Genomic DNA, 69792 nt, shown 5'->3' with positions numbered 1-69792 from the left:
CTTTGTATCAGTTCTGGGGCTTGAACCCAGGGCCAAGCACTGTTCCTGAGCCTTTTTGCCTCGAGATGAGTATTCTATCCGTTGAGCCACAGCTCTACTTCTAGCTTTTTGATTAGTTTCCTGTAGATAAGAGTCTTATAGACTTTCCTGCCTGGGCTGGAACTGAGATCCTCAGATCTCAGCCTCTTGAGTAGCTAGGGTTAAAGGCATGAGTCAGTTTTCTGTTGCCCTTTTATAGCAAGCCAATTTTTTGACCTGTTTTGCTTTTATGACTTGATATTTATTGCAGGTTTTGTAACCAGGTTGATTATGTAGTTTTATTTGAGTGATAAGGAGAGTCTTGGCTCAGCTTGGACTTACAGGAGTCCAGAAATTCCCTCTGGTGCACATCTTACAGGAATGTAGTGAATGTGGACCTGTAGCCTCTCCAAGACCCACACACAATTGTGGTGCCTCATCCTAGGATCTGCTCTACCACTGAGCCAAGTTCCTAACCCCTTTCCCATCCCACCAGTCAAGAGGACTAGGCCAAGCACAGTGAATGTTCATGGAACTGCTGTTCACAAACCTGCAGATGTTTCTAAGGAGTCCAAGTTCTTGACCTGAAACCAAGCCTGGCATGTGACTAGCTTTCCAACTATCATGGTGCCATGGAGTTATTCTTGGTGTCACACTGCAGCACAAGTTCCCTGCTCCATGGTGAGATGGTGTCTGCCAGGTCCACAAGACCCCAGAGAAGAACAAGGACTAAGCATGATAAACCTAGCTTTTCCAGATGTGTTCTATTTCAGCCTGCAGTGATCTCTTCTGGCAGTAGGTGGCATTCTCAGTCAGGTTTCTGCAGCACATCTAGAACCATATGAATTAAGAGCTTTCCAGTTAGGGGAAAGGAAAGTTTCTGGGTTTAAGGAGACTCCAGGTGACAAGAGTTTGGGAGAGGCTGGGTAAATACAGTCCCTATTATTATCTACTCTTCTGTCAGGGACCCCTAGAGAAACTCATTCGACTTATTTCAGGCTGCAGTTGAGTCATTGTTGGGCAGTGAGTTCCATTCAGTTTAGAAGAATACTGTTCTGCCAGGCCTCCGTATAGAATTCATGCAGCACATGGTGTCTCTGTCCATTTTACGAAGATAGTTATCCCATTCACTGTGGGAACTCCTGTCCCCAGCTATGTTGGCGAGTGCCACTATTTTAGGCAATGTCTGCCTCTGCTCAGGCAGTGTAAAAATGATGGGATTTCAGCAGAGGCAAAACTCCTGCCAACCAGTCTTCTGATAATTCAGTGTCACATGTGGGAAATGCTCCCTAGTCAAGGGATGATAAAGGCTCCAATGTGAGATTGGGATCTCCAGTTCCACCATCACCTCCACTTGCCCCTTTCATGAAGGCCCAGGACCTACCCCAAACCAGCAGGCATCACACCTGTGCCTGAATAGCTTCCTACAGAGAGTTGGTCTCCATGGTTCAGCAGGAAGCGCCTAGCCTGCAGGGAAGGAGAAATATAGAATAACACTAGGGAGAGGCCTCATGTGAGCAACCCAGGACACAAGGAATGGGAACAGAGCAGGAAACCTAGCTTTTTAGAGGGTTGGGTGGGGACATGATTTGTACTGGATAGTGACTCCTTGGGAAAGCATTGAGCAGATTATGTAATTCCTGCTTGATTTGTAGACTTTGTGAAAGATTATAAAGCATCATAAAAATTGGCAGTGAAAGTGACAACTCTTCCAAGGGAAGTCTATCACAATTGACCCTTTCTGGTATGACCTTGAACACAGTCCACAGGAGGTGTGTTGACTGCAGCTAAGGATAATAGTGTGGTTGCAAGCAAAGCAGAAATGATGCTCATTGTAGCAACAATATAACAATGAATCCAAGTGCAGAGTGTTCAGCAGTCCTGGTGTAGCTTTCCAGGACAGATGGCAGGTTCAAGGGTGGAGGGCATCATCATTTCCATAGGAAATAAGGGACTAGAAGTGGCAATTTCACTCCTGAATTTGGCTCCTGAGTGCAGTTGCTGGCGACTCTAAGCCAACACATATCACTGCCAGCATTTCAATGCATGTTTCACACAATCTTTCAGCAAAAATGGGTGTGGAGAGAAGTGTTGGAGGGGGGAGGGCGGCTATAGCAGAGAGCCTGGAGCAGAAATCAGGTATTTAAAATCTACTTTAGAAGGCCACATTCCAAATTATAAGAACATTGGAACCACACAAAATCTTCCGCTCCTCTGTGTGCTTTGGAGGCATGGTTCTCTTCAATGCTGGCCTTCTCTCTCTTGGGTGTAGGGCTTACACAATTGAAGTGGTGCCTGTGGACTACAAGGGACTTTTTGGAGGGAAGAAAGGGCTATGCTATGTGCACAGCAGGGAAGTTGGCCCCTCGGTCATGTGACCCCACAGATACAAAACAACCAGAAAGGCACTTTGGGGCCTTTTTGACTTGGCAAGTCTGGCTGACAGTAGCAATCTGGCACTTCCCAAGGTTCCCAAGCTCTGCACACGGTGAGTGTGAAATATGGCAGAGCATGTATCTAAAGCTAAAAGAGGACTGAAACTGAGCGATTCACTAAACAAAAGGTACACAATACAGGAAAGGTCTTTTTCTACTCCTTCTCCACTGCCCAGGGTCTCTGAATCTGATGAGCTATGATGCTACACTGCACGGTATAACTGAATGTATGAATTTCAGTCACTCTTAGAGATTTCTAAGGAAGTCACTCTTACACATTGCTTTTATAGTACAAATCATTGAGGAGAAATAAAATTTCAAGGTAAATCTCAGCATTAAACCTAATGAAACTCACAAAACAGTGTCTCCCAACCCAGATTCGTAACTTCATATACAGCCTATGTTAAAGGGCCACAGCACTTCTGATCAGGTTAAAGCAAATGATTGCAGGTCACATGGTTTGAGACTACAGTTTATTCAATATGTCTCCAAGCCCTAAAAAGATAATTTTTTTTATTCAAATCCCTTTATTCTCGATCCTTACAGCCCTGAGGTCATCCTGCAAAGTGCATATCAAAAAATCTGAAGTCAGGGGACAGTTTGACAGTGACATTATTATACAAGTCAGACTTGGAAGGTCAGATTAGCTATGTCCATTCTGAGAGAAAAGCATCAAACCCCTTGTGTACACATTTAGTTTTATTGTTACAAAGCAACTTGTACACTTTTAATGTTTAAAACTCAGCATCATCTCTCCAGTGAAAACAAAACAAAATTTAAAAATAAATGAACAAAATTATAATAGAGAATGTCAATTCCAAATAAGATCCTACTGGGTCTGCTGATTCTCCTGTAGTGCCAGGGCTCAAGTCATCATTAGGAGAATTTTATTTTAAAATTGTCACCTTAAACTGCAAGCATGTCGGTTAAACATCACAATTACACATGCCAAAGGAGAAGCCATGTTGTCAAAATGCCCACTTAACCCACCCAAACATCTCAAACCCACACTTAAAAAGGTAAATTTTAAGAAGTCAAACTGGATAAAAATTTTATCTGAAAGTGCTTTTAATTTCACTTAAAAAATCTGTTTTGTGAGCAACCACAACTTTCTTAGGATTGACGGCCAATGGTTCAGCCTGTGCTTCTGCAGAACACAGTGTTTTTATTGCTCTTTTCAGTCTTAATCGTTTCAGAAAGTACCTTCAAGAGCTTAGTGAATGTTCCAGTTTTGATCCTGATAGCTTTTCTTCAAGGTCCAAGCCTAAGCCCAGAGCTCTCAACCAGACCCATGGGCAATGCTATATGGAGAGGGAGACATATTAAACACAAAGGTCCATGTAAATGCAATTCTTCAGCCACTACTTTACAGTGTAAGGGAGTTTTACCACATATCTTTACATCATTTTAAGTGGGATATTCCTACTCAATATTACTGGAACATTAAAAATTTTCCCCCCACACACAAAAAGGAAGTTTGTCTTTCTCCCATAAGATATAAAACCAAAGGAGTTTCTCTTGTGGCAATGAAGACAAAGCCACCCCCTCTCTTGTGTGCTCATGGGACACGAGCTTGGCAGCAGCTCTGTTTCCTTAGTCTCCACACAAGTGTCAATCCACATGTGGAACTCTGGTCCACTTGCTAGAGTTTGTCTGCCAACATCTTCCAACTCTCTAGGGGCCAAAGAAAGCTTTCCTTCAGAGCACATGGCCCTCCTGAGTCACACTTTCCAGCTCTCCAGGCTATGCTAAGGGCTTTGAGAATGGGATTTTGGTTTCCTGAAGTTCCAAGAACCCCGTGTGGTCAGGTGCTAGGCACAGTCTTCTAAGGGTCAACATCATTAAGGTCATGTGTTAACTGGCTAATGATCATTGGAGATTCTGATCTTGAGGCAAAGAACAGGAAATTATGGTTCATATAGTTAAAAAGAAGGGTGAGATTTGCTATACCAAGTCCCTTACGTGTGTTCTATATGTCCTCATCTAACCAATTAATTCGATGTCTATTATAAGGCAATAAAATACAATCCTTGTACTCTGACCATTGATAGGCAAAACCTTTCATTATATAGTCTTGTTTAGTCACAACAACCTCAAATAGGCTGCATTTAGAATTGGAGTGAGCAAGAGAACCAAGCAGAGAGGTATTACCACAGCAGTGCACAGACTTGCTCAAGTAGTAGAGCAGCCGCCTTGAGTGAATAAAGGTAAGGGCAGCGCTCAGGCCCTAAGTTCAAACCCCATTATTGGCACAAAAATAGTTCAGCCCAACGAAAAATTGAGAAACAATGTTTTAAACCATGGAGACATATGAGGGTGAAGACAACCTGGACCCCTGTGTTCCAGGCTCATTCTCGGCTTCTTCTGGGCTCTTAGAACCCGGGCCTATAGAACACTTCAGATACTCAAATATTCTGGATTGACTGAGGTATAAATATATGGGAAGAAAGTTGTTAGCTAGGATATGAGGGTGGTGGTAGCTAAGGCAAAGACATATTAGGCTCTCCCTGCTTTTGAGTAGCTGAGGGTCTGGGGGAGAAACAGTTATCTATGAAATAAACTTCATAGTGAGCTGGGGTTTTACAGGTTAAATAAGAATTCTTCCAGGCAGAAGAAGGGCATGAGCAAAGCGGTGATAAGAGAATGAGGTCAATGGGTCAGCGTGGCTGCTGGCTGGCAGGCAGGGGAGCAAGTACAGATAGAGAGGAATGGGCTGAGCTGCCACAGAAGGAAGCTGGAGCTTCCCCTTCAGTTGATGGATGAAGGAAAGGGAGCAGCCGTGCTGAGTGAGAAAGTAGTCAGGCTGATGTCCAGAAGCAACAGAGTTGCTGTGAGCCTGATGCTCTGTAGGTGGGAAACATGATGTCAGGATTTGAACCCAAGGCTGCAGGAACTGAGGAGCCATCCAGTCCCCTCCATGTGGCATGGCTGTGGTGGCTGGGCCAGCTCCAGCTGGTCGCCTGTGTTGACTCATTATGGTAAAGCATAGTCAGTGAGAGCCAGCATTCTCCTGCCCAAGGATGAGGAATGGAATGAGGGCAGAGGTAGTGGGTGGGGATGTGGAGTCTGGCAGCTGAGCTGGAGCAGCGAGAAGAGGAAGGACTGGAAGGGAGAGCTGCCTTTGAGGCCCTCACTCCTTGTTCCTGGCTACTCTGCCAGAGCCCCAGACCACAGCAGCTGGTGGTGATGAAGGCAATCATAGTGGTGGTGGTAGCACTGGTTTTCAGTATTGCTGTTGGTAGTTTTACTGAGAGACGATGGCGGTTATGATGGTGATGATAATGGTGGTCTTGGTCATTACGTAGGTGATGTTGATTAAAGTGATGGTGGTGATGGTGATGATGGTGGTGGTGATAGTAGTGAGATGGTGATAAAATTGTGATGGAGGTTATAGAGATGATCATGTGGTGATTATGCTGGTGATGGTGATAATAGTGATGATGATGACAATATCCAAACACTGTGATGGGAACTGGGTTGAAAATTTCATAGTTGAGGGACTATTTTCACCTTTGGTAGAGTCGCTTAGGTCTTAGTGTTGTTTTGTTTTGGGTATTGGTCCATTACCTTTATTCTTATGATGAATAACAATCAAACATCCTTTATTCTGGAAGTTTAGAGATAGTTCTAGATTGTATAATATAAAGGCCTTTTATTAAACTTTGGCATGGTCAACTGCAATTATTTTTCTTTTTTTCAGAATATGATTAATATATGCAATTGTTGCTCCTTCTCCTTCTCCCTCTATCTCTCCCTCTCCCTCTCCCTCCCCCCTTCTCTCTTTCCCTGTCTTTTGTCTGGCCCTCTGCCCCCATCCCACTATGTCAGGCTGTGGGAAGAAGTCGCCTATGACCAGAGCCTGCCCAACTTCAGCCACATCCACATGAAGGTCATGGGCTAAAGTGAGGACCCCCACCTGCTACTGACCCCTGAGCTGAAGCCAGGAACCAGCGGTGGAGGAGAGGGTGGCTCTGATGATGCTCAGAGCTGGGTGGAGGCTGCCGTGGTTGTCTACAGGAGTTTGTACCAGAAGGAACAAGAAGGAACTCGGGTTCAGGGCAGGCGAGTGTGCAAAGGAGGGGAGAGCTGTTTGCTCACCAAGAATGGAGAACACTTGGGAGTGAGGAGCAGACAGCAGGGGATGTGAGACATGAAGGCAGCAGCAAACACATGAGCAAACTGTGGGTCAGATGGGCCTGGCTGCAAAACCGGCTCTTCGGCTTTATCAACTTGGCAATTCTCTTACTCTCTGGAGCCTCAGTTTCCCCAATGGAATAGTCATTCCCACATACCCAGGGGTGTTGTGAAGCTTGGAGTAATACACTTCTGATGCCTGGCACACAGTAGGTTCTTGCTTTCTCTGGATGTTTGTCATGAGTGCTGAGGACAAGGAAGCAGAGGACGTGAGTCCACTGCTGTCAACCTCCCAGTGACCACAGGCCAGGCTGTCCCCCTGCACGCCTGTGTCTGCTTGCTTGTGATTGAGCTCCTGACTCATCCACTTGTTTGCTCATTCCACTGTTAGAACCTGGCACAAGCTGCCTTCTAGGCCTGCCTGGGCTCCATGCTTCCAGAACTCTATCTAGTCTTGTGGGGCAATCAAGGGAGATAACAGAGGGACTCCTGGGGCGACAAGTGTTGTGAGAGACCTGAGGAGAAGAGGGATGGCTGGAGATATGGATGACTGGAGGTGTAGTCTGCACAGTGATCTAACAGCCCTGTTTTGAGCATCTACCACATGCTGGACATTGTGCAATGTGCTTTGCACATTGTTATCAGCTATGACTCTCAGAAACAGGCTCAGCAGTGGGTACTCTTATTTGTCCTCACCTTCCAGGGAAGGATACTGAGGCTCAGAGAGGTGAACTCTCCTCAGGTCTTGCAGCTGGTGGCTGTGATGGGGCCATCTGAGCAGGCAACATAACTCAGGGCAACTCTTAACCTGTTTTTGCCCCTACAGCCAACTGGCCTGTCCCTCGGCCCCTGCACCCTGGCTTCCTTCCCAGATGACTGGGCATGGACTCCAGTGAAGGCCGCAGCCCTAACTCATCTCCAACTGACCGGGAGGAGCGGGGCTCCTGTCCACACAGGCCACTAGTTCCATGGGGCCTGCTGGACCCCTTCCATTCCCTAATCAATGACACCCCTGCATTGGATGACACAGCACCAGAGAAGCAGGATCAGGATGCAGCCCAACCCTAAATCTTGCAGCCATCTCTGAAGGCAAAGGAAAAGAGGAAGGATTCTGCAGACACAAGCCCCGATGAGCCTGAGGAGGAAGAGGAAGACTTGTACTATGGGCTGGCAGGCATCCCCAAGGTGCCCCTCCCAGATAAGGAGCTGGGCTTCGAGCCTGACACTTGGGGATGAGGTGACTCTGCTCTGCATTTCCAGCCTGGCAGCTCTGCTAACCCTAAGTGGCCTGACAGGGCCTCAGTTTCACAGACTGCTAAGTGAGACTGGATGGAGGGTCAAAGGAGACAGATGATGGGCTGGAGCAGTCTGTGAACTATGAAGGAAGCTGTGGATGGGGATGACAGCTCTTAAGGGACCATTACTCTTCCAGCTTCTTCCTGCTTCCAGCTTCTCAAGATCCTGTGAGATTTGTTGAGATGTTCAGAAGCTGGATTCTCAGAAACCCTTTCCAGTCTTCCCCAAGATGGTCTGACAGGACCCCGCTGTGGTGCTACCCAGGGCCCTGGCCCTGGCCCTGCATGTTTCCTTCCTATTCAGTTTCAGTCCCCTGGTGGGCAGTGTGATCCATCCCACTCAGAGCTGACTGCGTTTCCTCCTGGTCCTGTCTGTCCTGGGTCTCCCATGATCCTCTTGTGGGATGCATGACTGACCTCTGCTGACTCTTGAGTTCATGCCTGGACAGCCCCTACCCCCACTTATGCTACAATATTCTATTATTCTGCTGCCCATGCCCTGGCCTAGCTGCCCTTCTCTCTCAAGATGCCATTTTCCTAGTGGTTGCAGGCCTGAATGATAGATATCCCAGCTTCTTAGAATAAGGGATTTCTCACTTCTTGAGTTCCCCTTGTGGCAGGCATGTTTCTCACTATGGCTTTCCTCCTGCACCACTGGTGCCAAGGCTTGCCTTTGCTGCCTCCACAGCCCTGTTCATTCTTCCCTCCTCATCCAGCTGTCACGTCTCCCCAGAACAGAGGCCTCTGTAGTGGCCATAGGGATGAAAGAACCCATAGGAGTGAAGATGGGCAGAGGGGACTACAGCCATGTCTATGTCCTGAGAAATTGTCCAGATGGCTGCCTTGAGGAAGTGACCTTGCAGTCCCAAAGGACATGTAAAATTCATTGGAAAGGAAGAGTGCTAGGAGGGGCTGGGAATGAGGCTTAGTTGTAGAGTGCTTACCTAAAATGCATGAAGTCCTGGGTTCTAGTCCTTAGTACCACATAAACAGAAAAAGCCAGAAGTGGTGCTGTGGCTTATGTAATAGACTGCTAGTTTTGAGCAAAAGAGGCTCAGTATAATGTCCAAGCCCTGAGTTCTGGCCAAGGACTGGCAAGAGAGAGAGAAAGAGAGAGAGAGAGAGAGAGAGAGAGAGAGAGAGAGAGAGAGTACTAGAAGGAGAGACCAGCATAACCTAGACACAAATCTGCCAGGACTATCCTGGGCTATTCAGACAGAGAGACTCCATCAAGTGCATGAATCTCTCGTACCTTTGCCGTGGACTGTGTCCTACTGTGACCTACTCTGGGCATCCAGGCTGTGCAGGAGGGATCTGCACTTCTCCTGGCTGGTGCTGGTGCTGTGGTCTGTCAGATGTGGGCTAGCCCTGATCTTGTGACACACAGCAGGAGGAGCTGGCTCAGCTGGGGGTCCCTGGGCCACCCCTCCCCCTGGGTGGCTGTCCCATCCCCTACTACCCACATGCCCCTGTGGGTTCTTCTCTTCTAGGAGCTCTCAAAAAACTTACACACTTGCCCCATTTGTTTCTTTTCTCTTTCTTATTTTTAAGTTTATCTGTAATTTTTTATTCTTTTTATCTAAAAATACTTAAACAAAGGGGCTACAGTTTCATCACTCAGAAAAAAGTACTTTTCCTTTTGAACATTGCCACCCCTCTTTCCCTCTTCCAGTTTTCCCTTCTCATCTCACCAACAAGTTGTACAGTTCATTTTCAGCATCGTATCTAGTGAATACCATTGCTGCATTTGTTTGAAATCCAGTTCTCTGCTCAAGAGTGGGGGCTGCCTGGGGAGGGGACCCTATCTGCATTGCTCCCTGCTGCCACCATGTGTCCATGACTCATGCTATGGCTGCTGTGGTCACTGGAATTTTGGAAAGGCTCAGAGGTGAGCAGGAAAAGGTAAGAGGAGGCCCTGGCTCCATCTTCTCCCCACAAGTGTCTGCAAGGAGCCTCCGGGATCAAGAGAGGGGAGGAGAGGAAGAGGTAGAGGCCCTCAAACTGTGTTTGGCTTAGAGAAGTTCATGCAAGGGCATGAATGAGCGAGTATGTACATGCAGCAAGCCAGCCAAGACTCTCTTCGTTAGGATTCTTCCAGAATCTCCTGTCCTTGCTCTGTCTTATCGTGCCCTCAAACATTAAAATCAGCCCCGTTTCATCTCAGAATCTCCAAGTGGACCCTGCTGTGCTCTGTGGATGTGCTGCCTGTTACAGCTGGACCACAATGTTGAGCTGCCTCCTCCAGGAAGGCTGCTGGGACGCACTGCCCTCTGTCTGGGCTCCCCCCACACCTAACCTGCCTTTCCTGTGTGCTTTGCCTCTCTTACCACCATGCTCTTACCACCTCCCTGTGGGCTTTGGTGGGAAGGCTGGAGCAGGTGCTGCCAAGGCTGAGGTGGGCCCTGCCCTGCCTGCCTGTCAGGCTGCAGGCTGCAGGGCCTCACTCTGGCCACTGGGTGTCCTCTGCTGGTGCAGCTGGGCACTGCCACTGCTTCCCACAGAGTCTCCAGAACTTCCTGGGGAGAAAGAAGCTCTTAGCCTGTCCCTCTGTCCCTCCTCCCTTCCTCACAGCTCCTCTGTGCTCTAGCCCTCCTGGTCCTATTCTAGCAGCCCCCATCCTCAGCACCCTCTCTCTACACACCTTCCCCATGGCTCTATAGCTCCCTGTCCTGAGCATCTGCTTTCCCCACATCTGCCTGTCTCTAGCACCAGAGGCCATGAAGCATTCCTCCTGATGCTGAGGGCTGCCTCTCCCAGCTCAGTGTCCTCCAAAGTCCTTGACACACATCACATTCCCCCTGGGCTACCCTAAACCCTGTCTGTGACCAGTGTCTCCCGTGGGGAGATCAGCAGGCCTGGGAGGGCACTCACCACAGGCCCTGGGGACTCAGTCCTTGCACCTAGGAGGCCTTGTTCAGATGTACTCTCCTCCCATCTGCCCTTGTCCCTCTGGAACCTGTGTCCACTCTGCAGACTTGATGTCACACACCCTGTTCCCAGAGGGGACTCAAATCTTTCTAGATCTGTATCCCACATTGGCCATCCTACTGCCTTCCTGCTGGGCAGCCCTGCCCCTGGGAGCCACACTACATTGTCCTCACAGCCCATTTCCTCAGCTCCCTCCCTCAAAGGAGCTTTTCACACTGCCCTGCATCCAAAACCAGCTCTTCCTTCCCTTCCCACAATGCCGGTCCTCAGCACTGGTGTCCAGATGACATCATCTCCACACTCTGTGTCTGCCCATCACCTTCACTGCTGTAACCCAGCATGCAGAACAGTGCTGGGCACACAGTTCCATCTGGCTAGGTGCTGGGCACATGAAGGTGACCCTGACAGTTCTCTGAGAGTTAGATGTACAGGCAGGGAGCCTTTCTTATTTGCCAGCCCTTATTAAACCTGGGGACTCATACACTGAGCCACAGCACCGCCTCAGTATTCTTCCAGCTCCCTTAGCCCAAGGAGGAGCCTGGGGCTTCTGGGGGCATGATATTACCTTTACCTCACTGCCCCTTAGGGCTCCGAAGAAACAGCCTGAAAAATCAGATCTACTTTGCCTCTAGCCTCATGGTGTTGATAAGATATTTCTGGTCCTCAATTTCTCTATCTGTGAAACGGGGAGATGACCCCAGTTCAGTGTGCCCCTCAGGCAGGGCTAGATGCTTCAGAAGAGCAGACACGTTCTGACAAAGGTGCCAATGAACACGGAGAGGGCGGGGGCGGTTCCCTGACCGCTGGTCATCCCATGTCAGAACTGCTGAACGTAGACATGCAGACTCCTTCCTGTTCAGCCTGTGGGGTTGTGTGGAGGGGGTGGGCTCTATTAGTATATAATCAGATGGGATTGACCCGGGTTCCAGGTGTTCAACACACTGCACCCTAGGTTTCCTGATACTTGGAGGCACCTGGCTTCAGGCAGCTGCTACTTAGTGAGCCAGACAGCCCAGCTGTCCTGCCTGGCTCTGTGCTTGTTCCTGGCTGGTCCTGGTTCTGGGTGTCAGCACCAGGGTGCAAATCTCTCTTCCTGCCCCATGGGCACCCATGGCTGTGGGTGGCCACAGTGGCCCCTGCTGCCCTTGCTGCTGCTGCTGCTGAGCCCCGTGAAGGCCGAAGCTCAAAAGGAGTGGGATGAGTCTGGAGCCCAAGAGCTGCTGGGCAGACCCAGAGAGGGGCCGGAGCTCGCCCGTCCTTGGGAGATCCACGGCTGGCCCACAACCATCATATACCGGGGCTCTGAGGTGCAGGCAGGTGGGGGGTGAGGAGCCATGTGCATGCCATTTCTTCTCTAGCTTCGGTGTAAGGGAAGGTCTGGAGTGAAGAGCCTGAGAGCATTTGCTCATTTGCCCACTGGCTTGGTATGGTCCTGGGACTGAAGGCACCAAAGTGGGGAGTTAGGATGGCCAGTGCTCCACGGACTCCTGGCAGTTCACAGCTGAGTTTCAAGACAGGATCTGAGAATGGCCAGGGTTGAGCCGGCTCGCTGTGTGCTCACATGAGTGCTGACGGTCACCCACAGTTCCTTTGGGGATGGACGCCATGTTTGGATGTGTGTGGATCTGTTGTGGGTGATGTCAGTGGGGCTTTGTATGGGTTGGGGAGAGGTTTAAGCCTCACTGAGTCAGCTGGCATCTGTAGTCTCTCTATGTTCTGGGTCTCTTCGGCTCTAAGTTGATCTGTACCCAGGGAAAAGGTCTTTCTTTTGATGTCCTCATGCTCCTTTTCCTCCCTTGGGTCCAGAGTGCCTGGAAGGTGCCCAATATCTACCTGGTAGTGTTCAAGGAATCCGAGAGGGTGCAGATGGAGAGTATTGTCCAACGCCTACAGAGCCAGGCTGCCAGCCAGGGCCTCATGTTCAAAGTGCTACACGTCTTCAAAGACCTCTTTCCTGGCATCCTGATGAAGTCGGACAACTTGGGCCCACTGGACCTGGTGAGCCCCAGCTCAGGCATGCACATGCCTAGGCCTGTGCGAATCCCTTGGTTGACACACTCAGGGGACAGCAGACACTTACTGAGTATTGAGGGTCTGTAGCTCAACGATACTAGTGATGCCAGCCTCCTCAGGCAGCTTCCTTGTTAGCCTGGCCAATTCCCCTATGGTACTTTGTCTATTCACCCTCATTTGAGGGAGGAGGGATCTCCGTGTACACGGGGGAGCTGGGTTCCCAGCTTCTCGTGCAGCTGGCCAGTGTCCTTGGGTTGGTGCATTGCAGCCTGGGTGCACAGCTGAGGTGAGAGAAGGGTCAGGATGATGCACGTGTGAGGTATGCTCCAGGGCAGGGATGGGTCTGAGCACACACACTGTGCCCTCAATTCCTGCTGGTCCCTTCTCCTGTCCCATTGGCTCAGCACCCAGATGCCACCACCAGGGTTCATAGCACTATGCTCTGAAGACGGAAAGCTGTGGAAAAAGAGTGGACTCACAGGATGGCCTGATGTGGACATGGAGTCCAGACCCCAAGGACTTCCCCTGCTCTCCAGCCTGCCTAGAACTGGCACTGCCTGGCTCCCAGATGAGATGTGGAAGCTGAATCCCTCCTGCCACTCATGTGGGCTCAGCTACCAGTTGTGGGGGCACTGGTCCCAGCTCTCCCGACTCCTATGCCTGTTAGAGGAGTGCGACCCTTTGTCTTCTGGTCCATGGAGGGGGCCTTTTGGTTACCGTGGGAACTGGAGGGATCAGATGCGCCAAGTGCTGGGTGCTGCTGGCTACGTGACTCATGAAATTGAGATCCTGTGTCCTTGGCATCCGCAGGTCCTGAGGCTGAAGCCGGCGAAATTCATCGAGGAGGATTCCTTTGCCTTTGCACAGAGCCTCCTGTGGAGTCCACATCTGATTTCCCCTCACTGGAATCCGATTCGGAGCATCCTGTGGAACATGCAGTGGATTTCCCCTGAGTGGAACCAGTTGCGAAGCTTCAACCACAGCAGTAAGACCACAGCTGCCATGGCCCACCTCTCCTCTCTGTCCTGGGACCTCACCTGACCCATCTTCTCTCTGTTCTCTCCTAACCCCACCTGGACTGTGCCCCCTCCTGCTGTTCTCTGCACAATAATGGGACATTTGCCTAAGGTCCACGTTTCTTTTTTTTTTTTTTTTCAAAGTTGGGGCCTTGAATTCAGGGCGTGGGTACCCTCCCTTAGTTTTTCTGCTCAAATACGGTGCTCTACCACTTGAGTCAAAGCTCTACTTCCAGCTTTTGGATGATTAATTAGAGATAAGAACCTCACAGTTTCCTGCCCAGGCTGGGTTTTGAACAGCCACCCTCAGATCCCAGCTTCCTGAGTAGCTAGTATTCCAAGCTTGAGCCACAAGTGGCTGAATAACCATCTTCTTTTCCTCCTCTTCTCTCCAGCAGGCCATACTTGCCTTAAGAGGAAACTGAACTTGACTGTGACTTACAGTCTCTGGTCTATATAACTCTCAGTCCTCAAAACTAGACCAGAACTCCAGAGCTTCCCTCAACTAGGTCTCTGTCTCCAGGCCTCCAGGCCTCTCAGGAGGGGACTAGGAAAATGGCAGTGTGTGGGGGACGGGGGTGTCTTAGTGACCCTGAGCTGAGGAAGGCAGTAAGGGCACCTAATTGGGAGAGGATCAGAGGTTATGGCTGGACCCTGTAGTGTTGGACGAGCCTGTGCAGATCTGGGTTTGGTTTGGTGCTGGGCCTCAGGTCTGGGGGTGAGCCCAACGCCTTCTCCTTATCCACGGATCTCAGGGTCTGAGGAGCCACCTCCCTTTCTAGGCCTTTCCCTTAGCTGTGAACAGGCCGTGATCAGCCTTGTCCTCCCCACTGTTTAGAGGCTAAGGGGAAGCAGAGGCAGTGTCTTCAGGACTGGAAGGTGGGTGATGTTGGCGGGCTGTCATTTTGCTCTGCCCCAGCTTCCCACCTTTGTGTGGTTTCTTGCTTTCTCCTCTTCCCATTCTTTATTTCTGTTTCTCTTTCTCTTCATTGACTTATTCTATTTATTTGATGAGTGGTATTGGGCTTGAACTCAGGGCTACCCATGTGCTCAGCTTACTTGTGCACCCGAGCACACTGCCACTTGAGCCATACCTCTAGCCTGGCATTTTACAGTAAATTGGAGATGGAATCTAGAGGACTTTGCTGCCTAGGTTGGCTTTGAACCATTAATGCTCTACATCTCTCCTTTCTGAGTAGCAAGATATGTTCTGTTTCTCCTTTAGAGTCTTGGGCTTTGCACTCAGAGCCTCATGCTTGCTAGGCAGGTTCTCTACCACTCAAGACATGTATACATTAGTTACTATTTAGATAAGTTCTCATATTTATGCCAGAACCTGGACCACAATCCCCCTTGTTATGTTTACTTAGTAGCTAGGATGACAGGCTTGTGCTACTGCACCTAGCTTTGGTTGAGATGTGGTCTTGTGAACTTTTTTCCTTTACTGGCTTTGATCTACCAATTCTCTGACTCACAAATAGCAGGGATTACAGAAGTGAGACACGGTGCCCAGCCTTCCTCTTCATTCTTGTGTGAGGCCACTCTGCACTGGATTTAGTGCTACTTGGTCATCCTGCATGAGCTCACCTAGAAAGACCTCTTTTTCAGATACGGTCTGGTGGTGGTGCTGTCATTTGAATCCAGGACCTCACATTTGCTAGGTTACGACTTAAGTCACACCTCTAGCCTCCAGATAGATAGGTCTAAAAGGACATGGTGTGTCTTTTCTATGGTACTAGTGACTAGCTCTCCTGAAGGTTTGGAGTAGACACAGTCCATTTCCTGCTCTCTGGTGATGCCCATGATGTCCCTTCCTGGAGGAATGGAGACAGGGCTAAGGAGCCCCTTCTAGAATCTTCTCAAGGGCTTGCTGGAGGAGACCCTTTAGGAGCTGTTGGACTGGGACAGGGTAAAGCAGGTCCCGTATGGATGGGGATAAAGAAGGCTGGGCAGGCCCTGCCCTGTCCCTTTACTCATAGAGGCCACACGGCACAGCTGTTCGTTATCCTCAAACCCAAACCTTGTAAAAGAAAGGCAAAAGGAGGAGATGGGCAGAACTTGGGGTGAGGAAGCCACAAGCCAAGAAATGCCAGCAGCCACCAGAAGGAGGTGCACAAGGCGAGTGAAACTTCTTATCCAAATCTTCAGGGGGAGTGCAGCATGATCTCTTGATCTTGAATTTCTGATCTCCAGAACTGCAGTTCTACTTGGGCAGCAATAGAAAGTGTGCTGCTGTAATTCTGCCTCAAGAGAACCAGTAGTAGGAGCAGGTTACTGAGGCCCTGCCTCCTGGGCTGCTCCCAGCCAATGACAGAACTCAAGGTGGAGCTAGGCCAGTAACAGGCAGCATGCTATTGTTGAGTTTCCTGACTCTCTCTGATTGGCCATCTACATGGCTTAGGGCAGCTCCCTGTCTCTAAGTCTCACTGGCCTTCTCAGTAATATAGACACACTAGGAGTGGCTTGGGAGGATTTTTAGATGAAAGACTGCACAATTGAGAAGCAAAGCATGCCATCATTGATACAGGTGACCCACATATAACATGATACTCTTGGTTCTCCCTTTTCTCTTCTTGCACAAATGTCACTGTGGGAAGACAAGGACAACCCCATGGAGGTGTATCTCTTGGGCACTAGCATCCAGCCTAATCACCTGGAAATTAAGGGCAGGATCAACATTTCTAACTTTGAGAGAGTGCCTGAGGAGGAGTGGCAGAGCACCAGTGCGCCCAGGACACAGGTGAGCCATCCTTCCCCAGCCCATCCCAGAGGAAGATGAGGACCACCAGACCTGGAGCACTATGGCCACCCTCTCCAGCCATCACGGTCCATCCCCAGTCCTCAGCTGTAGGCAGGGTGGGCGGGCATTGCAGTCGATCCAGGGTCTATTGGGAAATTATGGGGCGGGTGGCTTTCTCATCTGGTCCTTGTGTTGGTGGAGCAGGAACATAATTGTGAAGGCCATGGCACCCACCTGGCAGCCCTGATCAATGGCCAGAGTGTTGGCGTGGCCAAGGACATCAACATACACAGCCTGCGTGTGCTCAACTGCCAAGGGAAGGGCACGGTCAGCGGCATCCTCATGGGTGAGTGGCAGACCCCAGCAGCTCCTTTGGCCAGATGCATTGACCTATGTTGGGTTCAAATAATGAACATCACTGTTGATTTGGAGGGAAGGAGCTGGGGAAGGCAACATGCCCCTCTCGAGGCAGTCATCTTGTTCTCAGTCATCTGTGTTCTGTCAGGCTTGGAGTTTCTTTGGAAAAAGCTGGTCTCCAATCCCTCTAAGCGCATGGTAGTGCTGCTGCCCCTGGTGAGTGGGTACAGTCAGAGCATCAACAATGCCTGCAAGCGCCTGGCAAGGGCTGGAGCAGTGCTGGTGGCCGCTGCGGGCAACTTTCAGAGCAATGCCTGTGCCTACTCTCCAGCATCGTCTCCTGAGGTAGGTGCCAGCAGGGCTTCCTGCTCATGTCCTGCCTTGCAGGTTGTCAGAGGGCCAGCATCCCCAAAGCCCAGTGTGACAAGGGGTTTGGCTAGCCCTGCCTCACCTTCAAAGGTCCTGCCACATTACCCCCTCCATCACATCCTCCCTCTGTGCCATCCCTCTCCTCCTGATTGACATTTGCAGAGCCACTGCTTTGTGTGGGGCTTGTGTGGGCCTGGCAGTATCAGGGGGAGGACAGGTGTCCCATCTCCAGGCCTTCTGGGCCCTGGAAGGAAGGGAAGGTACAGACGCAAATGGGCAGTGCTGCCCTCCCCTTTCCCTCTCCCTCCTTGCCCTGCACAAACCTTCAGACTATAGCTCTGGAGGTTTTTCCAGAGATGCTGAACTTACAACCGCCTGCATCCAGCCTGGCTCACTGTGGGTTGCCTCACAGCTCTCTGGCTTCTTGATAACAACATTGTCAATTTAGTGTTTTTCTCCCATTATTGTACAATCTCTACAGGGCATCAAGAGTAGTGCCTGCATCCTGTAGAAGCCCTGGGACAGGCTAGGGTATCAGCTGTGCCCAGGAGCCAGATTTTCCTCTGGAGAAGACACTTACATGGGAGTCAAACAGGAAGTATAGGAGTTGATCAGTCTGCCTCATGCAGCCTTTCCCTCAACTCTTTGCCACATTCCAGGTCATCACTGTTGGAGCTGTGGATTATCAGATCCAGCCACTCATCCAGGGTACTCTCGGGACCAACTATGGATCCTGTGTGGACATCTTTGCTCCTGGGAAGAACATTGTCAGTGCCTCCAAAGACTGTAATGTTTGCTATGTAACGCAGAGTGGAACTTCGCAGGCGGCTGCCCATGTGGCTGGTGAGTCACCATGCCACTGCCTGGGCCACCAGGACTCCAGCGGCCCCTTTGGCCAGATCCTCCATATGCCTGGCTATGAGCAAGAGAACCCAATGTGCAGACCTGATGGAGATGGTGCCATTTTGCATCACTGGGGTATAAATTGGTGTTCACCTGGTGAACACAATGGCCAATACCAAGGCCTAGAGATAGGAGAACAAGATGTGTTACTTTCTATCTTTCACTAAGCAAGGGATTGCAGGTGGCTTCATTTTGGGAAGAGCACATGATGTGTGTATATGTGTGCATTTGTGTCCTAAAAGGAGTTCCCAGCTAGGATGGAAGGCCAGGCTATCACCTTGTCTGATTTTTTCCTTCCTCCATCAGGCATTGCAGCCCTGTTGCTCACTGCCCAGCCAAACCTCACTGTGGCTGAGCTGAGGCAGAGGCTGATCCATTACTCTATCAGAAATGCTATCAATAACACCTGGTTCCCCGAGGAGGAGCGATTCAAGACCCCCAACCTGTTGGCTGCACTGCCCCCCCGCACCCAGGAAACAGGTGAGCATGGCAGGTGGGTAGGTAGAGGCCAGCCTGGGTGTGAGAGGCCCATGTGGAGGTGACAGTCCCCTACCTGGTCTACAGAAGGACTGTCCTCCTCAGATAGGACTCCAGGCTCAGGGTAACTATTTCAACACTGAAGTTTTAACTAAAAGTTTCATGTGATATGGAAACTCCTCTCCCTTATGTAAGACTGAAACTTTCTCTGGAGTCTCTGGGTGTCCTGTGCCCCAGAGCCTCATTTCTCATGGCCTTGTTGCAGGTGAACAGCTGTTCTGCAGGACTGTGTGGTCAGCACCCTGGAACATCACACTGGCAGACCCTGCAGTGGCTGAGTGTGACCCGGAGGAGGAGCTGCTGGGCTGCTCCAGTTTCTCCCAGAGTGGGATGCGGCAGGGCGAGCATGTGAGGGTGAGCTGCACACTCTGTGTGCCCAGTCCTCTGTCCTCTGGATTCCAATCTGTGTCTTGACTTCAAAGGCCTGGGCAGGGCCAGGTGCTCCTGGGGGACCCGGACAGACAGCACCCTCATGGGCACAGGAGGGAAAGGACAGTGGTTGCTTTGGCTCTCTGCCTTGCCTAAAGCCATCTCTATGCTGGGTGTTTTTTCTCATGCCTGTTGTTCTAATGACTCAGGAGGCTTAGATCTGAGGATCGTGGTTCAAAAGCCAGCCCAGGAAATTTCATGTAGTTCTTATCTCCAACTAAGCGTGAAGGGGAGTTGCAACTCTGCTGGTAGAGTGCCAGGCTTGAATGCTAAAGCTGAGGGACAGCACCTAGGCCCTGAGTTCAAGTCCCAGTACTGACACACCCCTTCCTTCTCCCTGCCAACCAAGAGAATCCACAGTCATGACCCTCAGGTTGGGATGACAGAGGCTCTGTGAGTTGAGAATTTCAAAGGTGCAGAAGCAGCTGATGAGGTTCCCATACCCTGGGTGGCCCTGTGAGGGGAAGGGGGCTTACAATATATGGTAGGTGAGCACTTCTGTGCAGAAGTCAATGTTGGGAGGTTTCTTAGGAGAGGCCCGATGGGTCAGGGGGCCCGTAGGCCCTGTGCTGCTGTATCAGGTACCCTTATCTCCAGTTACAAGGCATTGTCAGTGTTGGGAAGATTCATTTGAGCTGCACATGGCAGGACAGACTGCATGGGACCAAGCAGTGCTGAGGCTTCAGGAGCCAGAACTTGCAGACGGGGTTCTTCTCATGTCCCGACCCGCAGGACTTCAACGAGGGCAATGAACCTAAATGAGAAGGAATGAAGGGACAAGAGACACGAAGAATGACAGCAAGACAGGGATTCTGATCAAGCTGCTAAATTTTATTTTTCACACAGCTGTATTTATAAGGAAGCTTTTTCATTGGCCGTCATTGGCCGAAGCAGCTGTAGGATGTTTGCTTAAGGCAAGCTGAAAAAGGTGGTCGGTCTTTAGCAGCTGCAGGGTGTTTACTTAGGGCATGGTGAAAAGGTGGAATTCTGTAAACTCATCCTCAAGTTGTTCCAGTGAGATAGTTAAGCCTATTATGTTGAGAGACTCAACTTTTGGCTCCCAACATTCTCAGACCAGGTTCCCCAGTCCCTAAACCTCTTCACAAGTTACCATTTCTCTCTTGGACTCTCAGATCCTAGGAAAGAGACGCGTTTGCCTGGCATTTGGAGATAGCCAGGTTTCTGCGGTGGCCAGATGCTGCCTGCTCCCCCGAGCCAACTGCAGCATCCACACAGCTGCTCCAGCCTTGGTGGGGCTGAAGACCTATACCCACTGCCCGGATCCTGACCAAGTCCTTACAGGTAGGGGCTGGTCCCTCCAGGGTGAGGAAGATGACCTACCACCTGCTGCTCAGGAGACATGTCCCACACACTTGGTCCCCATGAGTGTGAGCAGATGATATGGGAGCCTCAGGACCCACAGCCAAACAGGATCTGCAACTTGCATGCTATGTGGCCTTGGGCAAGTGGCTTCACCTCTCTCTTCCTCTCCTGCCTCTGTAGTGGTGATTAGAAGGGTGACAAATGAACTCTGGCTTGGGCACTGGGAGCTGTTTACCCTCTGTGTGGGTAGGGTGCCCTAATTCAGGCCTGTCAGAGTATGGCACAGCTCAGGTTGATCCAATCAGTAGCTAGCAAGTTCCTTCTCAGCCCTGTGCCTTAGTTTCCTCATTGTGAATGCTCAGCTCTAATCCTGGATAGTTGCATTCTGGTGGCCACTGTCATCGACCATCACTCTGAAGTCCTTTCTCTGGGTTAGGGACTTTCTTTTTTGGCGGAGGGGGTCCAGGTGTGGGGCCTGAACTCTGGGCCTGGGCGCTATCCCTTAGCTCTTCAGCTCAAGGCTAGCACTCTACCACTTGAGCCACAGGACCGCTTTCGGCTTTTTTTTTGCTTCTGTGGTGCTGAGGAATGGAACTCCGGACCTCAGGCATGCAAGGCAAGCGCTCTACCACTAAGCCACCTTACCAGCCCTGGGCTAGGGACTTTCTATAACAAACCTGCCCAGGAAAGTGTATGGAAGTCATGGGTGAGGGCTGCACATAGGAGCTAGGGACTGTTTTCTTGGGTTGGAGCCATTCTTAGAAGGAGCCAGCAGGGAGGTTTAGGGGACAGTGGGAATTATCTTGAATCACTAGATCAGGAGCTGACCTTTGCCAGGTAAGTACTGGGGAGTCTGAAGTTCTGGAATAGTAAGGGTTAGGTGGGGTTAGAAGTTGGCTGGATTAGCAGGAGTCAGATGAGCCAAGTGGCTAGTGCCTTGTCTGGGACAAGAGCTCTATGTGGCTGCTGGCCTGGCAGGAAGCCTGGTCTGTGGCAAAGCTGGCAGAGCCACAGGTACTCACTGTGTAGCTCATGCCAAGTCCCATATGCAGGACAAGTTGCCGAGTGTCTTTCCTAAAGACACAGAGCTGGGAGAAGGGCTCTGGTCCTGGTTACCAGATCCTGGGTCCTGCATGGGCAGTACTGGGACTTCCCATGCATGTTTCTGCTTTAGCTAAACAGTATCTCTGTGAGTTGCTGCTACTGCTCTAGCTGTTTTACAAATAGGGAAACTGAGACTTGATGAAGTTCAGCAAAGTGCCCACAATTTTACAGCCTGGTGCACCTGATTCCCTAGCTCACAGACCTAGGCTTATGCCGGACTGCTCTTGGTGATGATGCATGAGGAAAGGACTTGAGGTGGGAGGGGTTTGGGTAAGCAGTGGTTGATCATCGCAGGCCTGGGAACCATGCCCCATGGCTCCACTTCTTTGGTGGAGAGGAGATCATGGAAACTATGGATCAGAGCGCTTGAGCTTCTCTCCCAAAATTCTACAAGTCAGATCACCAGCAGAGCTATGCTGGAAGTCCTCCTGCTCAGGCCAATGTCTCTTCCCCTCAGAGCTGCTCCTGGGTTTCCTTGGCTTTAAACCTTATAGAGAAAGGGGTGTGGAAAGAGAACCACGATAGTCTTCCACATTCAGTGTGTGAGCTGTCCCTCCTCTGCCCTAGGATGCAGCTCCCATTGGGGGATAGATGACCCTGGTGTCTACCAGCATACTTCAAGGCAGCAAGGTCATCAGCCCAGAAAGTGCCTGGGGCACAAGAAGTCCAGTGTACATGCTTTCTGTTGCCATGCTCCGGGCCTGCAGTGTACAACGGAGAAGTACAGGCGTTCCAGTCCCTTGGAGAAGGTAAAGGGTTGGGGTTGTGGGGGGGGGGGGGGAGTGGAGATGGCTGGGGCCTGCATTGCCCAGGGGAGGACCTGAGCACCTGTGCTGTCATGTGCAGTGTGTGTGTGTGTGTGTGTGTGTGTGTGTGTGTGTGTGTGCATGTACTAGCTCATGTGTTTGTATGAGTGTGAGTGTGAGTGTGCTGGGCTTGCTTTTGTTTCTGGCCAGATTAGTAAGGTTTGCTCTCCAATGCCCTGTCCCCCTTTAAGGATAGCACAAATAAATATGGCATAAAGAAATGAATTGCTGAGTCTGGACACAGTAATACAATGCTGTGCCTGTTTCACCTGCTCCTGAGGAGGCACAAATAGGAGTTAGTTTGAGGCCCACCTGGGCAAAAAAAAACTTAAATAAAAAATAAAAATAAAATAGAGATTCTATCTGAAAAATAATTAAAGCAAAAACAGTCAAAGTGGTGACTAAAGTGGTAGAGAACCTGCTTGGCACTCATGAATTCAAACCCCAGTACTGCTTGTTTGTTTTTTTTTTAAGCACCTGTATTCATAACTATTCTGAAGACTGAGATCTGAGAATTGGGGTTCAAAGCCAACCTTGGCAAGAAAGATTATGAAACTTATGCCCTTAATTAACTGCCCCCAAAAAAACCAGAACTGGAGCTGGATTCAGCTCTGGAGTTTAAATGCCAGGATTAGTGTGCGCACACAACAACAACAACAACAACAACAAACAAAAAAACAAAACAAGCACAAAAAAACCAAAGCATCACTTCTGCATTTCACAAACCTACTGGGAGTTGTTCAGGGCTGGAATGGCTGAGCAACCATGGAAGGTTGGAGGAGAAGGAAGATCCCTGAAAGGAGGGCAGGTCACACTTGGCCTCTTGGACTCTGAGAACTAGCCTCTAGAGGCCCTGGCAGGAGGAGTTTGGGACCTGAGGGTGGTGGCTCTGGTCTGGGATGAGCTGCAACAAGGAGTGGAGGGCTGTTCAAGGTCTTGTGGAGCTGCTGGGGGGATGGAGTTGCCATCACTGGGTGGGGAAGGCTGTGGGAGGGGTGGCTTGTAGGGAAGTGGGAAGTGGGAGGGGCTTTGGTTTGTTGAGATGTTTGTCTGGGTTGCAGTGCCCTGGTAGGCTGGAGTGAAGCACCCTGAGGGAGTGGTGGGCATTGTTGGACACAGCCCCTTTGGGGGGTGTGAGGGGCAGAACCAAGCCAGGTGCTCACAGTTTGGTCCCCACTGAGGGTTGCTGGGAGGGACAGTGTAGCAGGTGGCTTAGAGACCTGACCATGGATGCAGGACCTGGCCTTACTTGTCTTCCCTGGACTCTGGCAGGTCACTGTGAGCTGTGACGCAGGGTGGACCCTGACAAGCTGCAGTGCCCATCCTGAGACTTCAATAACCCTGGGAGCTTTTCCTGTGGACAACACATGTGTGGTGAAGCACCAGAACACTGACAAAAGAGGAAGGGCCAGTAAGGAGTTTATAATAGTCACCGCCATCTGCTGCCGCATCCAGCTCTCAGGCCAGCCATAGAGTGAATGGAAGACCTCAACCTGCTGGGTGTTATTGATCAGGGCAGGGCTGCAGGAGGGGATATATGGCCTGAGAGAACTTGGTCTCATCTTGGGTGCCCCTCCCTGGGAGAAGTACAGGAATCCTCCCCATTAGGAGCAAGGAGGGGGTAGATTTAACAGCAAGAGAGGCTCCTGGCAGCCCAGCTAGAAGGCTAGTGACAAAATCACCTTTCACATACATTTGGCTCCAGCCTGGGGGAGGCCCTTGGACTAAGAAGAGCCAGTGTTAGCAGGAACAAATGAGGGTGACCGGTGTTGGGGACCCTCATGGTCTTCTCACTTTATAGAAACTCCTTTGGACTTACTGATTGAGAGAAGCAGCCCCAACTAGGACAAGAATATCTCAAATGACCATAGGGCCATGCCTCACTTTCTCTTTTTTCTATCCTCACTCTGTTCCACCTCTAGCTATGTCCCTGACTGGGATCAGAGAGCGCCAGAATACGCCTCCATCCCTAGTTCTTCCACCCTCCCTTCTGTCCTATAACACATAAACTAGCAACCTTACTTTATAGAGCTAGAAACAGGGCCCGAGGGAAGAGGGCCTGCCAAGCACAGTGAGGTGACATAAGGGGAGGTTGCAGGTTGGGCAACTTATTGCTGCAGGAAACAGTGTATGAAGGCAGCCAGAGCATCGCCTGCTTGCTCTAGGGCTGCTACCTGTGTTGCGGGGTGGAGGGGTGGTGGTGGCAATGGGCCTATTCTTATGGTGGTGTCCCTCACGGGGGCTGGATGAACATGTGAGGGGTACAGGTGGCATGTGTGAGGATTGGCGTCCCACACGTGAATAAATATCCAAATAAAGTATCACTGGTCTATCCTTTGGTTCTCAGTTGCCTTTGTGTGTCATCCTGGGGCTTGAACTCAGTACCTGAGCACTGTTACTGAGCTTTTTTGGCTCAAGACTAGAATCCTACCCCTTGAACCACAGTTTTACTTCCAGCTTTTTGAGATAAGGCAGACTTTCGTGCCTGGATTGAAACTGAGGTCCTCAGATCTCAGCCCCTTGAGTATCTAGGGTTAGAGGCATGAGCCATTGGCACCCAGTTTTCTGTGGCCTTTTTTTTTTTTAATTGTAAAGATACTATACAGAGGGTTACAGTTACATGAGTGAGGTATTGAGTATACTTCCTCTTGAACATTGTTACCCCCTCCATTGTTTTCCCCCTACCATCCCCTCCCTCCCTCCCTTCCCCGAGGTTCTTTTTTTTTTTTTTGATTGTGGTTAAGTGATTACATAATTTCAAAGTCACAAGTTCATTCTAACTTTCCTGGAGCAAATTGTCTATAACAGTCTGTAATATATAACAGTGTTCACATGTTATATACAATATTTGTGATCAGCAGCATGGGGATATTTAGTAGTGGTTCAACCAGATGAGCGGGAGTTCTTTGTTTCTTAAGTCCTGTTAGTTTTGTCGTATCACCTAACATTTTGGATTTAGCATCCACTTATCAGACCATGTACCGTTTGTCTCTTCGTTCTTGGCTTACATCGCTCAACATGATTCCTTCTAGCTCCATCCATTTCCCTGCAAATGCCATTATTTTGTCATTTCTAATGGCTGCATAATATTCCATTGTGTATAGATACCACAATTTTTGGATCCATTCATCTGTGGTGGGGCATCTGGGTTGTTTCCATATCCTAGCTATTGTGAACAGTGCTGCAATAAACATGGAGGTGCCCGTGTCCTTGTATATTGGTTCCTGTTGTTCAGGGTAGATGCCTAGAAGTGGTATGACTGGGTCATAAGGGAGGTCAATATTTAGCTTTCTAAGGACCCTCCAGACTGCTTTCCAAAGTGGTTGTATAAGTGTACATTCCCACCAGCCGTGTAATAGGGTTCCTCTTTCTCCACATCCCCTCCAGCATTTGTCGTTGGCTGATTTGTGGATGTGGGACATTCTGACTGGGGTAAGGTGGTATCTCAGGGTTGTCTTTATTTGCATTTCCTTCACCACCAGGGATGATGAACATTTCCTCATGTGTTTCTTTGCCATTTTTATTTCTTCATTTGAGAAGTCCCTCTTTAGTTCCCTTGCCCATTTAGTAATTGGTTTGTTAGGTTTGGGAGGGATTAGTTTCTTGAGTTCCCTGTATATACAGGATGTTAACCCCTTGTCTGATATATTGCTGGTAAACATTTTTTCCCAATTAGTTTGTTGTCTTTCTAGCTTAGTTGCGATAGATTTAGCTGTGCAGAAGCTTTTTATTTTAAGGTAGTCCCATTTGTCGAGTCTCTCTCCAACTTGTTGTGACCCTGGGACTCTGTTCAGGAAGTTCCTTCCTGTGCCTATTAGTTCAAGTGTCTCTCCTACTCTGTCCTGCAGTAGTTTCAGAGATTCAGGTTTAATGTTAAGGTCTTTAATCCATTTTGAGTTGATGTTGGTGCATGGTGATAGGCTGGGGTCCACTTTTAATTTTCTGCATGTGGCTGCCCAGTTTTCCCAGCACCAGCGGTTGAAGAGGCTGTATTTCTTCCATTGTATGTCTTTGGCTCCTTTGTCAAATATCAGCTGGCTGTAGGCCTGTGGATTTATTTCTGGATCTTCTATTCTGTTCCATTGGTCTTCGGGTCTGTTTTTGTGCCAGTACCATGCTGTCTTTGTTATTATAGCTCTGTAGTAGAGTTTGAAGTTCGGCATGGATAGCCCTCCCATATTGTCTTTATCCCCTAGAATTGTTTTGGCTATTCTAGGTCTTTTGTTGTTCCATATAAATTTTTGGACTGTTTTCTGTATTTCAGTGATGTACATCATTGGGATTTTAATAGGAATTGCATTGAATTTGTATATTAGTTTTGGAAGTATTACCATCTTTACTATATTAAGTCGGCCTATCCAGGAGCATGGGAGGTCTTTCCATTTCCTAGTGTCTTCTGCAATTTCTTTCTTTAACTTTTTATAGTTCTCATTAAATAGTTCTTTTACATCTTTGGTTAGGTTAATTCCTAAATATTTTATTTTTTGGGAGATTATTGTGAATGGGGTTGCTCCCTTTATTTCCCTCTCTTCCTGTATGTTATCAGTGTATAGGAAGGCAACTGATTTTTGTGGGTTTATTTTGTATCCTGCTATTTTGCCGAAGTGACTTATGATTTCTAAAAGTTTGGGGATGGAGTTTTTGGGATCGTGGAGGTATAGTATCATGTCGTCTGCAAAAAGGGATAGTTTAACTTCTTCTTTCCCTATGCGGATCCCTTTAATGTCTTTTTCTTACCTTATTGCCCTGGCTAAGGGTTCTAGGACTATGTTGAAGAGGAGTGGAGACAGTGGGCATCCTTGCCTTGTTCCTGTTTTTAGGAGGATTGGTTGTAGCTTTTCCCCATTAAGTATAATATTGGCTATTGGTCTGTCATAAATGGCTTTTATTGTTTTTAGAAATGTTCCTTCTATTCCTATTTTCTCCAGAGCTTTTAGCATGAATGAATGTTGAATTTTATCAAAGGCCTTTTCTGCATCTGTGGCGATAATCATGTGATTCTTGACCTTGGCTCTGTTGATATGTTGGATTACATTTATTGACTTACGTATGTTAAACCATCCCTGTGTCTCTGGGATGAAGCCTACCTGATCATAGTGTATTATTTTTTTAATGTGTTTCTGGATTCTGTTAGCTAGAATCTTGTTAAGGATCTTTGCATCTGTGTTCATCAAGGAAATTGGCCTGTAATTCTCCCTTTTGGTTGGGTCTTTGCCTGGTTTGGGGATGAGCGTGATACTGGCTTCGTAGAATGAGTTTGGGATAGCTCCCTCCTTCTCTGTTTCTCTGAAGAGCTTGAGGAGTATGGGTATTAGTTCTTCTTTAAAGGTCTTATAGAATTCTGCTGTGAACCCATCTGGTCCTGGGCTTTTTTTTGTTGGAAGACTTTTGATAGCTTCCTGTATCTCATTATAGGATATTGGCTTATTTAATTGGTTAACTTCTTCTTTGCTCAGTTTGGGTAACTTGTATTTCTCTAAGAATGCATCCATTTCTGCCAGATTTTCTTCCTTTAGAGAGTATAGCTTTTGAAAGTAGTCTGTTAGAATTGTTTGGATATCTTGGGTACGTGTTGTGATGTTTCCGGTGGCATCCCTAATCCTATTAATATGGGTTTCCTCTCTTCTTTTTTTAATTAATCTTGCCAACGGGCCATCAATCAATTTTGTTTATTTTTTCAAAGAACCAGCTTTTTGTTTGGTTTATTTTGGTTATGGTTTTCTGATTTTCTAATTGGTTAATCTCTGCTCTTAATTTGGTTATCTGGCTTCGTCTAGTAGCTTTAGGTCCCATTTTTTCTTGTTTTTCTAGCTGTTTTAGTTGCAACATGAGATTATTTACTTGGTCTGTCTCCATTCTCTTGATGTGGGCACTGAGGGCAATAAATTTGCCCCTCAGGACTGCTTTTGCTGTGTCCCACAAGTTTCTTTGTGAGGTGTTTTCATTTTCATTGAGTTGTAGGAAATGCTTTATTTCTTCTCTGATCTCTTCTGTTACCCAGGCCTTGTTAAGGAGTGTGCTGTTCAATTTCCATGTATTAGAGAAATTTCTGCGGTATGCTTTGTTATTGAGAGCTAGCTTGATTCCACTGTGGTCAGATAGGATACAGGGGATTATGTCGATCCCTTTGTACTTGCTTAGGTTCCTTGCATGAACTATGATATGGTCTATTTTGGAGAAAGTTCCATGAGCTGCTGAGAAGAATGTGTACTGTGTTGTTTTAGGGTGAAATACTCGGTAGATGTCAGTTAATTCCGCTTGAAGTATGGCCTCACTTAATTCGGTAGCTTCTTTGCCAATCCTCTGGTTGGTAGACCTGTCCTTTGGTGAGAGTGGCGTGTTAAAGTCTCCTAGTATTATCATATTGGGATCTATTTTATTCTGTAAGTTTGAGAGCATTTGTTTAACATATCTGGGTGCACCGATATTTGGGGCATATAAGTTGATGATGGTTATATCCTCCTCTTGGATTGTTCCCTTTATTAATATGTAGTGTCAGTCCTTGTCTTTCTGTACTGATTTTAATGAAAAGTTTATTTTGTCAGATATCAGGATAGCTACACCTGCTTTCTTACTGGGGGCATTTGATTGGTAGATCCTTTTCCACCCCTTCACTCTGAGTTTGTTTGTATGTTTGGCTGAGAGGTGGGTCTCCTGAAGGCAACAGATGGATGTGTCTTGTTTTCTGATCCAGTCCTCAGTTCGTTTTCTTTTAATTGGCGAATTCAGCCCATTTATATTAAGAGAAAGTATAGAGAGATGCATTGTTGTCCCTGCCATTCCGTTTTCCTAAGTTTTTCTTCTTTCCTTTCCTCCTGTGCTTGCTCAGTTAGACTTTGAGTAATGCCTGTATGGGGCAGGTCCCAGTTCCTGGTTGCTTTCTTCAGGTTGTGTCCCCCCTCTTAGAATTCTTTGTAATGCTGGCTTAATGTTTATGTATTCATTTAGTTTTTCTTTGCTATTAAAAGTTTTCAGTTCTCCATCGAATGTGAATGCTAGCTTTGCCGGGTATATCAGTCTAGGTTGGCAGTTATTGGCTCTCAGGGCTCGTATGGTGCTTTCCCAGGCTTTTCTTGCATTCATTGTTTGTGTGGAGAGATCTGCAGTGATTCTAATTTTTTTCCCATTGTAGTATAGCTCCTTCTTCATTTTTGCTGCATGCAGGATTGTTTCCTTATTATTCAGATCCATCATTTTTACTATAATGTGTCTAGAAGTGTTTCTCCTGGGATCTTGCTTGTTGGGTGTTCTATAAGCTTTTGTGATGTAGTTAAGATGGTCGTTTTTGAGGTGGGGAAAATTTTCATTGACTATCTTGTTAAATAGGTGTTGCATTCCCTTGCTATGGAATTCCTCACCTTCGTCCACTCCGATTATGCGAAGGTTAAATTTTTTAGCATTATCTGCTTGCTCTTGAATTTCCCTTTGGTTTAATTTGAGTGATTTTTCCATATCTGTCACTTTTTGGTCCAGTTGGTGTATTCTGTCTTCTGTATCTGACACTCTACCTTCCATTTCATTCACTCTGTTGACCGTGGCTTCTATTGTGGTTTGCGTGGAGGAAATGGATCCCTTTATGGATTCAATGTTGGTTCTCAGAGTACTGATCTCACCTCAATGAGGTGAGATCAGTATGCATTACCTCTAATTTGGCATTATCTCACTTCTTACTGAGGTTTGTGCAGCTTCTATTTTTGCATCCATTGAACAAAAAAAACTTTTGTTCAATATCCTGTATCTCTTTTGATAATTCATCCTTGTGCTCTTTCAATTTCTGATCCATTTCTCGCTTTATTTCTTGAGTCATTGCCTCCAGCAACCCTTGGATGTAGCTTTTGTCTTCCATTCCTGCTTTGCTCCCACTGGGGCTCTCCCCTGCGTGGCTGCTGGCTTTTGAGGTGAGCTTGCTGTCCTGGGTGCTGGTAAACCTTGTGATTTTTCTCTGTGATTTTCACATGGGGGTTCAGGAGACTGCTCTTCAATTTTGTTTTGGTGTGTCTGTCTTTGCTTGGTTGCTGATTCTGTATTGGTAGAGAGAGTCTGTGCCTGATCTGGGTTCTGTTGGGAGCCTATTTCCAGCTGCTATTCTGACTTACTTAGGATTCTCAGCTCTCTGCTGTAGATTGCTGGCAATTCCCGCCTTTGGAAGGGTTGAGCAGCCTAGACTGCTTGTGTTTGCTCCTATGGGTGCTCTTGGGAAGATCAGATGCTCTGGATGCACTCTCCCAAATACTGGAGTCTGCTATGGGCTCCTGATGTGTTTTTGTTTGTTTGTTTTGGGCTGGTTGTGGGCTTGAACTCTAGGTTTGGGTGCTGTCCCTCAGCTCTTCAGCTCAAGGCTGGCACCCTACCATTTGAGCCACAGCACCACTTCTGACCCTTTTTGCTTTTGTGATGCTGAGGAATCAGATCCAGGGCCTCATACATCCAAGACTATCACTCTATTGCTGAGCTGCCTTATCAGCCTGAGCTCCTGCTTACTATCAGGTGCTGGTAGCCTGTGTTGCCCAATTCCCAGCCTAGGGTATATGGGTAGAGTTTTGGTGGGGTTTGGGCTTCTCTTGTCCTGAGCCTCCAGGTTTCTGTGGCCTTTTTAAGGCAAGCTGATTGTCTGACCTGTTTTGCTTTTGTGACTTGATATTTATTGCAGATTTTGCCACCATTTTTATTTTTAGTTGTATTTGACTGAGAAGGAGAGTGCTTGGCTCAGCTGGGACTGGTAGAGAGACTAGGAAGTCCCTCTGGGTACTCATTTTATATTAATGTGGTGAATGTGGATCTGTACGCCCCCAAGACCTATACACAATGTGGTGCCTCATCCTAGGATCTGCTTTACCACTGAACCAAAGTTTCCAAACCCTTTCCCATCCCAGGCCCCTGTCAAGAGGATTGGGCCTAGCACAGGGAATGTTCATGGAACCCCCTGTTCACAAACCTGCAGATGCTTCTAAGGAGTCAAGGTTCTTGACTTGAAACCAAGCCTGGAATGTGAGTAGCTTTCCAACTATCCTGCTGCCACAGAGTTACTGTTGGTGTCACACTGCAGCACAAGTTCCCTGTCAATGGTGGGATGGTATCTGCCAGGTCCACAAGACCCCAGAGAAGAACAAGGACTAAGCATGATAAACCTCTTTCCCAGGATGTCTTCTATTTCAGCCTGCAGTGATCTCTCCTGGCAGTAGGTGGCACTCTCATTCAGGTTTCTGCAGCACCTCTAGAGCCATATGAATTAAGAGCTTTCCAGTTAGGGGAAAGGAAAGTTTCTGGGTTTAAGGAGACTCCAGGTGACAAGAGTTTGGGAGAGGCTGGGTAAATACAGTCCCTATTATTATCTACTCTTCTGTCAGGGACCCCTAGTGAAACTCATTCTACTTATTTCAGGCAGCATTTGAGTCATGATTGGGCAGTGAATTCCATCCAGTTTAGAAGAATACTGTTCTACCAGGCTTTCCTATAGAATTCAGGCAGCACATGGTGTCTCTGTCCATTTTATGAAGATAGTTATCCCATTCACTGTGGGAACTCCTGTCCCCAGCTATGTTGGCGAGTGTCACTCTTTTAGGCAATGTCTGCCTCTGCTCAGGCAGTGTAAAAATGATGGGATTTCAGCAGAGGCAAAACTCCTGCCAACCAGTCTTCTGACAATTCAGTGTCACATGTGGGAAATGCTCCCTAGTCAAGGGATGATAAAGGCTCCAATATGAGATTGGGATCTCCAGTTCCACCATCACCTCCACTTGCCCCTTTCATGAAGGCCCAGGACCTACCCCAAACCAGCAGGAATCATACCTGTGCCTGAACAGCTTCCTACAGAGAGTTGGTCTCCATGATTCAGAAGGAAGCGCCTAGCCTGCAGGGAAGGAGAAATATCGAATAACACTAGGGAGAGGCCTCATGTGAGCAACCCAGGACACAAGGAATGGGAACAGAGCAGGAAACCTAGCTTTTTAGAGGGTTGGGTGGGGACATGATTTGTACTGGATAGTGACTCCTTGGGAAAGCATTGAGCAGATTATGTAATTCCTGCTTGATTTGTAGACTTTGTGAAAGATTATAAAACATCATAAATATTGGCAGTGAAAGTGACAACTCTTCCAAGGGAAGCCTATCACAATTGACCCTTTGTGGTATGACTTTGAACACAGTCCACAGGAGGTGTGTTGACTGCAGCTAAAGATAATAGTATGGTTGCTAGCAAAGCAGAAATGATGCTCATTGTAGCAACAATGTACCAATGAATCAAAGTGCAAAGTGTTCAGCAGTCCTGGTGTAGCTTTCCAGGACAGATGGCAGGTTCAAGGGTGGAGGGCATCATCATTTCCATAGGAAATAAGGGACTAGAAGTGGCAATTTCACTCCTGAATTTGGCTCCTGAGTGCAGTTGCTGGCGACTCTAAGCCAACACATATCACTGCCAGCATTTCAATGCATGTTTCACACAATCTTTCAGCAAAAATGGGTGGAGAGAAGTGTTGGAGGGGGGAGGGCGGCTATAGCAGAGAGCCTGGAGCAGAAATCAGGTATTTAAAATCAACTTTAGAATGTCACATTCCAAATTATAAGAGCATTGGAACCACACAAAATCTTCCGCTCCTCTGTGTGCTTTGGAGGCACAGTTCTCTTCAATGCTGGCCTTCTCTCTCTTGGGTGTAGGGCTTACACAATTGAAGTGGTGCCTGTGGACTACAAGGGACTTTTTAGGAGGCAAGAAAGGGCTATGCTATGTGTACAGCAGAGAAGTTGGTCCCTCTGTCATGTGACCCCACAGATGCAAAACAACCAGAAAGGCACTTTGGGGCCTTTTTGACTTGGCAAGTCTGGCTGTCAGTAGCAATCTGGCACTTCCCAAGGTTCCCAAGCTCTGCACACGGTGAGTGTGAAATATGGCAGAGCATGTATCTAAAGCTGAAAGAGGACCGTAACTGAGCAATTCAATATACAAAAGGTACACAATACAGGAAAGGTCTTTTTCTACTCCTTCTCCACTGCCCAAGGTCTCTGAATCTGATGAGCTATGATGCTACACTGGGCAGTATAACTGAATGGATGAATTTCAGTCACTCTTAGAGATTTCTAAGGAAGTCACTCTTACACATTGGTTTTATAGTACTAATCATTGAGGAGAAATAAAATTTCAAGGTAAATCTCAGCATTAAACATAATGAAACTCACAAAACAGTGTCTCCCAACCCAGATTCCTAACTTCGTATACAGCCTATGCTAAAGGGCCACAGCAGTTCTGATCAAGTTAAAGCATATGATTGTAGGTCACATGTTTTGAGACTACAGTTTATTCAATATGTCTCCAAGCCCTAAAAAGATAATTTTTTAATGAAATCCCTTTATTCTCGATCCATACTGCCCTGAGGTCATCCTGCAAAGTGCATATCAAAAAATCTGAAGTCAGGGGACAGTTTGATAGAGACGTTATTATACAAGTCAAACTCGGAAGGTCAGATCAACTATGTCCAATCTGAGAGAAAAGCATCAAACCCTTTGTGTACACATTTAGTTTTATTGTAACAAAGCAACTTGTACACGTTTAATGTTTAAAACTCAGCATCATCTTTCCTTTCCAGTGAAAACAAAACAAAATTTAAAAATAGATGAACAAAATTACAATAGAGAATGTCAATTCCAAATAAGATCCTACTGGGTCTGCTGATTCTCCTGTAGTGCCAGGGCTAAAGTCATCATTAGGAGAATTTTATTTTAAAAGTGTCATCTTAAACTGCAAGGATGTCGGTTAAACATCACAATTACACATGCCAAAGGAGAAGCCATGTTGTCAAAATGCCCATTTAACCCACCCAAACATCTCAAACCCACACTTAAAAAGATAAATTTTAAGAAGTCAAACTGGATAAAAATTTTATCTGAAAGTACTTTTAATTTCACTTAAAAAATCTGTTTTGTGAGCAACCATAACTTTCTTAGGATTGACGGCCAATGGTTCAGCCTGTGCTTCTGCAGAACACAGTGTTTTTATTGCTCTTTTCAGTCTTAATCGTATCAGAAAGTACCTTCAAGAGCTTAGTGAACGTTCCAGTTTTGATCCTGATAGCTTTTCTTCAAGGTCCAAGCCTATGCCCAGAGCTCCCAACCAGACCCATGGGCAATGCTATATGGAGAGGGAGACATATTAAACACAATGGTCTATGTAAACGCAACTCTTCAGCCACTACTTTACAGTGTAAGGGAGTTTTACCACATATCTTTACATCATTTTAAGTGGGATATTCCTACTCAATATTACTGTTATATTAAAAATTTTTCCTACATACCAAAAGGCAGTTCATCTTTCTCCCATAAGATATAAAACCAAAGGAGTTTCTCTTGAGGCAATGAAGACAAAGCCACCGCTTATCCCTCTCTTGTGTGCTCATGAGACACCAGCTTGGCAGCAGCTCAGTTTCCTTCGTCTCCACACAAGTGTCAATACATATGCGGGACATGGGTCCACTTGCTGGAGTTTGTCTGCCAACATCTTCCAACCCTCTAGGGGCCAAGAAAGCTTTCCTTCAGAGCACATGGCCCTCCAGAGTCACACTTTCCCAGCTCTGAAGGCTCTGCTAAGGGCTTTGAGGATGAGATTTTTGTTTCCTGAGGTGCCAAGAACCCCGTGTTGTCAGGTGCTAGGCACTGTCTTCTAAGGGTCAACATCATTAAGGTCATGTGTTAACTGGCTAATGATCATTGCAGATTCTGATGCCTGAGGCAAAGAACAGGAAATTATGGTTCATATAGTTAAAATGAAGGGGAAGATTTGCTATACCAAGTCCCTTACGTGTGTTCTATATGTCCTCATCTAACCAATTAATTCGATGTCTATTATAAGGCAATAAAACACAATCCTTGTACTCTGACCATTGATTAGGCAAAACCTTTCGTTATATAGTCTTGTTTAGTCACAACAGTCTCAAATAGAACTGGAGTGATCAAGAGAACCAAGCAGAGAGGTACTACCACAGCTAGTGCACAGACTGGCTCAAGTAGTAGAGCAGCTGCCTTGAGTGAGTAAAGGTAAGGGCAGCGCTCAGGCCCTAAGTTCAAACCCCATTATTGATACAAAAATAGTTCAGCCCAATGAAAAACTGAGAAACAATGTTTTATACCATGGAGACAGATGGGGGCCAAGACAACCTGGACCAAAGTGTTCCAGGCTCATCCTCGGCTTCTTCTGGGCTCTTAGAACCCGGGCTTATAGAACACTGCAGGAGTTCAAATTTTCTGGGTTGACTGAGGTATAAATATATGGGAAGAAAGTTTTTAGCTAGGATATGAGGGTGGTGGTAGTCAAGGCAAACACAAATTAGGCTCTCCCTGCTTTTGAGTAGCTGAGGGTCTGGGGGATAAACAGTTATCTGTGAAGAAAACTTCATAGTGAGCTGGGGTTTTACAGGTTAAATAACATTTCTTCTAGGCAGAAGAAGGGCATGAGCAAGGCGGTGATAAGAGAATGAGGTCAATGGGTCAGCGTGGCTGCTGGCTGGCAGGCAGGGGAGCAAGTACAGATAGAGAGGAATGGGCTGAGCTGCCACGGAAGGAAGCTGGAGCTTCCCCTTCAGTTGATGGATGAAGGAAAGGGAGCAGCCGTGCTGAGTGAGAAAGTAGTCAGGCTGATGTCCAGAAGCAACAGAGTTGCTGTGACACTGATGCTCTGTAGGTGGGAAACATGATGTCAGGATTTGAACCCAAGGCTGCAGGAACTGAGGAGCCATCCAGTCGCCTCCATGTGGCATGGCTGTGGTGTCTGGGCCAGCTCCAGCTGGTCGCCTGTGTTGACTCATTATGGTAAAGCATAGTCAGTGAGAGCCAGCATTCTCCTGCCCAAGGATGAGGAATGGAATGAGGGCAGAGGTAGTGGGTGGGGATGTGGAGTCTGGCAGCTGAGCTGGAGCAGGGAGAAGAGGAAGGACTGGAAGGGAGAGCTGCCTCTGAGGCCCCCACTCCTTGTTCCTGCCTGCTCTGCCAGAGCCCCAGACCACAGCAGCTGGTGGTGATGAAGGCAATCATAGTGGTGGTGGTAGCACTGGTTTTCAGTATTGCTGTTGGTAGTTTTACTGAGAGACGATGGCGGTTATGATGGTGATGATGATGATGGTCTTGGTCCTTACGTAGGTGATGTTGATTAAAGTGATGGTGGTGATGGTGATGATGGTGGTGGTGATAGTAGTGAGATGGTGATAAAATTGTGATGGAGGTTATAGAGATGATCATGTGGTGATTATGCTGGTGATGGTGATAATAGTGATGATGATGACAATATCCAAACACTGTGATGGGAACTGGGTTGAAAACTTCATAGTTGAGGGACTATTTTCACCTTCGGTAGAGTTGCTTAGGTTTTAGTATTGTTTTGTTTTGGGTTTTGGCCCATTAACTTTATTCTTATGATGAATAACAATCAAACATCCTTTATTCTGGAAGTTTAGAGATAGTTCTAGATTGTATAATATAAAGGCCTCTTATTAAGCTTTGGCATGGTCAACTGCAATTAGTTTTCTTTTTTTCAGAATATGATTAATATATGCAAGTGTTGCTCACCTGTCTGGTTTCTCTCTCTCCCTCTCCTTCTCCCTTTCCCTTCTCTCTTTCCCTGTCTTTTGCCTGGCCCTCTGCCCCCATCCCACTATGTTAGGCTGTGGGAGGAAGTCGCTTATGACCAGAGCCTGCCCAACTTGAGCCACATCCACATGAAGGTCATGGGCTAAAGTGAGGACTCCACCTGCTACTGACCCCTGAGCTGAAGCCAGGAACCAGCGGTGGAGGAGAGGGTGGTTTTAATGACGCTCAGACTTGGGTGGAGTCTGGCGTGATTGTCTACAGGAGTTTGTACCAGAAGGAACAAGAAGGAACCTGAGCTCTGGGCAGGCGAGTGTGCAAAGGAGGGGAGAGCTGTTTGGTCACCAAGAATGGAGAACACTTGGGAGTGAGGAGCAGACAGCAGGGGATGTGAGACATGAAGGCAGCAGCAAACACTTAAGCAGACTATGCGTCCGATGAGCCTGACTGCAAAACCAGCTCTTTGGCTTTGTCAACTTGGCAATTCTCTTACTCTCTGGAGCCTCAGTTTCCCCAATGGAATAGTCATTCCCACATACCCAACTGCGTTGTGAAGCTTGGAGTAATACACTTCTGATGCCTGGCACACAGTAGGTTCTTGCTTTCTCTGGATGTTTGTCATGAGTGCTGAGGACAAGGAAGCAGAGGACGTGAGTCCACTGCTGTCAACCTTCCAGTGACCACAGGCCAGGCTGTCCCTCTCCACGCCTGTGTCTGCTTGCTTGTGACTGAGCTCCTGACTCATCCACTTGTTTACTCATTCCACTGTTAGAACCTGGCACAAGCTGCCTTCTAGGCCTGCCTGGGCTCCATGCTTCCAGAACTCTATCTTGTCTTGTGGGGCAAGCAAAGGAGATAACAGAGGGACTCCTGGGGTGACAAGTGTTGTGAGAGACCAGAGGAGAAGAGGGATGGCTGGAGATATGGATGACTGGAGGTGTAGTCTGCACAGTGATCTAACAGCTCTGTTTTGAGCATCTACCACGTGCTGGGCATTGTGCAATGTGCTTTGCACATTGTTATCAGCTATGACTCTCAGAAACAGGCTCAGCAGTGGGTACTCTTATTTGTCCTCACCTTCCAGGGAAGGATACTGAGGCTCAGAGAGGTGAACTCTCCTCAGGTCTTGCAGCTGGTGGCTGTGATGGGGCCATCTGAGCAGGCAACATGACTCAGGGCAACTCTTAACCTGTTTTTGCCCCTGCAGCCAACTGGCCTGTCCCTCGGCCCCTGCACCCTTGGCTTTCTTCCAAGATGAGCAGGACATGGACTCCAGTGAAGGCCGCAGCCCTAACTCATCTCCAACTGACAGGGAGGAGCCGCATTCTTAGCCACAGTGGCCATAAGATCCATGGTCCTGCTGGACCCCTCCCATGCCCTAATCAATGACCCCCACATTGGATGACACAGCCCCAGAGAAGCACTTACAGGATGCAGCCCAACCCTAAATCTTGTAGCCATCTCTGAAGGCAAAGCAGAAGAGGAAGGATTCTGCAGACACAAGCCCCGATGAGCCTGAGGAGGAAGAGGAAGACTTGTACTATGGGCTGGCAGGCATCCCCAAGGTGCCCCTCCCAGACAAGGAGCTGGTCTTCCAGCCTGACACTTGGGGATGAGGTGACTCTGCTCCGCGTTTCCAGCCTGGCAGCTCTGCTAACCCTAAGTGGCCTGACAGGCCTCAGTTTCCCAATCTGCTAAGTGAGACTGGATGGAGGGTCAAAGGAGACAGATGATGGGCTGGAGCAGTCTGTGAACTATGAAGGAAGCTGTGGATGGGGATGACAGCTCTTAAGGGACCATTGCTCTTCCAGCTTCTTCCTGCTTCCAGCTTCTCAAAATCCTGTGAGATTTGTTGAGACATTCAGCAGCTGGATTCTCAGAAACCCTTTCCAGTCTCCCCCAAGATGGTCTGACAGGACCCCGCTGTGGTGCTACCCAGGGCTCTGGTCCTGCATGAAGGTTTCCTTCCTATTCAGTTTCAGTCCCCTGGTGGCAGTGTGATCCATCCCACTCAGAGCTGACTGTGTTTCCTCCTGGTCTTGTCCATCCTGGGTCTCCCATGATCCTCTTGTGGGATGCATGACTGACCTCTGCTGACTCTTGACCTCATGCCTGGACAGCCCCTACCCCCACTTATGCTACAATATTCTATTATTCTGCTGCCCATGCCCTGGCCTAGCTGCCCTTCTCTCTCAAGATGCCATTTTCCTAGTGGTTGCAGGCCTGAATGATAGATATCCCAGCTTCTTAGAATAAGGGATTTCTCACTTCTTGAGTTCCCCTTGTGGCAGGCATGTTTCTCACTATGGCTTTCCTCCTGCACCACTGGTGCCAAGGCCGGCCTTTGCTGCCTCCATAGCCCTATTCATCCTTCCCTCTTCATCCTGCTGTCACGTCTCCCAGAACAGAGGCCTCTGTAGTGGCCATAGGGATGAAACAACCCATCGGAGTGAAGATAGGCAGAGGGGACTACAGCCATGTCTATGTCCTGAGAAATTGTCCAGATGGCTGCCTTGAGGAAGTGACCTTGCAGTCCCAAAGGACATGTAAGATTCATTGGAAAAGAAAAGTGCTAGGAGGGGTTGGGAATGAGGCTTAGTGGTAGAGTACTTACCTAAAATGCATGAAGCCCTGGGTTCTAGTCCTTAGTACCACATAAACAGAAAAAGCCAGAAGTGGTGCTGTGGCTTAAGTAGTAGACTGCTAGTTTTGAGCAAAAAAGACTCCGTATAATGTGCAAGCCCTGAGTTCAAGCCTAGGACTGGCAAGAAATAGAGAGAGAGAGAGAGAGAGAGAGAGAGAGAGAGAGAGCGAGAGAGAGAGAGAGAGAGTACTAGTAGGAGAGACCAGCATAACCTAGTTAGAAATCTGCCAGGACTATCCTGGGCTATTCAGACAGAGAGGCTCCATCAGTGCAAGAATCTTCGGTACCTTTACCATGGACTGTGTCCTACTGTGACCTACTCTGGGCATCCAGGCTGTGCAGGAGGGATCTGCACTTCTCCTGTCTGGTGCTGGTGCTGTGGTCTGTCAGGTGTGGGCTAGCCCTGATCTTGTGGCACACACAGCAGGAGGAGCTGGCTCAGCTGTGGGTCCCTGGGCCACCCCTCCCCCTGGGTAGCTGTCCCATCCCCAACTACCCACATGCCCCTGTGGGTTCTTCTCTTCTAGGAGCTCTCAGAGAACTTCCACACTTGCCTCATTTGTTTCTTTTCTCTTTCTTATTTTTCAAGGTTATCTGTAATTTTTTATTCTTTTTATCTAAAAATGCTTAAACAAAGGGGCTACAGTTTCATCACTCAGAAAAAATTACTTTTCCTTTTGAACATTGCCACCCCTCTTTCCCTCTTCCAGTTTTCCCTTCCCATCTCACCAACAAGTTGTACAGTTCATTTTCAGCATCGTATCTAGTGAATACCATTGCTGCATTTGTTTGAAGTCCAGTTCTCTGCTCAAGAGTGGGGGCTGCCTGGGGAGGGGACCCTATCTGCATTGCTCCCTGCTGCCACCATGTGTCCATGACTCATGCTATGGCTGCTGTGCTCACTGGAATTTTGGAAAGGCTCAGAGGTGAGCAGGAAAAGGTAAGAGGAGGCCCTGGCTCCATCTTCTCCCCACAAGTGTCTGCAAGGAGCCTCCGGGATCAAGAGAGGGGAGGAGAGGAAGAGGTAGAGGCCCTCAAACTGTGTTTGGCTTAGAGAAGTTCATGCAAGGGCATGAATGAGCGAGTATGTACATGCAGCAAGCCAGCCAAGACTCTCTTCGTTAGGATTCTTCCAGAATCTCCTGTCCTTGCTCTGTCTTATCGTGCCCTCAAACATTAAAATCAGCCCCGTTTCATCTCAGAATCTCCAAGTGGACCCTGCTGTGCTCTGTGGATGTGCTGCCTGTTACAGCTGGACCACAATGTTGAGCTGCCTCCTCCAGGAAGGCTGCTGGGACGCACTGCCCTCTGTCTGGGCTCCCCCCACACCTAACCTGCCTTTCCTGTGTGCTTTGCTTCTCTTACCACCATGCTCTTACCACCTCCCTGTGGGCTTTGGTGGGAAGGCTGGAGCAGATGCTGCCCAGGCTGTGCTGGGCCCTGCCCTGCCTGCCTGTCAGGCTGCAGGCTGCAGGGCCTCACTCTGGCCACTGGGTATCTTCTGCTGGTGCAGCTGGGCACTGCCACTGCTTCCCACAGAGTCTCCAGAACTTCCTGGGGAGAAAGAAGCTCTTAGCCTGTCCCTCTGTCCCTCCTCCCTTCCTCACAGCTCCTCTGTGCTCTAGCCCTCCTGGTCCTATTCTAGCAGCCCCCATCCTCAGCACCCTCTCTCTACACACCTTCCCCATGGCTCTATAGCTCCCTGTCCTGAGCATCTGCTTTCCCCACCTCTGCCTGTCTCTAGCACCAGAGGCCCTGAAGCATTCCTCCTGATGCTGAGGGCTGCCTCTCCCAGCTCAGTGTCCTCCAAAGTCCTTGACACACATCACATTATCCCTGGGCTACCCTAACCCTGTCTGTGACCAGTGTCTCCCGTGGGGAGTCCAGCAGGCCTGGGAGGGCCCTCACCACAGGCCCTGGGGACTCAGTCCTTGTACCTAGGAGGCCTTGTTCAGATGTACTCTCCTCCCATCTGCCCTTGTCCCTCTGGAATCTGTGTCCACTCTGCCGACTTGATTTCACACACTCCTGTCCCCAGAGGGGACTCAAACCTTTCTAGATCTGTATCCCACATTGGCCATCCTACTGCCTTCCTGCTGGGCAGCCCTGCCCCTGGGAGCCACACTACATTGTCCTCACAGCCCATTTCCTAAGCTCCCTCCCTCAAAGGAGCTTTTCACCCTGCCCTGCATCCAAGCCCAGCTCTTCCTTCCCTGCCCACAATGCGCGTCCCCTCCCTTAGCACTGGTGTCCAGATGACACCATCTCCACTCTGTGTCTGCCCATCACCTTCACTGTTGTAACCCAGCATGCAGAACAGTGCTGGTCACACAATTCCATCACTAACCTAATCAGTAATTCAGGTACCTACCAAGCTCTGGCTAGGTGCTGGTCACATGAAGGTGACTCTGACAGTTCTCTGAGAGTTAGATGTGCAGGCAGGGAGCTTTTCCTATTTGCCAGCCCTTATTAAACCTGGGGACTCATACACTGAGCCACAGTACCGCCTCAGTATTCTTCCAGCTCCCTTGGCCCAAGGAAGACCCTGGGGCTTCTGGGGACAAGATACAACCTTTACCTCACTGCCCCTTTGGGCTCCCAAGGAACAGCTGGAAAAATCAGATCTACTTTGCCTCTAGCCTTGTGATGTTGATACGGTATTTCTGGTCCTCAATTTCTCTATCTGTGAAACGGGGAGATGACCCCAGTTCAGTGTGCCCCTCAGGCAGGGCTAGATGCTTCAGAAGAGCAGACACGTTCTGAAAAAGGTGCCAATGAACACGGACAGGGCGGGGGCGGTTCCCTGACCGCTGGTCATCCCATGTCAGAACTGCTGAACTCCGACATGTAGACTCCCTCCTGTTCAGCCTGTGGGGTTGTGTGGAGGGGGTGGGCTCTATTAGTATATAATCAGATGGAATTGACCCGGGTTCCAGGTGTTCAACACTCTGCACCCTAGGTTTCCTGATACTTGGAGGCACCTGGCTTCAGGCAGCTGCTACTTAGTGAGCCAGACAGCCCAGCTGTCCTGCCTGGCTCTGTGCTTGTTCCTGGCTGGTCCTGGTTCTGGGTGTCAGCACCAGGGTGCAAATCTCTCTTCCTGCCCCATGGGCACCCATGGCTGTGGGTGGCCACAGTGGCCCCTGCTGCCCTTGCTGCTGCTGCTGCTGAGCCCGGTGATGGTTGAAGCCCAAAAGGACCTGGATGAGTCTGGAGACCAAGAGCAGCTGGACAGACCCAGAGAGGGGCTGAAGCTCGCCCGACCTTGGGAGATCCACGGCTGGCCCTCAACCATCATATACCGGCGCTCTGAGGTGCGGGCAGGCTGGGGGTGAGGAGCCATGTGGATGCCATGTCTTCCCCAGCTTCAGTGTAAGGGAAGGTCTGGAGTGAAATCTCTGAGAGCATTTGCTCATTTGCCCACTGACTTGGTATGGTCCTGGGACTGAAGGCACCAAAGTGGGGAGTTAGGATGGCCAGTGCTCCATGGAGTTCTGGCAGTTCACAGCTGAGTCTCAAGACAGGATCTGAGGAATGGCCAGTGTGGAGCCGGCTCAATGTGCACTCACATGAGTGCTGAGGGTCACCCACAGTTCCTTTGGGGATGGACGCCATGTTTGGATGTGTGTGGATCTGTTGTGGGTGATGTCAGTGGGGCTTTGTGTGTGTTGGGGAGAGGTTTAAGCCTCACTGAGTCAGCTGGTATCTGTAGTCTCTTTATGTCCTGGGTCTCTTCGGCTCTAGGTTGATTTGTACACAGGGAAGGGGTCTTTCCTTTGATGTCCTCATGTTCCTTTTCCTCCCTTGGGGCCAGAGTGTCTGGAAGGTGCCCAATACCTACCTGGTAGTATTCAAGGAATCCCAAAGGCAGCAGATGGAGAGTATTGCCCACCGCCTGCAGAGCCAGGCTGCCAGCCAGGGCCTCATGTTCGAAGTGCTACACGTCTTCAAAGACCTCTTTCCTGGCATTCTGATGAAGTCGGACAACTTGGGCCCACGGGACCTGGTGAGCCTCAGCTCAAGCATGCACATGCCTAGGCCTGTTCGCATCCCTTGGTTGACACACTCAGGGGACAGCAGACACTTACTGAGTACTGAGGGTCTGTAGCTCAATGATGCTAGTGATGCCAGCCTCCTCAGGCAGTTTCCTTGTTAGTCTGGCCAACTCCCCTATGGAACTTTGTCTATTCACCCTCAATTGAAGCAGGAAGGATCCCCGTGTACATGGGGGGAGCTGGGTTCCCAGCTTCTGGTGCACCAGGCCAGTTTCCTTGGGTTGGTGCATTGCAGCCTGGGTGCACAGCTGAGGTGAGAGAAGGGTCAAGTTGGCTCAGGATGATGCACGTGTGAGGTATGCTCCAGGGATGGGTCTGAGCACACACACTGTGCCCTCAATTCCTGCTGGTCCCTTCTCCTGCCCCATTGGCTCAGCACCCAGATGCCACCACCAGGGTTCAAAGCACTATGTTGTGAAGACAGGAAAGATGTGGGGAAAGAGTGGACTCACAGGATGGCCTGATATGGACATGGAATCCAGACCCCAAGGACTTCCCCCACTGTCCAGCCTGCCTAGAACTGGCAGTGCCTGGCTCCCAGATGAGATGTGGAAGCTGAATCCCTCCTGCCCCTCACATGAGCTCTGCTACCAGTTGTGGGGCCACTGGTTCCAGCTCCTCCCACTCCCAAGCCTACTAGAGGAGTGAGGACCCTTTGTCTTCTGGTCCATGGAGGAGGCCTTTTGGTTACCGTGGGAACTGGAGAGATCAGATGCGCCAAGTGCTGGGTGCTGCTGGCTAAGTGACTCATGAAATTGAGATCCTGTGTCCTTGGTGTCTGCAGGTTCTGAGGCTGAAGCAGGCGAAGTTCATTGAGGAGGATACCTTTGCGTTTGCACAGAGCCTCCTATTGAGCCCACATCTGATTTCCCCTCAGTGGAATCTGGTTCCGAGCACCCTTTGGAACATGCAGTGGATTTCCCCTGAGTGGAACCAGTTGCGAAGCTTCAACCACAGCAGTAAGACCACAGCTGCCATGGCCCACCTCTCCTCTCTGTCCTGGGACCTCACCTGACCCATCTTCTCTCTGTTCTCTCCTAACCCCACCTTTATTGTGCCCCCTCCTGCTGTTCTCTGCACAATAATGGGACATTTGCCTAAGGTCCACGTTTCTTTTTTTTTTTTTTCAAAGTTGGGGCCTTGAATTCAGGGCGTGGGTACCCTCCCTTAGTTTTTCTGCTCAAATACGGTGCTCTACCACTTGAGTCAAAGCTCTACTTCCAGCTTTTGGATGATTAATTAGAGATAATGACCTCACAGTTTCCTGTCCAGGCTGGGTTTTGAACAGCCACCCTCAGATCCCAGCTTCCTGAGTAGCTAGTATTCCAAGCTTGAGCCACAAGTGCCTGAATAACCATCTTCTTTTCCTCCTCTTCTCACTATCAGGCCATACTTGCCTTAAGAGGAAACTGAACTTGACTGCGACTCAGTCTCTGGTCTATATAACTCTCAGTCCTCAAAACAAAACCAGATCTCCAGAGCTTCCCTCAACTAGGTCCCTGTCTCCAGGCCTCCAGGCCTCTCAGGAGGGGGCCAGAAAATTGCAGTGTGTAGGGGACGGGGGTGTCTCAGTGACCCTGAGCTGGGGAAGGCAGTAAGGGCACCTGCTTGGGAGAGGATCGGAGGTTCTTGGGAGAGGATCGGAGGTTCTGACTGGACCCTGTAGTGTTGGATGAGCCTGTGCAGAACTGGTTTGGTTTGGTGCTGGGCCTCAGGTCTGGGGGTGAGCCTAACGCCTTCTCCTTATCCATGGATCTCAGAGTCTGAGGAGCCACCTCCCTTTCTAGGCCTTTCCCTTAGCTGTGAACAGGCCGTGATCAGCCTTGTCCTCCCCACTGTTTAGAGGCTAAGGGGAAGCAGAGGCAGTGTCTTCAGGACTGGAAGGTGGGTGATGTTGGCGGGCTGTCATTTGGCTCTGCCCCAGCTTCCCACCTTTTTTGGTGTCTTGCTTTCTCCTCTCACCATTTTTTATTTCAGTTTCTCTTTCTCTTCATTGGCTTATGCTATTTATTTGATGAGTGGTATGGGGCTTGAACTCAGGGCTACCCATGTGGTTAGCTTACTTGTTCACCCTGGTACACTGCCACTTGAGCCACATCTCTAGCCTGGTGTTTTACTAGTAAATTGGAGATGGAATCTAGAGCACTTTGCTGCCTAGGTTGGCTTGGAACCATTAATGCTCTACATCTCTCCTTTCTGAGTAGCAAGATATGTTCTGTTTCTCCTTTAGCGTCTTGGGCTTTGCACTCAGGGCCTCATGCTTGCTAGGCAGGTTCTCTACCACTCAAGACATGTATACATTAGTTACTGTTTAGATAAGTTCTCATATTTATGCCAGAACCTAGACCACAATCCTCCTTGTTATGGTGACTGAGTAGCTGGGATGACAGGCTTGTGCTACTGTACCTAGCTTTGGTTGCGATGTGGTCTTGTGAACTTTTTGCCTGGGCAGGCTTTGATCTACCCATTCCCTGACACACAAATAGCAGGGATTACAGAAGTGAGACACGGTGCCCAGCCTTCCTCTTCATTCTTGTGTGAGGCCACTCTGCACTGGATTTAGTGCTACTTGGTCATCCTGCATGAGATCACCTAGAAAGACCTCTTTTTCAGATAAGGTCTGGTGGTGGTGCTGTCATTTGAATCCAGGACCTCACATTTGCTAGGTTACGACTTAAGTCACACCTCTAGCCTCCAGATAGATAGGTCTAAAAGGACATGGTGTGTCTTTTCTATGGTACTAGTGACTAGCTCTCCTGAAGGTTTGGAGTAGACACAGTCCATTTCCTGCTCCCTGGTGATGCCCATGATGTCCTTGTCCCTTCCTGGAGGAATGGAGACAAGGCTAGGGAGCCCTTTCTAGAATCTTCTCAAGGGCTTGCTGGAGGAGACCCTTTAGGAGTTGTTGGACTGGGACAGGGTAAAGCAGGTCCCGTATGGATGGGGATAAAGACGGCTGGGCAGGCCCTGCCCTGTCCCTTTAGTCATAGAGGCCACACAGCACAGCTGTTCGTTATCCTCAAACCCAAACTTTGTAAAAGAAAGGCAATAGGAGGAGATGGGCAGAACTTGGGGTGAGGAGGCCACAAGCCAAGAAATGCCAGCAGCCACCAGAAGGAGGTGCACAAGGCGAGTGAAACTTCCTATCCAGAATCATCAGGGGGAGTGCAGCATGGCTGATCTCTCGATCTTGAATTTCAGATCTCCAGAACTGCAGTTCTGCTTAGGCAACAATAGAAAGTGTGCTGCTGTAATTCTGCCTCAAGGGAACCAGTAGTAGGAGCAGGTTACTGAGGCCCTGCCTCCTGGGTTGCTCCCAGGCAATGACAGAGCTCAAGGTGGAGCTGGGCCATTTGAGTTGATAACAAGACCCATTAACTGGCAGCATACTATTGTGGAGTTTCCTGACTCTCTCTCATTGGCCATCTACATGGCTTCGGACAGCTCCCTGTCTCTAAGTCTCACTGGCCTTGTCAGTAACAAAGACCCACTGGGAGTGCCTTGGGAGGATTTTTAGATGAAAGACTGCACAATTGAGAAGCAGAGCATGCCATCATTGAGTGTCCTATAACATGGCGCTCTTGGTTCTTCCTTTTCTCTTCTTGCACAAATGTCACCATGGGAAGACAACCCCGTGGAGGTGTATCTCTTGGGCACTAGCATCCAGCCTAATCACATGGAAATTAAGGGCAGGATCAACATCTCTAACTTTGAGAGAGTGCCTGAGGAGGAGTGGCAGAGCACCAGTGCGCCCAGGACACAGGTGAGACATCCTTCCCCAGCCCATCCTAGAGGAAGATGAGGACCACCAGACCTGGAGCACCATGGCCACCCTCCCCAGCCACCACTGTCCATCCCCAGTCCTCAGTTGTAGGCAAGGGAGGGCAGGCATTGCCAGTCTATCCGGGGGCTTGGGGAAATCATGGGGCGGGTGGCTTTCTCATCTGGTCCTTGTGTTCGTGGAGCAGGAGGGCAATTGTGAAGGCCATGGCACCCACCTGGCAGCCCTGGTCAATGGCCAGAATGTTGGCGTGGCCAAGGACATCAAGATACACAGCCTGCGTGTGCTCAACTGCCAAGGGAAGGGCACGGTCAGCGGCATCCTCATGGGTGAGTGGCAGACCCCAGCAGCTCCTTTGGCCAGGTGCATTGATCTATGTTGGGTCAAATAATGAACATCACTGTTGATTTGGAGGGAAGGAGCTGGAGGAGGGCAACATGCCCCTCTCCAGGCATTCATCTTGTTCTCAGTCATCTATGTTTCTCAGGCTTGGAGTTTCTTTGGAAAAAGCTGGTCTCCAATCCCTCCAAGCGCATGGTAGTGCTGCTGCCCCTGGTGAGTGGGTACAGCCAGAGCATCAACAATGCCTGCAAGCTCCTGGCAAGGGCTGGAGCAGTGCTGGTGGCCGCTGCGGGCAACTTTCAGAGCAATGCCTGTTCCTACTCTCCAGCATCGTCTCCTGAGGTAGGTGCCAGTAGGGCTTCCAGCTCATGTCCTGCCTTGCAGGTTGTCAGAGGGTCAGGCTCCCCAAACCCCAGTGTGACAAAGGGTTTGGCTAGCCCTGCGTCACCTTCAAAGGCCCTGCCACATTACCGCCTCCATCTCATCCTCTGTGCCTGATTGACATTTGCAGAGCCACTGCTTTGTGTGGGGCTTGTGTGGGCCTGGCAGTATCAGGGAGAGGACAGGTGTCCCATCTCCAGGCCTTCTGGGCCCTGGAAGAAAGGGAAGGTACAGAGGCAAATGGGCAGTGCTGCCTTCCCTTTTCCCTCTCCCTCCTTGCCCTGCATAAACCTTCAGACTATAGCTCCGGGGGTTGTTCCAGAGATGCTGAACTCAAAACCGCCTGTATCCAGCCTGGCTCACTGTGGGTTGCCTCACAGCACTCTGGCTTCTTGATAAAACATTGTCAATTTAGTGTTTTTCTCCCATTATGTACAATCTCTACAGGGCATCAAGAGTAGTGCCTGCATCCTGTAGAAGGCCTGGGACAGGCTAAGGTATCAGCTGTGCCCAGGAGATTTTGGTCTCGAGAAGACACTTACATGGGAGTCAAACAGGAAGTATAGGAGTTGATCAGTCTGCCTCATGCAGCCTTTCCCTCAACTCTTTGCCACATTCCAGGTCATCACTGTTGGAGCTGTGGATTATCAGATCCAGCCACTCATCCAGGGTACTCTGGGGACCAACTATGGATCCTGTGTGGACATCTTTGCTCCTGGGAAAAGCATTGTCAGTGCCTCCAAAGACTGTAATGCTTGCTATGTAACGCAGAGTGGAACTTTGCAGGCAGCTGCCCATGTGGCTGGTGAGTCACCATGCCACTGCCTGGGCCACCAGGACTCCAGCGGCCCCTTTGGCCAGATCCTCCATATGCCTGGCTATGAGCAAGAGAACCCAATGTGCAGACCTGATGGAGATGGTGCCATTTTGCATCACTGGGGTATAAATTGGTGTTCACCTGGTGAACACAATGGCCAATACCAAGGCCTAGAGATAGGAGAACAAGATGTGTTACTTTCTATCTTTCACTAAGCAAGGGATTGCAGGTGGCTTCATTTTGGGAAGAGCACATGATGTGTGTATATGTGTGCATTTGTGTCCTAAAAGGAGTTCCCAGCTAGGATGGAAGGCCAGGCTATCACCTTGTCTGATTTTTTCCTTCCTCCATCAGGCATTGCAGCCCTGTTGCTCACTGCCCAGCCAAACCTCACTGTGGCTGAGCTGAGGCAGAGGCTGATCCATTACTCTATCAGAAATGCTATCAATGACACCTGGTTCCCCGAGGAGGAGCGATTCAAGACCCCCAACCTGTTGGCTGCACTGCCCCCCCGCACCCAGGAAACAGGTGAGCATGGCAGGTGGGTAGGAAGAGACCAGCCTGGGTGTGAGAGGCCCATGTGGAGGTGACAGTCCCCTACCTGGTCTACAGAAGGACTGTCCTCCTCAGATAGGACTCCAGGCTCAGGGTAATTATTTCAACACTGAAGTTTTAACTAAAAGTTTCATGTGATATGGAAACTCCTCTCCCTTATGTAAGACTGAAACTTTCTCTGGATTCTCTGGGTGTCCTGTGCTCCAAGAGCCTCCCTCATTACTCATGACCTTGTTGCAGGTGAACAGCTGTTCTGCAGGACTGTGTGGTCAGCACCCTGGAACATCACACTGGCAGACCGTGCTGTGTCTGAGTGTGACCCGGAGGAGGAGCTGCTGGGCTGCTCCAGTTTCTCCCAGAGTGGGATGCGGCAGGGCGAGCGTGTGGGGGTGAGCTGCACACTCTGTGTGCCCAGTCTTCTGGATTCCAATCCGTGTCTTGACTTCAAAGGCCTGGGCAGGGCCAGGTGCTCCTGGGGGACCCGGACAGACAGCCCCCTCATGGGACAGGAGGGAAAGGACAGTGGTTGCTTTGGCTCTCTGCCTTGCCTAAAGCCATCTCTATGCTGGGTGTTTTTGTCTCATGCCTGTTGTTCTAATGACTCAGGAGGCTTAGATCTGAGGATTGTGGTGCGAAAGCCAGCCCAGGCAATTTCATGTAGTTCTTATCTCCAAGTACGCGTGAAGGGGAGTTGTAGCTCTGTTGGTAGAGTGCCAGGCTTGAATGATAAAGCTGAGGGACAGCACCTAGGCCTTGAGTTCAAGTCCCAGTACTGACACATCCTTTCCTTCTCCCTGGCAACCAAGAGATTCCACAGTCATGACCCTCAGGTTGGGATGACAGAGGCTCTGTGAGTGAGAATTTCAAAGGTGCAGAAGCAGCTGATGAGGTTCCCATACCCTGGGTGGGCCTGTCAAGGGAAGGGGGCTTAGAGGATATGGTAGGTGAGCATTTCTGTGCAGAAATCAATGTTAGGGAGGTTTCTTAGGAGAGGCCCGATGGGTCAGGGGGCCCGTAGGCCCTGTGCTGCTGTATCTGGTACCCTTATCTCCAGTTACAAGGCATTGTCAGTGTTGGGAAGATTCATCTGAACTGCACATGGCAGGACAGACTGCATGGGACCAAGCAGTGCTGAGGATTCAGGAGCCAGAACTTGCAGACAGGGTCCCTCTCAGACAAGGTTCCTCAGTCCCTAAACCTCTTCACAGCAAGTTCCCATTTCTCTCTTGGATTCTCAGATCCTAGGAAAGAGACGCGTTTGCCTGGCATTTGGAGATAGCCAGGTTTCTGCAGTGGCCAGATGCTGCCTGCTCCCCCGAGCCAACTGCAGAGTCTACACAGCTCCTCCAGCCTTGGTGGGGTTGAAGACCTACACCCACTGCCCGGATCCTGACCAAGTCCTTACAGGTAGGGGCTGGTCCCGCCTGGGTGAGGAAGATGACCTACCTCCTGCTGCTCAGGAGACATGTCCCATACACTTGGTCCCTATGAGTTTGAGCAGATGATATGGGAGCCTCAGGACCCACAGCCAAACAGGATCTGCAACTTGCATGCTATGTGGCCTTGGGCAAGTGGCTTCACCTCTGTCTTCCTCTCCTGCCTCTGTAGTGGTGATTAGAGGGTTACAAATGTCCTCTGGCTTGGGCACTGGGAGCTGTTTACCCTCTGTGTTGGTAGGGTACCCTAGTTCAGGCCTGTCAGAGTGGGGCACAGCTCAGGTTGATCCAATCAGTAACTAGCAAGTTCCTTCTCAGCCCTGTGCCTTAGTTTTCCCTCATTGTGAATGCTCAGATCTAATCCTGGACAGTTGCATTCTGGTGGCCACTGTCACTGACCATCACTCTGAAGTCCTTTCTCTGGGCTAGGGACTTTCTTTTTTTGGGAAGGGGTCCAGTTGTGGGGCCTGAACTCTGGGCATGGATGCTGTCCCTCAGCTCTTCAGCTCAAGGCTAGCGCTCTACCACTTGAGCCACAGCGCCACTTTCAGCTATTTTTTTCCTGCTTATGTGGTTCTGTGGAATCGAACCCAGGACCTCAGGCATGCAAGGCAAACGCTCTACCACTGAGCCACCACCAGCCCTGGGCTAGAAACTTTCTATTACAAAGCTGCCCCAAAGTGTATGGAAGTCATGGGTGAGGGCTGCACATAGGAGCTAGGGACTGTTTTCTTGGGCTGGAGCCATTCTTAGAAGGAGCTTGGTGCCAGCGGGGAGGTTTAGGGGACAGTGGGAATTATCTTGAATCACTAGGTCAGGAGCTGACCTTGGCCAGGTAATTACTAGGGAGTCTGAAGTTCTGGAATAGTAAGGGTTAGGTGGGGTTAGAAGTTGTCTGGATTAGCAGCAGTCAGATGAACCAAGTGGCTAGAGCCTTGTCTGGGACAAGAGCTCTATGTGGCTGCTGGCCTGGCAGGAAGCCTGGTCTGTGGCAAAGCTGGCAGAGCCACAGGTACTCACTGTGTAGCTCATGCCAAGTCCCATATGCAGGACAAGTTGCCGAGTGTCTTTCCTAAAGACACAGAGCTGGGAGAAGGGCTCTGGTCCTGGTTACCTACCAGATCCTAGGTCCTGCATGGGCAGTACTGGGACTTCCCATGCATGTTTCTGCTTTAGCTAAGCAGTATCTCTGTGAGTTGCTGCTACTGCTCTAGCTGTTTTACAAATAGGGAAACTGAGACTTGATGAAGTTCAGCAAAGTGCCCACAATTTTACAGCCTGGTGCACCTGATTCCCTAGGTCACAGACCTAGGCTTATGCCGGACTGCTCTTGGTGATGATGCATGAGGAAAGGACTTGAGGTGGGAGGGGTTTGGGTAAGCAGTGGTTGATCATCGCAGGCCTGGGAACCATGCCCCATGGCTCCACTTCTTTGGTGGAGAGGAGATCATGGAAACTATGGATCAGAGCGCTTGAGCTTCTCTCCCAAAGTTCTACAAGTCAGATCACCAGCAGAGCTATGCTGGAAGTCCTCCTGCTCAGGCCAATGTCTCTTCCCCTCAGAGCTGCTCCTGGGTTTCCTTGGCTTTAAACCTTATAGAGAAAGGGGTGTGAAAGAGAACCACGATAGTCTTCCACATTCAGTGTGTGAGCTGTCCCTCCTCTGCCCTAGGATGCAGCTCCCATTGGGGGATAGATGACCCTGGTGTCTACCAGCATACTTCAAGGCAGCAAGGTCATCAGCCCAGAAAGTGCCTGGGGCACAAGAAGGCCAGTGTCCATGCTTTCTGCTGCCGTGCTCCGGGCCTGCAGTGTACAACGAAGAAGTACAGGCGTTCCAGTCCCTTGGAGAAGGTGAAAGGTTGGGGTTGGGGGGGGGGGTTGGAGATGGCTGGGGCCTGCATTGCCCAGGGGAGGACCAGAGCACCTGTGCTGTCATGTGCAGTGTGTGTGTGTGTGTGTCTGTGTGTGTGTGTGTGTGTGTGTGTGTGGGCATGTACTAGCTCATGTGTTTGTATGAGTGTCAGTGTGAGTGTGCTGGGCTTGCTTTTGTTTCTGGCCAGATTAGTAAGGTTTGCTCTCCAATGCCCTGTCCCCCTTTAAGGATAGCACAAATAAATATGGCATAAAGAAATGAATTGCTGAGTCTGGACACAGTAATACAATGCTGTGCCTGTTTCACCTGCTCCTGAGAAGGAACAAATAAGAGTTCAGTTTGAGGCCCACCTGGGCAAAAAATAAAATGAAATAAAAAATAAAAATAAAAAAGAGATTCTATCTGAAAAATTATTAAAGCAAAAGCAGCCAAATCATGACTAAAGTGGTAGAGAACCTGCTTGGCACTCATGAGTTCAAACCCCAGTACTGCTTGTTTTTTTTTAAAGCACCTGTATTCATAACTATTCTGGAGACTGAGATCTGAGGATTGCGGTTGAAAGCCAACCTTGGCAAGAGAGATTATGAAACTTATGCCCTTAATTAACTGCCCCCCCAAAAAGCCAGATCTGGAGCTGGGTTCAGCTCTGGAGTTTAAATGCCAGGGTTGGTGTGCGTGCACAACAAAAAAACAAAAGAAGCACAAAAAAACCAAAGCATCACTTCTGCATTTCACAAACCTACTGGGAGTTGTTCAGGGTTAGAAATGCCTGAGCAACCATGGAAGGTTAGAGGAAGAAGGAAGATCTCTGAAGGGAGGGCAGGTCACACTTGGCCTCTTGGAGTCTGAGAGCTAGCCTCTAGAGGCCATGGCAGGAGGAGTTTGGGACCTGAGGGTGGTGGCTCTGGTCTGGGATGAGCTGCAACAAGGAGTGGAGGGCTGTTGCAAGGTCTTGTGGAGCTGCTGGGAGGATGGAGTTGCCATCACTGGGTGGGGAAGGCTGTGGGAGGTGTGGCTTGTAGGGAAGTGGGAAGTGGGAGGGGCTTTGGTTTGTTGAGATGTCTGTCTGGACCCCAGTGTCCTGGTAGGCTGGGGCTGAAGCACCCTGAGGGAGTGGTGGGCAGTGTTGGACACAGCCCCTTTGGGGTGTGAGGGGCAGAACCAAGCCAGGCGTTGACATTTTGGTCCCCACTGAGGGTTGCTGGGAGGGACAGTATAGCAGATGGCTTAGAAACCTGACCATACATGGTCGACTTAGGCTTAGTTGTCCTCTCTGGACTCTGGCAGGTCACTGTGAGCTGTGACGCAGGATGGACCCTGACCAGCTGCAATGCCCATCCTGAGAACTCACTAACACTGGGAGCTTTCCCTCTGGACAACACTTGTGTGGTGAAGCACCAGAACACTGACGAAATAGGGAGGACCACTGAGGAGTTCATAATAGTCACCGCCATCTGCTGCCGCATCCACCTCTCAGGCCAGCCATAGAGTGAATGAAAGACCTCAACCTGCTGGGTGGTATTGATCAGGGCAGGGTTGTTGGGGGTATATGTGGCCTGAGAGAACTTGGTCTCATCTTGGGTGCCCCTCCCTGGGAGAAGTACAGGAATCCTCCCCATTAGGAGCAAGGAGGGGGTAGATTTAACAGCAAGAGGGGCTCCTGGCAGCCCAGCTAGAAGGCTAGTGACAAAATCACCTTTCACATACATTTGGCTCCAGCCTGGGGGAGGCCCTTGGACTAAGAAGAGCCAGTGTTAGCAGGAACAAATGAGGGTGACCGGTGTTGGGGACCCTCATGGTCTTCTCACTTTATAGAAACTTCTTTGGACTTACTGATTGAGAGAAGCAGCCCCAACTAGGACAAGAATATCTCAAATGACCATAGGGCCATGCCTCACTTTCTCTTTGCTATCCTCACTCTGTTCCACCTCTAGCTATGTCCCTGACTGGGATCAGAGAGCGCCAGAATACGCCTCCATCCCTAGTTCTTCCACCCTCCCTTCTGTCCTATAACACATAAACTAGCAACCTTACTTTATAGAGCAAGAAACAGGGCCCGAGGGAAGAGGGCCTGCCAAGCACAGTGAGGTGATATAAGGGGAGGTTGCAGGTTGGGCAACTTATTGCTGCAGGAAACAGTGTATGAAGGCAGCTAGAGCATCGCCTGCTTGCTCTAGGGCTGCTACCTGTGTTGCGGGGTGGAGGGGTGGTGGTGGCAATGGGCCTATTCTTATGGTGGTGTCCCTCACGGGGGCTGGGTGGACATGTGAGGGGTGCAGGTGGCATGTGTGAGGATTGGCTTCCCACACGTGAATAAATATCCAAATAAAGTATCACTGGTCTATCCTTTGGTTCTCAGTTGCCTTTGTGTGTCATTCTGGGGCTTGAACTCAGTACCTGAGCACTGTTACTGAGCTTTTTTGGCTCAAGACTAGAATCCTACCCCTCGAACCACAGTTTTACTTCCAGCTTTTTGAGATAAGTCAGACTTTCGTGCCTGGATTGGAACTGAGGTCCTCAGATCTCAGCCCCTTGAGTATCTAGGGTTAGAGGCATGAGCCATTGGCACTCAGTTTTCTGTGGCCTTTTTAAGGCAAGCTGATTGTCTGACTTGTTTTGCTTTTGTGACTTGATATTTATTACAGATTTTGCCACCATTTTTATTTTTAGTTGTATTTGACTGAGAAGGAGAGTGCTTGGCTCAGCTGGGACTGGTAGAGAGACTAGGAAGTCCCTCTGGGTACTCATTTTATATTAATGTGGTGAATGTGGATCTGTACCCACCCCAAGACCTACACACAATGTGGTGCCTCATCCTAGGATCTGCTCTACCACTGAACCAAAGTTTCCAAGCCATTTCCCATCCCAGGCCCCTGTCAAGAGGATTGGGCCTAGCACAGGGAATGTTCATGGAACCCCCTGTTCACAAACCTGCAGATGCTTCTAAGGAGTCAAGGTTCTTGACTTGAAACCAAGCCTGGAATGTGAGTAGCTTTCCAACTATCCTGCTGCCACAGAGTTACTGTTGGTGTCACACTGCAGCACAAGTCCCCTGCCAATGGTGGTATGGTGTCTGCCAGGTCCACAAGACCCCAGAGAAGAACAAGGACTAAGCATGATAAACCTCTTTCCCAGGATGTTTTCTATTTCAGCCTGCAGTGATCTCTCCTGGCAGTAAGTGGCACTCTCATTCAGGTTTCTGCAGCACCTCTAGAGCCCTATGAATTAAGAGCTTTCCAGTTAGGGGAAAGAAAAGTTTCTGGGTTTAAGGAGACTCCAGGTGACAAGAGTTTGGGAGAGGCTGGGTAAATACAGTCCCTATTATTATCTACTCTTCTGCCAGGGTCCCCTGGTGAAACTCATTCTACTAATTTCAGGCAGCATTTGAGTCATGATTGGGCAGTGAGTTCCATCCAGTTTAGAAGAATACCGCTATGCCAGGCCTCCATATAGAATTCATGCAGCACATGGTGTCTCTGTCCATTTTACGAAGCTAGTTATCCCATTCACTGTGGGAACTCCTGTCCCCAGCTAATATTGGCGAGTGTCACTCTTTTAGGCAATGTCTGCCTCTGCTCAGGCAGTGTAAAAATGATGGGATTTCAGCAAAGGCAAAACTCCTGCCAACCAGTCTTCTGACAATTCAGTGTCCCATGTGGGAAATGCTCCCTAGTCAAGGGATGTTAAAGGCTCCAATATGAGATTGGGATCTCCAGTTCCACCATCACCTCCACTTGCCCCTTTCATGAAGGCCCAGGACCTACCCCAAACCAGCAGGAATCATACCTGTGCCTGAACAGCTTCCTACAGAGAGTTGGTCTCCATGATTCAGAAGGAAGCGCCTAGCCTGCAGGAAAGGAGAAATATCGAATAACACTAGGGAGAGGCCTCATGTGAGCAACCCAAGACACAAGGAATGGGAACAGAGCAGGAAACCTAGCTTTTTAGAGGGGTGGGTGGGGACATGATTTGTACTGGATAGTAACTCCTTGGGAAAGCATTGAGCAGATTATGTAATTCCTGCTTGATTTGTAGACTTTGTGAAAGATTATAAAACATCATAAAAATTGGCAGTGAAAGTGACAACTCTTCCAAGGGAAGCCTATCACAATTGACCCTTTGTGGTATGACCTTGAACACAGTCCACAGCAGGTGTGTTGACTGCAGCTAAAGATAATAGTATGGTTGCTAGCAAAGCAGAAATGATGCTCATTGTAGCAACAATGTACCAATGAATCAAAGTGCAAAGTGTTCAGCAGTCCTGGTGTAGCTTTCCAGGACAGATGGCAGGTTCAAGGGTGGAGGGCATCATCATTTCCATAGGAAATAAGAGACTAGAAGTGGCAATTTCACTCCTGAATTTGGCTCCTGAGTGCAGTTGCTGGCGACTCTAAGCCAACACATATCACTGCCAGCATTTCAATGCATGTTTCACACAATCTTTCAGCAAAAATGGGTGTGGAGAGAAGTGTTGGAGGGGGGAGGGCGGTTATAGCAGAGAGCCTGGAGCAGAAATCAGGTATTTAAAATCTACTTTAGAAGGCCACATTCCAAATTATAAGAACATTGGAACCACACAAAATCTTCCGCTCCTCTGTGTGCTTTGGAGGCACGGTTCTCTTCAATGCTGGCCTTCTCTCTCGGGTGTAGGGCTTACACAATTGAAGTGGTGCCTGTGGACTACAAGGGACTTTTTAGGAGGCAAGAAAGGGCTATGCTATGTGCACAGCAGTGAAGTTGGTCCCTCTGTCATGTGACCCCACAGATGCAAAACAACCAGAAAGGCACTTTGGGGCCTTTTTGACTTGGCAAGTCTGGCTGACAGTAGCAATCTGGCACTTCCCAAGGTTCCCAAGCTCTGCACACGGTGAGTGTGAAATATGGCAGAGCATGTATCTAAAGCTGAAAGAGGACCGTAACTGAGCAATTCAATATACAAAAGGTACACAATACAGGAAAGGTCTTTTTCTACTCCTTCTCCACTGCCCAGGGTCTCTGAATCTGATGAGCTATGATGCTACACTGGGCAGTATAACTGAATGGATGAATTTCAGTCACTCTTAGAGATTTCTAAGGAAGTCACTCTTACACATTGGTTTTATAGTACTAATCATTGAGGAGAAATAAAATTTCAAGGTAAATCTCAGCATTAAACATAATGAAACTCACAAAACAGTGTCTCCCAACCCAGATTCCTAACTTCATATACAGCCTATGCTAAAGGGCCACAGCAGTTCTGATCAGGTTACAGCATATGATTGTAGGTCACATGTTTTGAGACTACAGTTTATTCAATATGTCTCAAAGCCCTAAAAAGATAATTTTTTTTATTGAAATCCCTTTATTCTCGATCCATACTGCCCTGAGGTCATCCTGCAAAGTGCATATCAAAAAATCTGAAGTCACGGGACAGTTTGACAGAGACGTTATTATACAAGTCAAACTCGGAAGGTCAGATCAACTATGTCCAATCTGAGAGAAAAGCATCAAACCCTTTGTGTACACATTTAGTTTTATTGTAACAAAGCAACTTGTACACGTTTAATGTTTAAAACTCAGCATCATCTTTCCTTTCCAGTGAACACAAAACAAAATTAAAAATAAATGAACAAAATTACAATAGAGAATGTCAATTCCAAATAAGATCCTACTGGGTCTGCTGATTCTCCTGTAGTGCCAGGACTCAAGTCATCATTAGGAGAATTTTATTTTAAAAGCGTCATCTTAAACTGCAAGGATGTCGGTTAAACATCCCAATTACACATGCCAAAGGAGAAGCCATGTTGTCAAAATGCCCATTTAACCCAAGACATCTCAAACCCACACTTAAAAAGATAAATGTTAAGAAGTCAAACTGGATAAAAATTTTATCTGAAAGTACTTTTAATTTCACTTAAAAAATCTGTTTTGTGAGCAACCATAACTTTCTTAGGATTGACAGCCAAGGGTTCAGCCTGTGCTTCTGCAGAACACAGTGTTTTTATTGCTCTTTTCAGTCTTAATCGTATCAGAAAGTACCTTCAAGAGCTTAGTGAACGTTCCAGTTTTGATCCTGATAGCTTTTCTTCAAGGTCCAAGCCTAAGCGCAGAGCTCCCAACGAGACCCATGGGCATTGCTACATGGAGAGGTAGACATATTAAACACAAAGGTCCATGTAAACGCAATTCTTCAGCCACTACTTTACAGTGTAAGGGAGTTTTACCACATATCTTTACATCATTTTAAGTGGGATATTCCTACTCAATATTACTGTAATATTAAAAAATTTTCCTACATACCACAAGGCAGTTCATCTTTCTCCCATAAGATATAAAACCAAAGGAGTTTCTCTTGTGGCAATGAAGACAAAGCCACCGCTTACCCCTCTCTTGTGTGCTCATGGGATATGAGCTTGGCAGCAGCTCTGTTTCCTTGGTATCCACACAAGTGTCAATCCATATGTGGGACATGGATCCACTTGCTGGAGTTTGTCTGCCAAATCTTCCAACCCTCTAGGGGCCAAAGAAAGCTTTCCTTCAGAGCACATGGCCCTCCAGAGTCACACTTTCCCAGCTCTGAAGGCTCCTAAGGGTTTTGAGGATGAGATTCTGGTTTCCTGAGGTGCCAAGAACCCCGTGTTGTCAGGTGCTAGGCACAGTCTTCTAAGGGTCAACATCATTAAGGTCATGTGTTAACTGGCTAATGATCATTGCAGATTCTGATGCCTGCGGCAAAGAACAGGAAATTATGGTTCATATAGTTAAAATGAAGGGTGAGATTTGCTATACCAAGTCCCTTACGGGTGTTCTATATGTCCTCATCTAACCAATTAATTCGATATCTATTATAAGGCAATAAAACACAATCCTTGTACTCTGACCACTGATTAGGCAAAACCTTTCGTTATATAGTCTTGTTTAGTCACAACAGTCTCAAATAGAACTGGAGTGATCAAGAGAACCAAGCAGAGAAGTACTACCACAGCAAGTGCACAGACTGGCTCAAGTAGTAGAGCATCAGCCTTGAGTGAACAAAGGTAAGGGGTAGTGCTCAGGCCCTAAGTTCAAACCCCATTATTGGTACAAAAATAGTTCAGCCCTACGACAAACTGAGAAACAATGTTTTAAACCATGGAGACACATGGGGTGAAGAAAACCTGGACCCCTGTGTTCCGTGGCCCATCCTCGGCTTCTTCTGGGCTCTTAAAACCCGGGCCTATAGAACACTGCAGGTGTTCAAGTTTTCGGGGTTGACTGAGGTATAAATATATGGGAAGAAAATCGTTAGCTAGGATATGAGGGTGGTGGTAGCCAAGGCAAACACACATTAGGCTCTCCCTGCTTTTGAGTAGCTGAGGGTCTGGGGGAGAAACAGTTATCTATGAAATAAACTTCATAGTGAGCTGGGGTTTTACAGGTTAAATAATAATTCTTCCAGGCAGAAGAAGGGCATGAGCAAAGTGGTGATAAGAGAATGAGGTCAATGGGTCAGCGTGGCTGCTGGCTGGCAGGCAGGGGAGCAAGTACAGATAGAGAGGAATGGGCTGAGCTGCCACGGAAGGAAGCTGGAGCTTCCCCTTCAGTTGATGGATGAAGGAAAGGGAGCAGCCGTGCTGAGTGAGAAAGTAGTCAGGCTGATGTCCAGAAGCAACAGAGTTGCTGTGAGACTGCTTCTCAGCAGGTGGGAAACATGATGTCAGGACTTGAACCCAAGGCTGCAGGAACTGAGGAGACATCCAGTCCCCTCCATGTGGCATGGCTGTGGTGGCTGGGCCAGCTCCAGCTGGTCGCCTGTGTTGACTCATTATGGAAAGCATAGTCAGTGAGAGCCAGCATTCTCCTGCCCAAGGATGAGGAATGGAATGAGGGCAGAGCTAGTGGGTGGGGATGTGGAGTCTGGCAGCTGAGCTGGAGCAGCGAGAAGAGGAAGGACTGGAAGGGAGAGCTGCCACTGAGGCCCCCACTCCTTGTTCCTGCCTGCTCTGCCAGAGCCCCAGACCACAGCAGCTGGTGGTGATGAAGGCAATCATAGTGGTGGTGGTAGCACTGGTTTTCAGTATTGCTGTTGGTAGTTTACTGAGAGACGATGGCGGTTATGATGGTGATTATAATGGTGGTCTTGGTTATTACGTAGGTGATGTTGATTAAAGTGATAGTGGTGATGGTGATGATGGTGGTGGTGATAGTAGTGAAATGGTGATAAAATTGTGATGGAGGTTATAGAGATGATCATGTGGTGATTATGCTGGTGATGGTGATAATAGTGATGATGATGACAATATCCAAACACTGTGATGGGAACTGGGTTGAAAATTTCATAGTTGAGGGACTATTTTCACCTTCGGTAGAGTCGCTTAGGTTTTAGTGTTGTTTTGTTTTGGGTTTTGGTCCATTACCTTTATTCTTATGATGAATAACAATCAAACATCCTTTATTCTGGAAGTTTAGAGATACTTCTAGACTGTATTATATAAAGGCCTTTTATTAAGCTTTGGCATGGTCAACTGCAATTAGTTTTCTTTTTTTCAGAATATGATTAATATATGCAAGTGTTGCTCACCTGTCTGGTTTCTCTCTCTCCCTCTCCTTCTCCCTTTCCCTTCTCTCTTTCCCTGTCTTTTGCCTGGCCCTCTGCCCCCATCCCACTATGTCAGGCTGTGGGAGGAAGTCGCTTATGACCAGAGCCTGCCCAACTTGAGCCACATCCACATGAATGTCATGGGCTAAAGTGAGGACCCCCACCTGCTACTGACCCCTGAGCTGAAGCCAGGAACCAGCGGTGGAGGAGAGGGTGGCTCTCATGACGCTCAGACCTGGGTGGAGGCTGCTGTGGTTGTCTACAGGAGTTTGTACCAGAAGGAACAAGAAGGAACTCGGGTTCAGGGCAGGCGAGTGTGCAAAGGAGGGGAGAGCTGTTTGGTCACCAAGAATGGAGAACACTTGGGAGTGAGGAGCAGACAGCAGGGGATGTGAGACATGAAGGCAGCAGCAAACACTTAAGCAGACTATGCGTCCGATGAGCCTGACTGCAAAACCAGCTCTTTGGCTGTGTCAACTTGGCAATTCTCTTACTCTCTGGAGCCTCAGTTTCCCCAATGGAATAGTCATTCCCACATACCCAGGGGTGTTGTGAAGCTTGGGGCAATACATTTCTGATGCCTGGCACACAGTAGGTTCTTGGTTTCTCTGGATGTTTGTCATGAGTGCTGAGGACAAGGAAGCAGAGGACGTGAGTCCACTGCTGTCAACCTTCCAGTGACCACAGGCCAGGCTGTCCCCCTGCTCACCTGTGTCTGCTTGCTTGTGACTGAGCTCCTGACTCATCCACTTGTTTACTCATTCCACTGTTAGAACCTGGCACAAACTCCCTTCTAGGCCTGCCTGGGCTCCATGCTTCCAGAACTCTATCTTGTCTTGTGGGGCAATCAAGGGAGATAACAGAGGGACTCCTGGGGCGACAAGTGTTGTGAGAGACCAGAAGAGAAGAGGGATGGCTGGAGATATGGATGACTGGAGGTGTAGTCTGCACAGTGATCTAACAGCTCTGTTTTGAGCATCTACCACATGCTGGGCATTGTGCAATGTGCTTTGCACATTGTTATCAGCTATGACTCTCAGAAACAGGCTCTGCAGTGCGTACTGATTTCTCCTCACCTTCAGGGAAGGATACTGAGGTTCAGAGGGTTGAACTGTCCTCTGGCCTTGCAACTGGTGGCTGTGATGGGGCCATCTAAACAGGCAACATGACTCAGGGCAACTCTTAACCTGTTTTTGCCCCTGCAGCCCCTCAGCCTGTCCCTCGGCCCCTGCACCCTTGGCTTCCTTCCAAGATGAGCAGGACATGGACTCCAGTGAAGGCCGCAGCCCTAACTCATCTCCAACTGACAGGGAGGAGCCACGCTCTAGGCCACAGAAGCCACAAGTTCCATGGGGCCTGCTGGACCCCTTCCATGCTATAATCAATGACACCCCTGCATTGGATGACACAGCCCCAGAGAAGCACTAACAGGATGCAACCCAACCCTAAATCTTGCAGCCATCTCTGAAGGCAAAGCAGAAGAGGAAGGATTCTGCAGACACAAGCCCCGATGAGCCTGAGGAGGAAGAGGAAGACTTGTACTATGGGCTGCCAGACATCCCCGAGCACCCCCTGCCGGACAAGTAGCTAGGCTTCGAGGTTGACACTTGGGGATGAGGTGACTCTGCTCCGCGTTTCCAGCCTGGCAGCTCTGCTAACCCTAAGTGGCCTGACAGGTCTCAGTTTCCCAATCTGCCAAGTGAGACTGGCTGGAGGGTCAAAGGAGACAGATGATGGGCTGGAGCAGTCTGTGAACTATGAAGGAAGCTGTGGATGGGGATGACAGCTCTTAAGGGACCATTGCTCTTCCAGCTTCTTCCTGCTTCCAGCGTCTCAAGATCCTGTGAGATTTGTTGAGACATTCAGCAGCTGGATTCTCAGAAACCCTTTCCAGTCTCCCCCAAGATGGTCTGACAGGACCCCGCTGTGGTGCTACCCAGGGCCTTGGCCCTGGCCCTGCATGTTTCCTTCCTATTCAGTTTCAGTCCCGTGGTGGGCAGTGTGATCCATCCCACTCAGAGCTGACTGCGTTTCCTCCTGGTCCTGTCTGTCCTGGGTCTCCCATGATCCTCTTGTGGGATGCATGACTGACCTCTGCTGACTCTTGAGTTCATGCCTGGACAGCCCCTACCCCCACTTATGCTACAATATTCTATTATTCTGCTGCCCATGCCCTGGCTTAGCTGCCCTTGTCTCTCAAGATGCCATTTTCCTAGTGGTTGCAGGCCTGAATGATAGATATCCCAGCTTCTTAGAATAAGGGATTTCTTACTTCTTGAGTTCCCCTTGTGGCAGGCATGTTTCTCACTATGGCTTTCCTCCTGCACCACTGGTGCCAAGGCTTGCCTTTGCTGCCTCCACAGCCCTATTCATCCTTCCCTCCTCATCCAGCTGTCACGTCTCCCAGAACAGAGGCCTCTGTAGTGGCCATAGGGATGAAACAACCCATAGGAGTGAAGATGGGCAGAGGGGACTACAGCCATGTCTATGTCCTGAGAAATTGTCCAGATGGCTGCCTTGAGGAAGTGGCCTTGCAGTCCCAAAGGACATGTAAAATTCATTGGAAAGGAAGAGTGCTAGGAGGGGTTGGGAATGAGGCTTAGTGGTAGAGTGCTTACCTAAAATGCATGAAGCCCTGGGTTCTAGTCCTTAGTACCACATAAACAGAAAAAGCCAGAAGTGGTGCTGTGGCTTAAGTAGTAGAGTGCTAGTTTAGAGCAAAAGAGGCTCAGTATAATGTCCAAGCCCTGAGTTCTGGCCAAGGCCTGGCAAGAAAGAGAAAGAGAGAGAGAGAGAGAGAGAGAGAGAGTACTAGTAGGAGAGACCAGCATAACCTAGGCACAAGTCTGCCAGGACTATCCTGGGCTATTCAGACAGAGAGACTCCATCAAGTGCATGAATCTCTGGTACCTTTGTTGGGGACAGTGTCCTACTGTGACCTACTCTGGGCATCCAGGCTGTGCAGGAGGGATCTGCACTTCTCCTGGCTGGTGCTGGTGCTGTGGTCTGTCAGGTGTGGGCTAGCCCTGATCTTGTGGCACACACAGCAGGAGGAGCTGGCTCAGCTGTGGGTCCCTGGGCCACCCCTCCCCCTGGGTGGCTGTCCCATCCCCTACTACCCACGTGCCCCTGTGGGTTCTTCTCTTCTAGGAGCTCTCAGAAAACTTCCACACTTGCCTCATTTGTTTCTTTTCTCTTTCTTATTTTTTAAGGTTATCTGTAATTTTTTATTCTTTTTATCTAAAAATGCTTAAACAGAGGGGCTACAGTTTCATCACTCAGAAAAAAGTACTTTTCCTTTTGAACATTGCCACCCCTCTTTCCCTCTTCCAGTTTTCCCTTCCCATCTCACCAACAAGTTGTACAGTTCATTTTCAGCATCGTATCTAGTGAATACCATTGCTGCATTTGTTTGAAATCCAGTTCTCTGCTCAAGAGTGGGGGCTGCCTGGGGAGGGGACCCTATCTGCATTGCTCCCTGCTGCCACCATGTGTCCATGACTCATGCTGTGGCTGCTGTGCTCACTGGAATTTTGGAAAGGCTCAGAGGTGAGCAGGAAAAGGTAAGAGGAGGCCCTGGCTCCATCTTCTTCCCACAAGTGTCTGCAAGGAGCCTCCGGGATGAAGAGAGTGGAGGAGAGGAAGAGGTAGAGGCCCTCAAACTGTGTTGGGCTTAGAGATGTTCATGCAAGGGTATGAATGAGCGAGTATGTACATGCAGCAAGCCAGCCAAGACTCTCTTCCGTTGGGAAGCTTCCAGAATCCCCCTACCTTGCTCTGTGTTATCGTGGTCTCAAGCATTAAAATCAGCCCCGTTTCATCCCAGCATCTCCAAGTGGACCCTGCTGTGCTCTGTGGATGTGCTGCCTGTTACAGCTGGACCACAATGTTGAGCTGCCTCCTCCAGGAAGGCTGCTGGGATGCACTGCCCTCTGACTGGGCTCCTCCCACACCTACCCTGCCTTTCCTGTGTGCTTTGCCTCTCTTAGCACCATGCTCTTACCACCTCCCTGTGGGCTTTGGTGGGAAGGCTGGAGCAGGTGCTGCCCAGGCTGAGGTGGGCCCTGCCCTGCCTGCCTGTCAGGCTGCAGGCTGCAGGGCCTCACTCTGGCCACTGGGTGTCCTCTGCTGGTTCAGCTGGGCACTGCCACTGCTTCCCACAGAGTCTCCAGAACTTCCTGGGGAGAAAGAAGCTCTTAGCCTGTCCCTCTGTCCCTCCTCCCTTCCTCACAGCTCCTCTGTGCTCTAGCCCTCCTGGTCCTATTCTAGCAGCCCCCATCCTCAGCACCCTCTCTTCACACACCCTTCCCCATGGCTCTATAGCTCCCTGTCCTGAGCATCTGTTTTCCCCACATCTGCCTGTCTTTAGCACCAGAGGCCATGAAGCATTCCTCCTGATGCTGAGGGCTGCCTCTCACAGCTCAGTGTCCTCCAAAGTCCTTGACACACCTCACATTAACCCTGGGCTACCCTAACCCTGTCTGTGACCAGTGTCTCCCGTGGGGAGTCCAGCAGGCCTGGGAGGGCACTCACCACAGGCCCTGGGGACTCAGTCCTTGCACCTAGGAGGCCTTGCTCAGATGTACTCTCCTCCCATCTGCCCTTGTCCCTCTGGAATCTGTGTCCACTCTGCCGACTTGATTTCACACACTCCTGTCCCGAGAGGGGACTCAAACCTTTATAGATCTGTGTCCTACATTGGCCATCCTACTGCCTTCCTGCTGGGTAGCCCTGCCCCCGGGGGCCACACTACATTGTCCTCATAGCCCATTTCTTCAGGTCCCTCCCTCAAAGGAGCTTTTCACACTGCCCTGCATCCAAGCCCAGCTCTTCCTTCCCTGCCCACGATGCGCGTCCCCTCCCCTCAGCACTGGTGTCCAGATGACACCATCTCCACACTCCGTGTCTGCCCATCACCTTCACTGCTGTAACGCAGCATGCAGAACAGTGCTAGGCACACAGTTCCATCACTAACCTAATCAGTCATTACAGGTACCTACCTAGCTCTGGCTAGGTGCTGGTCACATGAAGGTGACCCTGACAGTTCTCTGAGAGTTAGATGTGCAGGCAGGGAGCTTTTCCTATTTGCCAGCCCTTATTAAACCTAGGGACTCATACACTGAGCCACAGCACTGCCTCAGTATTCTTCCAGCTCCCTTAGCCCAAGGAAGACCCTGGGGATTCTGGGGACAGGATACAACCTTTACCTTACTGCTTCTTAGGGCTCCCAAGAAACAGCTGGAAAAATATGATCTGCTTTGCCTCTAGCCTCGTGATGTTGATAAGATATTTCTGGTCCTCAATTTCTCTATCTGTGAAACACGGAGATCACCCCAGTTCAGTGTGCCCCTCAGGCAGGGCTAGATGCTTCAGAAGAGAAGATAAGTTCTGACAAACCTGCCAATGAACACGGAAAGAGGGGGAGCTTCCCTGACCGCTGGTCATCCCATGTCAGAACTGCTGAACTCAGACATGTAGACTCCCTCCTGTTTGCCTGTGGGGTTGTGTGGAGGGGGTGGGCTCTATTAGTATATAATCAGCTGGGATTGACCCGGGTTCCAGGTGTTCAACACTCTGCACCCTAGGTTTCCTGATACTTGGAGGCACCTGGCTTCAGGCAGCTGCTACTTAGTGAGCCAGACAGCCCAGCTGTCCTGCCTGGCTCTGTGCTTGTTCCTGGCTGGTCCTGGTTCTGGGTGTCAGCACCAGGGTGCAAATCTCTCTTCCTGCCCCATGGGCACCCATGGCTGTGGGTGGCCACAGTGGCCCCTGCTGCCCTTGCTGCTGCTGCTGCTGAGCCCCGTGAAGGCCGAAGCTCAAAAGGAGTGGGATGAGTCTGGAGCCCAAGAGCTGCTGGGCAGACCCAGAGAGGGGCCGGAGCTCGCCCGTCCTTGGGAGATCCACGGCTGGCCCACAACCATCATATACCGGGGCTCTGAGGTGCAGGCAGGTGGGGGGTGAGGAGCCATGTGCATGCCATTTCTTCTTTAGCTTCAGTGTAAGGGAAGGTCTGGAGTGAAATCCCTGAGAGCATTTGCTCATTTGCCCACTGGCTTGGTATGGTCCTGGGACTGAAGGCACCAAAGTGGGGAGTTAGGATGGCCAGTGCTCTACGGACTCCTGGCAGTTCACAGCTGAGTCTCAAGACAGGATCTGAGAATGGCCAGTGTGGAGCCGGCTCAATGTGCACTCACATGAGTGCTGAGGGTCACCCACAGTTCCCTTTGGGGATGGACGCCATGTTTGGATGTGTGTGGATTTGTTCTGGGTGATGTCAGTGTGGCTTTGTGTGTGTTGTGGAGTGGTTTAAGCCTCACTGAGTTAGCTGGTATCAGTAGTCTCTCTATGTTCTGGGTCTCTTCGGCTCTAGGTTGATTTGTACACAGGGAAGGGGTCTTTCTTTTGATGTCCTCATGCTCCTTTTCCTCCCTTGGGTCTAGAGTGCCTGGAAGATGCCCAACACCTTCCTGGTAGTGTTCAAAGAATCCCAAAAGAAGCAGATGGAAATAATTGTCCAACGGCTGCAGAGCCAGGCTGCCAGCCAGGGCCTCATGTTCGAAGTGCTACACATCTTCAAAGGCCTCTTTCCTGGCATCCTGATGAAGTCCGACAAGTTGGGCCTGCAGAACCTGGTGAGCCCCAGCTCAGGCATGCATGTGCCTAGGCCTGTGTGCATCCCTTGGTTGGCACACTCAGGGGACAGCAGACACTTACTGAGTATTGAGGGTCTGTAGCTCAACGATACTAGTGATGCCAGCCTCCTCAGGCAGCTCCCTTGTTAGCCTGGCCAATTCCCCTATGGTACTTTGTCTATTCACCCTCATTTGAGGGAGGAGGGATCTCCGTGTACACGGGGGAGCTGGGTTCCCAGCTTCTGGTGCAGCTGGCCAGTGTCCTTGGGTTGGTGCATTGCAGCCTGGGTGCACAGCTGAGGTGAGAGAAGGGTCAGGTTGGCTCAGGATGATGCACGTGTGATGTATGCTCCAGGGCAGGGATGGGTCTGAGCACACACACTGTGCCCTCAATTCCTGCTGGTCCCTTCTCCTGCCCCATTGGCTCAGCACCCAGATGCCGCCACCAGGGTTCATAGCACTATGCTCTGAAGACGGAAAGATGTGGAAAAAGAGTGGACTCACAGGATGGCCTGATATGGACATGGAATCCAGACCCAAGGACTTCCTCCATTGTCCAGCCTGCCTAGAACTGGCAATGCCTGGCTCCCAGATGAGATGTGGAAGCTGAATCCCTCCTGCCACTCATGTGGGCTCAGCTACCAGTTTTGGTGTCACTGGTCCCAGTTCCCCCCACTCCCCAGCCTACTAGAGGAGTGAGGACCCTTTGTCTTCTGGTCCATGGAGGGGACCTTTCAGATACTTTGGGCACTGGAGTGATCAGATGCACCAAGTGCTGGGTGCTGCTGGCTAAATGACTCATGAAATTGAGATCCTGTGTCCTTGGCATCCGCAGGTCCTGAGACTGAAGCAGGCGAAGTTCATCGAGGAGGATTCCTTTGCATTTGCACAGAGCCTCCTGTGGAGGCCTCAGTGGATTCGGATTCGGAGCACCATGTGGAATATGCAGTGGATTTCTCCGGAGTGGAACCAGTTTCATAGCTTCAACCACAGCAGTAAGACCACAGCTGCCATGGCCCACCTCTCCTCTCTGTCCTGGGACCTCACCTCACTCATCTTCTCTCTGTTCTCTCCTAACCCCACTTGGACTGTGCCCCCTCCTGCTGTTCTGTGCACAATACCGGGACATTTGCCTAAGGTCCACGTTTCTATTTTTTTTTTTTTCAAATTTGGGGCCTTTAATTCAGGGCCTTGGTACCCTCCCTTAGTTTTTTCTGCTAAAAGACAGTGATCTACCACTTGAGTCAAAGCTCTACTTCCAGCTTTTGGATGATTAATTAGAGATAAGAACCTCACAGTTTCCTGCCCAGGCTGGATTTTGAACAGCCACCCTCAGATCCCAGCTTCCTGAGTAGCTAGTATTCCAAGCTTGAGCCACAAGTGCCTGAATAACCATCTTCTTTTCCTCCTCTTCTCCAGCAGGCCATACTTGCCTTAAGAGGAAACTGAACTTGACTGTGACTCAGTCTCTGGGCTATATAACTCTCAGTCCTCAAAACTAGACCAGAGCTCCAGAGCTTCCCTCAACTAGGTCTTTGTCTCCAGGCCTCCAGGCCTCTCAGGAGAGGGCCAGGAAAATGGCAGTGTGTGGGGGACGGGGGTGTCTCAGTGACCCTGATCTGGGGTAGGCAGTAAGGGCACCTGCTTGGGAGAGGATTGGAGGTTCTGGCTGGACCCTGTAGTGATGGACGAGCCTGTGCAGATCTGGGTTTGGTTTGGTGCTGGGCCTCAGGTCTGGGGGTGA

General features: G+C 49.3%; 2 protein-coding genes across 2 annotated transcripts; both read left to right on the top strand.

Annotated features, from left to right (window-relative positions):
- Positions 1 to 16420: 16420 nt before the first annotated feature.
- LOC122099127 (proprotein convertase subtilisin/kexin type 9-like) lies at positions 16421 to 38588 on the top strand. Its single transcript, XM_042669709.1, has 9 exons — positions 16421 to 16579; positions 16784 to 16925; positions 17085 to 17281; positions 17965 to 18148; positions 18515 to 18688; positions 18951 to 19099; positions 20308 to 20476; positions 38180 to 38247; positions 38430 to 38588. Exons 1-9 carry the CDS (start codon positions 16421 to 16423, stop codon positions 38586 to 38588), a joined length of 1401 nt encoding a protein of 466 aa, XP_042525643.1.
- Positions 38589 to 42723: 4135 nt separating this feature from the next.
- On the top strand, positions 42724 to 54347 carry LOC122099126 (proprotein convertase subtilisin/kexin type 9-like). The gene is made up of 12 exons (XM_042669707.1): positions 42724 to 42930; positions 43431 to 43622; positions 44456 to 44630; positions 47298 to 47434; positions 47643 to 47781; positions 47940 to 48136; positions 48797 to 48980; positions 49347 to 49520; positions 49788 to 49936; positions 50786 to 50954; positions 52656 to 52837; positions 54147 to 54347. Exons 1-12 carry the CDS (start codon positions 42724 to 42726, stop codon positions 54345 to 54347), a joined length of 2106 nt encoding a protein of 701 aa, XP_042525641.1.
- Positions 54348 to 69792: the final 15445 nt, after the last annotated feature.

Source organism: Dipodomys spectabilis, unplaced genomic scaffold (assembly GCF_019054845.1).
Source record: "Dipodomys spectabilis isolate Male_0828 unplaced genomic scaffold, ASM1905484v1 ptg000504l, whole genome shotgun sequence".
Taxonomy (NCBI): Eukaryota; Metazoa; Chordata; class Mammalia; order Rodentia; family Heteromyidae; genus Dipodomys; species Dipodomys spectabilis.
This window is presented reverse-complemented; position numbering and strand designations above follow the sequence as displayed.

Bases quoted from the DNA above. Each gene is read 5' to 3' on its own strand.
- LOC122099126 (XM_042669707.1), top strand. From the start codon at position 42,724: ATGGGCACCCATGGCTGTGGGTGGCCACAGTGGCCCCTGCTGCCCTTG. The intron at 42,931-43,430 runs GTGCGGGCAGGC...CCTTGGGGCCAG, and splicing joins TCATATACCGGCGCTCTGAG to AGTGTCTGGAAGGTGCCCAA. The intron at 47,435-47,642 runs GTGAGACATCCT...GTGGAGCAGGAG, and splicing joins CCAGTGCGCCCAGGACACAG to GGCAATTGTGAAGGCCATGG.
- LOC122099127 (XM_042669709.1), top strand. From the start codon at position 16,421: ATGTCACTGTGGGAAGACAAGGACAACCCCATGGAGGTGTATCTCTTG. The intron at 19,100-20,307 runs GTGAGCTGCACA...TTGGACTCTCAG, and splicing joins GGCAGGGCGAGCATGTGAGG to ATCCTAGGAAAGAGACGCGT. The intron at 38,248-38,429 runs GTGAAGGCCGCA...TAAATCTTGTAG, and splicing joins TGAGCAGGACATGGACTCCA to CCATCTCTGAAGGCAAAGCA.